Source organism: Cryptomeria japonica, chromosome 7, assembly GCF_030272615.1.
Source record: "Cryptomeria japonica chromosome 7, Sugi_1.0, whole genome shotgun sequence".
Lineage (NCBI taxonomy): Eukaryota > Viridiplantae > Streptophyta > Pinopsida > Cupressales > Cupressaceae > Cryptomeria > Cryptomeria japonica.
Genome location: NC_081411.1, coordinates 455,118,109 through 455,190,197, shown reverse-complemented (window position 1 = coordinate 455,190,197; position 72,089 = coordinate 455,118,109).

The following is a 72,089-nucleotide window of genomic DNA, read 5'->3' as shown; positions in this document are numbered from 1 at the left end:
TGTCAAAATTGATTGATTGTCAATTATGACAAATTTATGACAAATTGACATGTCATTTCCATGAATTTAGGAAAGAAATAGGAGGAAATTGAAATTAGGAATTAGAAAATTAGGAAATTAGAAAATGCGGAATTAGGAATTAGGTAAATTAATTAATAATCTTTCATTTATTAATTAATTCACAAAGAGGAATAATTAGCCAATTAAATGAACATTTAATTGCAATGAGAAGACTTAGGATAAATAAATAATTTATTAATCCTAAAGGAAGAAAATGACACACAAGGTTAAATGATTAAATCATAAAACCCTAGAAGATGAATTAGGTCTTGAAAGATAATTGACTTGATTCGATTTGATTTTGAATTGATAAATGACCAATGTGATAAATGATTTGATTGAGAAAATGCGCCAATTGACGAGGAACAATGACAAATTGATCCAAATTGACATAATTGAGACAAACAATGATCAATGACAAATTGATCGCAAAATGACAAGATCGACAAGTTGACAAGAATCGATGACAAAATAGATTGCAAAATGACAATATTGAAAATGACCATGATCAATGATGAATCGATCGCAAAATTAACAAAATCGAACATGACAACAACCGATGACAAATCGATCGTCAAACGACAAGATTGAAAATGATAAGGATTGATGATAAATTGATCGCCAGAGGACAAGATTGACAAGAGGACAACGATCGATGACAAATCAATTGCAAGATTGACAGGAGGACAAAACACTAATTAGGATTGACGATGTCCAAAATGATGACAAATAAGCACGCACATTGATGCAATAAGATAAGATTGATTAAAATCATGACTGGAGATTGTTGTTGACAAGACCAAATTCGAGAGCAAGATGAATGAAGAATGTAGAAGAAAGACTCGATGCTCGCAAATGATAAAGACCAAGTGCGTGACATAGGAGAAATGTTAATGCAATGCAAAAACCTAAAATTAGGCAATGCGCAGATGTTAAAGTATAATCCCGCAAGCGTTGACCATTTTTAGGTGTCTACAACTTGAACAAAAAAGACCAACATTCGATGAGGGTATCATATACCGATAAAGGCAATGAAGAAAATACATCAGTGAAGGTTATAACGAAAAGAAGGTCATTGACATAACCAAAGGGATTGGGATGTGTTATTTTGAGTTACCTTGATGCCCAAAAAAGACATCGGGAAAGCATTTACTGATGGAGCATACTTCATCATGAAAGCTTTTCCTATTGTTGTAATTCATTCCAAGCTATCCCTATACCTGATGGAAGATTTGGTCAATTAAGTGGAATGAGGATGCCATCGGGAAGACCTATGATGATGGAACTGACAACAAGAAGAAGAGTTGCACCAAGGAGAAAGTCGCCAGGGAAACAATACTAATCGCTATGACATCTAATGATCTAACCCGATGCCTAATGGGAGTATCAGTTTGACTTACACCGACACAACAAAAGATAAGTTATCGGCTAAGGATATCTCAATAAAAGGAGATCAAAGTACCAAAATAAAAGAAGGGTTTTGCAGGTGGTGCCAAAAGAAAGTATACATCGGAGAGAGACATGTCGTCGAGTCGTTGCCATATCTGAATTCAAAACCAAAATAGTGATTTCTTATTTAATGCTTGCAGCAGGTATATCTATGGTTCACACAAGGCAATTTTATGAGAAAATCATCAATACAAATCTGTATGTAGATGCATTGGGCGTATAAACTAAAATTGCCTAATCTGAGTGTCACACAAGTGAAAGATAATTCATGGAGAGAATACATTGAGTTTTTGAAAACCAGAGTGAAGAATTGTGATTATAGAGATGGACACTTCAAGTTCAATTAGAAATAAAAGGCCAACAAAGAGCTCAAAATCTAAGGGAAAGAAGACTAAGACAAAGGATGTGCCTCGTGTTAGAAGACTGAATGAAGACATGATTCAGCAAATGCAAGCACCCAGCCTGAAGTCTAGAAGGTCGAAGCAACACCTGCCTGGAAGGGACCAGTTGGAAGATAGATACAAAGAGGTCGAGGATGTCTGGACTAACATGAGGGGCCACAAATTTTTCATGTTCCATTATCTAGGAAGAAACAAGGAAATGCTGCTTTGCGATCCTTGGATGATGAATTTTGGGTAAGTTAATTGTCCTGGTTAGAAATTACAATTTCGTGAAGAGATACATTCAATTCCCAAATGGTGGTGCATTCATTAGGTTTTCTATGGGTACTGTGAATGAATTTTTTAATTTAGATCCCAACCCCAACAAACCCTTGTCCTTTGGGGAGTTAGAGGAAGAATATCCTAGGATGGACATTACATACACTAGTTAGAAAATTGCTATTCATAAAATGCAGCCACAGAAATTGACTGAGGAAGATGGGCCACCATTTAGCATTAATTTATTTAGACACTACTCATGGTATACATACATGTCATGTGGGCAAGTAGGAGGAGTTGAGGTGTCTGATTTGGTGACTACCGAGCCATTGATTTTAGCTTCTGACATACAAATGTATGAACCCAGGTCTTTTGACTATGTTGCATATCTGGTAGAGAAGTTACATGAAGGTTTTATAAACCTTAAAGAAAATAGGAACCCTACCTTCAAATTTTATTCATTCTTAATGCATTTAGTTGTGTTCTATGGACATGTGAAGGGTTTGTGGCCAGAAGATTTAAAATTGAATACAACGAACAGGGAAGGTGAAGAATAACCCATGCAATTATGGACATCTCTTTGGGATTCTCAGTATATTAGATCCAATTATATTAAGTTTGAATAAATTATAGTGAAACCACTATACATGATATATGGGGTTCCATGTGAAGGATTTATCTCTGATGGAATTGAGAGATTTTTAAGGTCTAAGGATTGTGATGAAAGGCGAATTGTTGACCATAACTGGGGAGACTAGTTTGTAAACAAATATTTCACATGTTTCAGAATATATGGATTTGAGGGAAGCCCTTATATTTTACCTAAATTAGTTCTAGACATAATAGCCTACTTAGAGATTGTAAGGCAGTTGAGTGTGTCAAATGCTAAACATTTTGCAGATAAGCACAAACAAGCCTTCCTGCCTGGAACACTAAGTTTTAGAGATTTTAGTGTCTACTAAAGCTTATGATGTAATTGATAGAAAAATGATGGAAGAATACAACTTATTTGAGAACTATGCCAGGAAGAATTATGATCTTGAAGGTTATACTCATTTTTGCAAGAAAAAGAAAAACTTGGGAGATTATCTACACTCAAGTCTGGAGGCTAAAGATATGTTTAGGAATATGGAGGATGGAGAAACCCAAGAAGTAATTGATAGAATAAATAGAGAATTGGAAAAATGAGACAAAGATTGTAGGAAATGGAAACTGAGGAGGAGGAAGCGGAAAGTGAATTAGATGAAAATGCAGCCATCTCTAGGTATCAAGTACTAGCAAGGGAAGAAGAGCCCAATGTGCAAGAGAAGATTGTGACAAAATTGGAGGTTTGTGTTGATTCCAGGTTGGAGGAATATTCTACCTTTGTTGCAAATAATGTCTTTATACAATCAAAATAATTTAAATCATTTTTGTACAATTTCAAAGGAAAGAAGTTGAGGGATTCTATTCCCAACATTAAACCAGAAAATGAAGCTGAATTATTGAGGAAGTTAAAGAACAAATAGATGTTGAATTGGCCACAATGACTCCTCAAAAGGGTAAACAATTGCTTACAGAGGCTGGAGTGATCTTATTTCCTGGATGGGATCTTAGTGAGTAGTTTATTTTTTATAGTTGATTACATTCAGAGAATAAGGAGTTTAAATTAGATATGCAAGGTGTAAATGATGCATTCATTGGGTCAAGGTTCGATCAAGATGAGGAATCCTTATTTCTATGGGCTTTATATCCTCCTCATAAAAGACCTAAGATTATTGATGTTGATAAGGCCTTTGGCCATATGATGAAGCTTAAAGTTGGGGAGATTGATCCCATCGTTTTTGCAGATATTAGAGTAGATATCTCAAAGTTTAACAAGGCACAAATGGTCAGGACAACAAGAGAAAGAAACTAGTATAAAGGATTGTATGAAGAACTGCTGAAAACAAGTGGGTAACAAGTACCAATGGTTCTTTCTCCTAATAACTCACAGTGGAAGAAAAAGTTTAAGGAATTACAACAAGAAAATAAGAAGATGCTTAAATAGATGCAAAGTGTGAGGACACATACTGCCTCTATATTTTAACCAAAAGATTTGAGACTTTGCAAGGATTTTTGGAAGAGTTCTAGACAGGTTTTCAGAAGAACATCGATAATGGAGTCTCACACAATAGGATTCAAAATAGATTGGGGATTGGACTACATGATAGAATAGTAGCCAAAGTAGAAAACAAGGAGATTGAAAAGATAAACAAGTTGTTCACAAGACACAATAAATTTGATGATTAGTTACAGATTGAGTATGATGAGTGCAAGCACATAACTTGCGATGGTTTCCCAGAAGTGGTTGATCATAAAGGTGAGATTAAAGATAAGGATAAATGGATCTCAAAATGCTAGAGTCTTCTCAATGTCGCCCTTGATATTGCCCAAACTGATGGAATTGAATTAAATGAGACTCTAGAATAGATGGAGAATTTTGTTACATTGGAGATTATCATCAGGGACATAATTCATGATGTAGATACATACAAGTCTGAAAAATACCTAGAGCACATTCATAAATGCGGCAAGATACTAGGAGACCAGACTTGATTTTTAAAAATGTCTCAAGGAAATGTCAATTTTTAGGTAGTTAGTCTTTAATTAGACTTAGTTAAGTTTAATTCAAATTAAAGGGTATGCCCTTTCATTGTGGAACCGAATCTCATCTATATATTTTACTTTGTCAAGACAATATTTTATGTGGTGCTTATGCAGTTTGTTTTTTAAGAAAGACAATATCAAGTTGGTGGATGACAATATTTATTTAAATCAACTGGTTTTATTATCTATTTTCAATATAAATATCAAGTGTTCTTCATCTTTGATGGTATCTACTTTTTCAATTGATTGATTAGTTCCATATGATAAATCTATTCAATTAGATTGCTTCTATGTGCTATCTTATGTCATTGTGATTGAGATTAATTTTTAGTTTGAATATTAGTTTGAAGGATTGTTTGGCAAGCTTGAAATTGTATTATTGGTCTTTTGGAGTAAATTTAAATTCAATAAGACTAACTACATATTATATTTTGATTGCAACTCATATAGATGCCTTTGACGTGATGATCTTGGTTTATTTTCTGGAAATGCCAAACTGGTGAGAAGAAATTGTGCTATATGTAATCAGTTTATTATCTTATGTTTATTTCAATACAAAGATCAAGTGTTTTTCATCTCTGATGGTATTTATCTTTTTAATTGTTTGATTAGTTCCCTATGATAAATCTATCCATTTAGATTGTTTCAATGTGCTATCCTATGTTATTATAGTTTGGGTTAAGTTTCAGTTTGATTATCAGTTTGAAGGATTGGATGTCAAGCTTCATTTTGTCTTATTGGTCTTTCAAAGAAAAGTTAAATTCAGTAAGACTAACTGCAACATTATGTCAGGGGTGAAGGCACTGGTCTACTATTATTTGAAGATAATTTAATTAGGTGTTTTCGGAGTAATCTCAATTAAGAAATCATACTTATAATAAAGTAACCTTTTATTTAAAGCATTCATTTACAAGCAAGAAAATCAAAGTTTTCAGTAATTATTTAATTGAAGTGACATAAACCTTGGAAACATTCAATTCCAATCAAGCACACTTGACAATAATGGGATTAATACCCATCAAAAGTCTCTTTTCAATCTTCAAAACACCCTTACAAGACAACAACTTAATAGACACCAACCATACTTTGAGGAAGACAAACATGACAAAGGCTTCCCTTACCTTGTAATGAAGCCAATCGCTCTAGTCAGTCTCTTTATACCATTGTTACAGACTTATCCTCCAATCTATATTAAGATCCAATAGTTCAAATGAAAGTTATGATAATTCTTCCAAAACTTGTGTCATATGAACTAGCCAAGAAAATGGCTGAGGATGTATACTGTGAAGATGTAGGATAGGATATAGATGATATGGATGAGGAAACACAAGAAATGGTAGTTGAATGTGTCAAAAAATATCCGCATGTGTGAAAGGCCCTTGATATTGATGAATATGCTAGAAGTGTGGAACAACAGACATCCAATAAAAAATAGGTAACTCTTGCTGACATAAATATTGAATCGACAGTATGAATGTAAACAACAAAAAATATTTTTTTACAATTCATGGGTTAAACTCTATTTTAGTTACTCTTTATATCTCTATGCTATGGAAATGCCCTTAATTTAAAAAAAAAATAGTTTTTGTCTCTATGCCTAAAATTTGTTATGTTTTTTTTAAATCTGATTTTTTCTAATTTTTATTGATGTACATGAACTAGCCAAGAAAATGGTTGAGGATGTATACTGTGAAGATGCAAGATAGGATATAGATGATATGTATGAGGAAACACAATAAATGGAAGTTGAACATGTCAAAAAATATCCCCATGTGTTAAAGGCCCTTGATATTGATGAATATGCTAGAAGTGTGGAACAACGGACATCCAATAAAAAGCGGGAAACTCTTGCTGACATAAAGATTGAATCGGCAATATGAATGTAAACAAAAAAAAATAATTTTCTACTATTCATGGGTTAAACTCTATTTTAGTTGCTCTTTATATCTCTATTCTATGGAAATGCCCTTAAGTTTTTTTTTTTAAATACTTTTTGTCTCTATGCCTACAATTTGTTATGTTTTTTTTTTAAATCTGATTTTTTCCAATTTTATTGATGCACATGAACTAGCCAAGAAAATGGCTAAGGATGTATACTGTGAAGATGCAAGACATGATATAGATGATATGGAAGAGGAAACACAAGAAATGGTAGATGAACATGTCAAAAAATATCCCCATGTGTTAAAGGCCCTTGATATTAATGAATATGCTAGAAGTGTGGAACAATGAACATCCAATAAAAAGCGGGAAACTCTTGCTAACATAAATATTGAATCAACAAATATGAATGCAAACAACTAAAATTATTTTTCTACAATTCATGGGTTAAAATCTATTTTAGTTTCTCTTTATATCTCTATGCTATGGAAATGCCCTTAAGTTTTTTTTTAAAATAGTTTTTGTCTCTATTCCTACAATTTGTTATGTTTTTTTTTTAAATTTGATTTTTTTCCGATTTTTTCCCGATTTTTTAAAAAAAATATAATACTTTTGGTTTGCCAATTTTTTCCCCAAATGATTTTTGCTACTATGATATAAAGAGCCATCCTAGGATGAGGAATTTTATCTGCTAACTAGAGAAAATGAAGAGACCCTTTCAGTGGGGAAAATTGTACAACCAACTGCCCATAGAGTCCTAAATAATCATATAAAAGTTTCTTCCATACAAAGGGCTATTTTGAGGGCTGTAAGGGTTTACAGTCGTAGAGAATTGTTGAACAGGTAATGGTTACAGTAACCAACCAATTTGGTATTGACATAAACCTAGCAGCATCACATGAATGGATGTTTTCTCCTCTGCAATTCATAGCTGGCCTTGGACCTAGAAAAATTGCTTCCATACAAAGGGCTATTTTGAGGGATGGAAGGGTTTATAGTCATAGAGAATCGTTCACCCCTCTAGAAGCTATGAAGTGACTTTTCTTTATAACTGGCAGCCGCAGAATGGAGAGGTTAAGGAGGTTGAGGATCCATATATTGCCAAAGTGGATACCATTAAACAAAGTAAACAAGAGAAAACAAGGAAAGAAAAGGAACTTGCAAAAAAATATTGATGACAAGAACAAAAGGACCAACCTCTTGTACAGTTGCTTCTGAGCATTTATCTGCAGCAATTGTGCCCTAATAATTATCCTAATTTTAAGTTTTACTCAATATTGATGCATTTAATCTTACTCTATAGACGTTTTAGGGGTATGTGGCTCAAGAAATTGAGGCTTAACATCAAAAACAGCCAAGGGGAGGAGCAACATGTTTAATTATGGACTTCTATTTGGGATTCTCATTACACAAGATCAAATTATAACTAAATCAAGACCTAAAGATTTTGATGACAGAAAGATAGTGAATCATAACTGGGGCGATTGGTATGTCTAGCAACTTGTCTTTATAACTGGCAGCCACAAAATGGAGAGGTTAAGGATGTCGAGGATCCATACTTTGCCAAAGATGATACCATTAAATAAAGTGAACAAGAGAATGCAAGGAAAGCAAAGGAACTTGCAAAAAAACATTAATGACAAGAAATAAAGGACCAACCTCTTGTAGAGTACACAACATGAAGCACATGAAGTAAGAGGTAGTAACAATAATGGTGACAACCATTGTGGATCAATTGAGCCACAGTCTACTACTGAAATTTTCTTCAATTTGAATTTGGTGAGTAAAAGTACTGTAAATTCCCTGGGGTTTATGGTTTCTAGCTCCAATGGGTTGCTTCCCATGTGCGATGAATTTACAAGGAAGAGGTTCTGCGTTCGATTCTCAATAGGGACTCATGGGAAAGAGAAAGAGTGGATTGTGAATGAGAAAAGGTCACTTGTCATTGCCACGGGTGAATTCTTCATCAGCATCTATCTGCAGCAATTGTGCCCGCTTCCTCCCAATTTTCACACCCTGATGAGCCCACGTATAATGATGGTGCATTGTTACTTTTTTTTAAAATACCACGTGTTCATCGGAATTTTGACATGAAATACGAAATCTACACTATCGACAAAATTCAACCCAATGGTAACACAACTAGAAGCATGTCATTGAGATATAATACACCAGAGAAGTCCATCGACATAACACACACTAGCGGCAAAGTAGAGATAATGTATTGCTGATAGCCGATGATGCTAGTAGTAAGACTTTTCCTGATGGACACTGGCAAAAGTAAAAAGAATCAGCAAAGGTTAAGACAATATAGGGTCAAGGCTTATGCTGAGGAGACATAACATATCAGGAGCAGCTATGCCAAGGGAAAAGACATTGGGGAAATCATGCCCATCGCCTGAACACATTTTAATCTAGCTCGATGGCTAATGAGACTAGCAAGATAACTCGCACCAATTAGTAGGAAGAGAGGTCATTGGCTTATGTTATCCTGGTGAGTAAGAAGACATCCAGAGGCTATGAAAATCATCGGACGAACATATGCCGATCAACAGGTAAAATCCATGTTCATCAGAATGTCGAGGTGAAATTTAAAGACGTTGGTTTTTAGTCAGAATTTTGATGTTAAATTTTACCACGTCGAAATTTCGACGAACACGGGGCAATTTTTGGAAAGAAAATAAATCAATCCGATGAAGAAAAATAAATCCCATAGATCATTGGAAATGCTCGTCGAAATTTGAGGCCAAATGTATTAGTGGTTCATGACATAAAAGAGTATAAAATATAAACCATGAATGAACTTATGTTATGTAGGGCCCATATAAAATTTTCATTTCATATATGTCCTTGCTCGGAGTAATACCTATTTAATCTATTGATCAAGTCATTTGTTTAATTTTCCTCATATAGCTCGGTCATTGTTAAGTTTCATTGCATTGAACTTGAACCTTTTTTGGTTCAAGGTTCAAAGTTCAATGGGCGTTGTTTTGAATGTTTTTCCTCCTGTGCGGCTTTAAGTCTTTGCTAGTCCTTGTCGGTATTTTACATTCTTTGAACCTTGAACTTGAACCTTTTGGGTTCAAAGTTCAAAGTTCAACATTTCTCATGTTAATTTTGTGTCGTGATGGTTTCACAAAGTTCAAAGTTTGATGTATAGGTTTCTCAAAAGACATGTGACTTGGCACGAGGTGATGGCCTGCATTTCAAGAGATGATTAACGACCGCAGAAGAGAGCAATATTCTTTCTCTAATGATTTGAAATCTGTCATTTATAGCAAGTATGTGTGAGGATCCGTAGTGTCAGAAGTGAAGTGATCTAGCATTTAAGGCATGCTCCGATACAATCATTTCAGAGTAAGGCCACATGAACGAAGTGTAAGGGAGACAATTTGTGGTAATGATGGGTAAGATTTTCTCGGCTTTAAAACTAAGTAGATGTCACGTTGATATTATTATTTTCTATAGAAGTTTTTGAGGAGTTTTGCAATGGGAGAAATAGACTGTGATAGGGGTTTTCAGAGGACAGAGGAAGGTATGTTCAACAACTTTCTAAATTGTTGCAGTTTGTTTTAAAGATCTGGGTATTGTGTTAGTTGTTTGCTTCTGTTTCCACTTTCCTTCTTTGCCTGGGATTAATTGGAGAAAATCACAAGCTAAACATAAGGCCTATTTTTCCCAAATTGATGAACTCATCTTCCCTTGTAAGCTCTTTACTAGAATTAGGTGATACAACATTAGTTCAACTGGATTTAGATGATTTTCTAGAAAGAGTTTGGAACCCAGCCGCAGATCCTATGATGAGAGATGTTGCACAGAGAGGGTTATTAGAAGTGGCCGCATTTCCCACAGCCACTCCTTGCCCTGAATTAGTTTTAAAATGTATGAATCAGTATGACAAGGGTAATAGATGCGTAAGGAAAAACAATGGTGAGGTTTTTTTATCCATAGATAGACAGATAGTAATGGCAGCTATGGGTATCCCACACCGGGATCCCTATCAAGATTGGATGATTGGAAAATCCTATGGAATTTTCTCCAAAAAAGAAGTATTACAAAACTATTATTGCACAGAATTGGCTTCAAAAATTCCAAAAAGGAGGTTTAAGGCTACCAAGACATCTAACCCACGAGCATTTAATTCCCGTAATCTGAGACTTGGTAATATTGTTAAGCAGAGTAAAGGGTAATTCCCACTCTTTCTTTTGGGAGGACTGGATGTATTTCTTCATCCAAGTCACTCTGGATAAAAATCGGTTCATTGACTGGGGAACTGTTATCATGGAAAGGTTACATGAAGGTTTGAGTAATTATCTTGGAATGTCTAACTTTTATATGTCTTCCTACCTGTTATATATGCTTGCCTGTGTGAGAGAATGGTCTGGATTGTCCCATGCAAAATGGGTTCAAGGCATAAGAGTTTATGAGTATCATCCTAATTTGACTTTACAAGGGCATGTTGATGATTATCTTCGTTGGAATGATATTTTCACTAGGAGGTTGACCTTTGAATTACAAGGTAACTTGCATAGAAGGATGTCTGCAGAAGCTGTTGAACTTGTTAACATCTACGACAATTTCTTTACATAGTTTAGTCACTTCACTTACCTAAGGGTTGGAGGATTTAAAGGTGAACCCTATAGGCTACCCAAGTATGTTTCAGACTCCTGTATTTTGATCAAAATTTCTAGGCAGCTTGCCTATGTCGCAAAGGATTATGGTGAGGACTCCGACACAAGTGGGATTTTCCCCATTGATTTAGGCCATTACAGCTACAGGTCTATCTTTGATGCACTGAATCTTGAGCTAGAATTTAAAAGGTTTCATTTGGAGACCTTTGTGAAAAGGGATAAGTTTGATAGAAAAGGTTTTATCGCCCAATATGTAAAGAAGATGGTGCCCACTCAGCATGTGTCTCAATTGGAAGATTATTGGGAGGGTTGCTCTAATGAATTTGAAGTGAGGAAAAGGAGTTGGTCCAGGTTAACCTTGAAGAAAATCCACGACATGAAATTGCCAATGGACACTTTAGGTGTCACCATTGATGATGAGGATATACTTGACTCTGAGTTTCTGAAGCGGGTGCATAATGAGCCTCTTCCAGAGGTGGATTGGAGTTAAAAGATAGAGGATAGTATTCAGACACACACTTTCAACGTAATTCGCATGATAGAAAATTGGCTTAGGAGTTGCCGGTTCCAGCCGACAAGAGCAACCTGTTCAAGAAGCAAAAGTGGGAAGAGAAATACCGCAAGTAAAACTTCTATTTTAACTAACATTCTCATTTCTGTTGTAGGAAAAAGGCAGGAAAGGATTAAAGAAGAGAAACTTGACACCGAGGTTGAGCTTGCTATTAGTGGTCGAATTACCAGGTCAAGGTACAAGAAGAGCTTTCAGCTGCTGACTCCCCATCACATTCTTGATGTAGACGTAAAGGAAGCACTGTGCGATATGGTATCCCTTTTTTCTGATAGAGACAAGGTTTCCACCAGTGTAGACACTACTTGCCAGGATCTAGGGACACTTGATATCCAGTCTCATGCAGACAGTGCCACATTGCCACCCTCAGCAGGATTTCCACCCATGCCATCTAAGGAACTGACTCTGGCACCCAAGTGGTTGAGTGATTAAATCACCAGGAAAACGAACATGGTTCCTATTTTAGTATCAATGGAGGATGTTGTGAGTAAATGTCTGGGAAAGTATACAAAGCCCAAAAAGCTAAAAATGGAGGCCATGATTGATTTCGATGAAAGCATGAAGCATTGGACCGCAGACATTGCCAAACCCGCATCCAACAAAGATGTTGTTATTGCTTTAGAAGTAGACTATGCTATTGAACGAGTTGATTTGGGGGTCAGAACCAGAGTCGTAGATGTGAAACATCGGGAGACTTCGACTAAACAAATTATCTCTCGTACTTGGAAAGACGAAAGAGATAAGGCTAAGTTAAAGAAAAATTTAACGCAAATGGCTTAGTATATTCATGCTCTGCGAAACAACCCATTACTATTGTCTCAAAATTTAGGACCATTTAGCCCAAAATCACCTAGTAATTAGAAATCCTTTGATGAGGTTCAACGAAATAGGATGATTGCCGAAGTTTTCTCAGAATGGCTCACCTCGATCATGCATCAAGTGACCAATTACGTAACAGATTTAGTCCAGATCTTGAAAGATGCTAATGAAGTCACCAAGGCATTGGATTCTGACTTAATCTCATGGAAGAAAGAGAAAACTAAATGGGTAGTGATTTCAAAATAGATGTGCGATATTCAACGTTATGGTCTGATGAATTTTCTTGCTAAAAATCAAGTGCCAGGGTTAAATGAAGATGTAATGTTTATTTGCAAAGAGAGTATTGAATGGCGCAACTAGATTATTGAACATGGTCATAATGAATCAGCCAATCTGCATGGCAAATTAACAGCTTTAAGGGTGACCATGCAGAAGGATTTGCACTATGTGGATGTTCAATTGCTTAAAGAAGATAGAAAAATCTTGGAAGATACCACAGAGATGATTAACCAGTCCAACAGCCACATTAAACAAATCAAAGTGGAGAAATACTTGGTTGTGGAAGATTTCATGAGGATTTCCAAAGTGGAGTTGATGCTCATAGTTTGTCTCGATCACTTGGATTCCCACAGAGACAAAGTGCAGATGGTGAAGAGAAAGAAGGAGCTCTGGAAGCAGAGATAAATTCACATCAGTTTGCCACATGTAACTGTAATTCAAGAATTTTCAAAGGTGCATTGAGAGTGGAGTGTGGTGAAGGAGGTGATGGTGTCTTTCCAAAACACCAACCCAATCGATCACACCAGGATCGAGCAGACGGCATGACTAGCACTGTTGGCAGTTGTTTGCCAGCTAGTCTAGTCATTTTCCTTAGTTTCGGTTATACAGTTAGGGTTGTTTTCTATTAACTCTTACAAGTTAATTTTACTTTGTTTAAAAACTATTGGTTTGGTGACCTATATATATGTTTTGTAATGACTTTGAAAAGGTTCACTAAGTTTTTGAGAAGACTATCTTTTAAATTAGCTAAACACTTTGTGTATGTAGAAAGTAGATGATCATCAATGAATGAAAATCTTCTTAACAGTTATCTTCGATTTCAAATCTGTGTTTGATATTTGAAGTTTGGTTTTTGTGAAAATGTGTTTCAAAGAAGGGGCTGTTATACTTTCTATATGTGTAGAAAACTATTGGCAAATTACATCTTGAAGAGCTTTTCATTTTGTTTTAGTGTAAATGTGAAGTCTGTTGGCTTTATGTAAATAGTTATATATAAATCAGTGCTTGCATTCATTTTGTATTGACTGGTGGATGCAATTACCTTTTAGTGCTTTCTGGTGAAAAGCATTCTATTGATTGTTTGTAATTTGGAGCTGATTGAATATTTATTAGAGGGAGTTGTACCTTAATTCAAAGATTAATCAATATAATGATTTTTCAACAGTTTGGTAGAAAATTTGTCTTTCTTTTCTTGACCCATAATGCATAAAGATTAAACAAATAAAGGGAGACTCTGCTGGGGACAGATAAGAACAATTAGTTTTAAAACAAGGTCATCATTATAGTTATGCTTTGTTCTTCATAAATGGTATTGCCTCTTGAAGGGTTTTTTGCCTGTTCTGCAACCAAATTTAAACTGGGTACAAGAAGAACAAAGTAACATTACCTCTGAGCTAGATACTCTAGCCTGGAGGCATAGAAGAAGTCAAGTGGAGTATAATAGAATAAGTGCTCTTCTTAGCGCAATAGAAAGACAAGCAGATAAGCCTGTGTTAGTCTTTGAAAGGGTAGTTGTTCCTAGGGTTTTCTTTATTGACGTCCCTGATAATCAATTACAAAATCCCAAACGTTTGTTACCCTGGTTGTTCCACACTGGACTCTAGACCGTATACTAGATCCCAAAGAAGGGGGGGGGTTTGATCCCATCTTTGAAGAACTCCAAAATTTAACTTACCAACCTACCTTCTCGTCTCAATGAAGGGCAAGAAGTAGACCTCCATCCTCATTACCATCATCACCTACATCTCCAGTTTGCCAAGCTTTGGTCCTGCATGGTGTTGCCTTACCAATTTCATTTAACCCTACTCCTCTTAATATCATACTTCCAATGGTAGCCAATAACTCGTGGGGGGCAGCTGTAGGCCCGTTGAATTTAGGTTTGAACCTTAATCCATTGCCAAAAGCTGCTAGAGATCATTTACCTAAATTTAGCGAGTATGGGATGGTCACTATAGATTTGCACCTAAATGCTTTCAGTGTAGCTTGTGGAGTAATAGCGGTTCAACATGAAGATGTTGCTCTCAGGCTATTTATCCAGACATTGACAGGAGTGGTGGCTGATTGGTTTTATCACTTGCCGAATAGTGTGATAATGACCTGGTAGGATTTGAAGACAAAATTTGAAGCTAGATTTAAGGTAGTTGAAGACGAACACTCACTCCTAGCCTAGGTATCCCAGTTGAAAAAGGAGCTTCCTGAATCCATGAGGGACTTCATAGCGAGATTTGGTGGCAAAGGGTTGCAGATTTGAATGCCGCTAAAACTCTCGCGAATTAGAGGATGATTTGATCACTGTGGGCAAATGGAAAAGAAAAGTACAAACATCTAATGCCCAACCAACTACTTCCTCAGATCCTGTTATCCAACAGTTAATGAATGATGTAATTACCCTAAAGAGGCAGACTCCTAAAGCAAGTACTTCCTATTCCCAACCATATCAAGACATTCCTAAGAGATATCCTAATCAATAGGTAGGAGGTGGAGGAAGACAATTACAATTACCCCTTGTATAGAAAAGACTTTCTATTGAAGCAACACCCCTCTAGGTAAACTCTTGTGTGTTTCATTTAACTGACGAACATGATGGTTCTTCATATCCAGAGATGGTTCATTTTTCCCAAATGATCAGTAAAGGAGAAACAATCTTAGAAGCTGATGAAGGAAGTTCCCAAAGTATGCCTAGTGACTCTGAAATTCATTATATGGAATATGTCTCCAACTCAGAAAGGAGAGGAAACATGTTGGGCTCTTTGGAAGATTCCTCATACACAATTCTTACAAGAACTCAATAGAATTTGAAATCTCAAGATGTGGTAACACCGGTTCACAGCACTGTGAAAGGAAAGGAAGTTTTGACTCGTCAGGGAGGCATATCGAAAATGATTCAAGAGGTTGCTTCTTCGAGTTCTGATTTTTTTACTCCCCCTTTTGATATCATTGAATTTTGCAAGGCTTCTTGTGCGTAGATTACTCTGGCTGAGTATTTAAAATTAAACCCAAAGGAGCTAGATAGATTGGTTGAATTTGTCAAAGGGAATGATGCCCATGCCTTAGAAAGTGAAACCCAAACACCTATGAGTAGTGATTCTCAAGAACATGATAATGTTAGTCTTGCTTTAGTAATCCATGAAGGCTCATCAGAGACTATTCCTATACAAGCTGATTTCCTTGAACCCAATTTTGAAAATAAACCAGAACCTTTCTATGTGTCCTTATATAATAATGGGAACAAGTTGAGTAACTGTATAATAGATTCAGAAGCATCTGACAATGTCATGCCCTCAGCCGTAGCAAAAGCTTTAGGTTTAACCCTAACAAAGACCTTTGGTAAATGTTACTCCATGGACTCCAAGCAAGTTCCTTTATTAGGGCAAATTAAGGATGCGCAGGTTGCTTTAGTGGCACACCTTGCCAAGAGAATCAAGTTGACAATCCTAGTGGTTGACATCCCTGCTAGTTATGACATGTTGTTGAGTCGCACCTTCTGTAAAGACATGGGAGGGGAAATTAGGATGGATTGGTCACAAGCAATGATCATAGTTGGAAAATAGAGAGTCCTTTTGCACCTTGAAACAAAGGCCAAATACACAGTTTTCCCCTCAGATGATCTGAAAGCTCAAATTTTGTACCAGCACTATGGCTTTGGTAATTACATAATATCGACTAATCCTCAAGACAAGAGTATATTAACAGATTCAGGTATGTCTGATGCACTCTGGTCTATGGAATTTGATGGGAGTTGTTCATCTTCTGGATCAGGGATTGGGGTCGTATTGATACCTCCCCACGGAAAGGTCATTCCTTATTCTTTCAAATTGGAATTCCAAAACATGAATAATATGGCTGAATATGAGGCCTTGTTATTAGGTCTGGCTAAAGAGAGGAGATTGAAAATCACAAAGTTGAAGGTAAGAGGTGACGCTAAACTTATTGTTAAACAAGTGAGGGGCCTATTTGCTGTAAAAAATGAGAGATTGAGACATTATAGGAATCGTGTTTGGGATGAGATCGAAGCCTTCGATGCTTTTGCAATTGAGGTCATTCCTAGGGAGTTTAACTTGAAGGCTGATTCTTTGGTGGCATCTGCAGCCTTGCTGGTACCACACCCAGATTTCACAACCGACACTTACAAGGTTGAACTAGTTTATAGACCCAATGTGCCTGATAATTCTGAATCCTAACAAGTGTTTGAAAATGATAAATAGATTCAGAACTTTCTACAATGTGTTGACATTTTTACATCCTTGTTTTATGAGGGGTCAGAGGCGAGTTGTAAAGAGTTTTCTCGTAACACACTTGAAGAACTACATGATGGAATGTTGTAGTAAAAAGGAAATAAAATCCCAAAGGGTTTAGTTTCTCTTGAACGCCTTTTCGACAGGAAAGATGGATATGTTAAACAAAAGGAAAAAGAACCCCCTATAATTCAAAACTCTGGTGAGTATGAGCAAATTAACATTGGTACCAATGAAGATCCTAATTTTGTTAATCTAGGAAAATGTTGTTCTGTAGTGGAGAGAAGGAAGTTCATCGATTTGTTGGTTGAGTTTAAAGATGGTTTTGCATGGAGCTATGATGATTTGAAGAATTTTAGGGATGGTAAGTTCCAACATCAAATTCCTTTGAAACCAGGTGCCAATCCTTTTCGGCAGAAGTTAAGAAATTTTAATCCAAAGGTAGCAGAAGCAATTTTTCACGAGGTTGACAAAATGTTGAAGGCCCGAATTATTTATCCTCTACATCACTCTACCTAGATTGCAAACATAGTTCCTGTTTGGAAGAAAAAACGGTGAGATACGAATCTGTGTCGATTTCAGAAACTTAAACCAAGCAAGTTTGAAAGACAATTACCCCCTACTTGCAATGGATCATATTTTACAAACTATTTCAAGGTCCGAGATGATGTCCATGCTAGACGGCATCTCTGGGTATAATCAAATTAGTGTGGCAAAGCAGGATCAACACAAGACAACCTTTATAACCCCCTGGGGTACCTTTGTGTATAACATAATGCCTTTTGGGTTGATTAATGTAGGGGCAACTTTTCAAAGGGTGATAGATCTTTCTTTCAAACATTTTAGGGATAAGATTATTGTGGTGTATTTAGATGATTTAACTGTTTTCTCCAGAAAAAGGAAGCATCATGTGTGGGATTTGAGAAAAGTTCTAGTGAGATGTAGAGAGCATGGGGTATCATTAAACCTTAAAAAGTCTATTTTTGGTGTCACAGAAGGAAAAATTCTAGGACATATCATTTCACAGGAGGGAGTAAAGGTTGATCCATAGAGGGTAAAAGCAATACAGCAGCTCAGTCTCCCCTCAAATAGAAATGGAGTAAGGTCTTTCTTTGGACAGGTGAACTTCCTAAGGTGTTTTATTCCTGATTTTGCTGAAACTACTAAATACATTGTGAATATGATGAGTGAAAAGGTAGCCTTTAAGTGGAATGAAGCTGGCAAAAAGGCTTTTGAAGAGATTAAAAGGGCAATCACGCATGTGCCTACCCTAGTAAATCCAGACTTTAATAAGGACTTTATTATTTATTGTTATGCATCAAAGCATACTATGTCCGGGATTTTGGTACAGAAGGGTGAGGATAATGAAGAGGTGCCATTTTACTTCATGAGTATTCCCCTGAAGAAGCATGAGTTAAAATACTAATAGATAGAGAAGTGAGCCTATGCGGTGGTAAAAGTTGTGAAGAAATTCAGGTATTACATCCTTCATTCACATGTGATTGTTTTTGTTCCTAATTCTACAGTAAAAGCCATTTTAACTCAATAGGGTGTTGGCATCAACAATACAACATCTTGGGTCTCCAAGATTCAAGAATTCAATTTGGATATCAAGCCCACTAAACAGGTTAGAGGACAAGGCCTCCATAGATTGATGGCGGAGAATGAGTTTAAAGAAGAGGACAGTTTACCTTTAACCCTGTTCGTCGATCATCAGGATTCTTGGTTCACCAATGTGGTGTATTATCTTACGTATGGAGACTACCCAGATCATCTTTCTCCTAGGGAAAAAAGAAATTTAAGGTTGAAAGCTGCAAAGTACATCATCTCTAATAACATATTGTACAAGAAAGCCTTAGATGGCAGTTTCCTCCAACGTGTGGATAAACCACACCAAGAAGCTCTATTGAAAACTTTTCATAATGAAGCATGCAGGGGTCATTTCTCTTCTACGGTTACTGCATATAAAATCTTGAGGAATTGTTACTATTGGTCGGGAATGTTCAAGGATGCATATGCCTGAGTGGCGAGGTGTGAGAAGTGCAAGTTGTTTACAGGTAAACCCCAGTTAGCCGCCTTGCCTTTGAGACCCGTGGTAATTGAAGAACCATTTAAATAGTGGGGATTAGATTTCATTGGTTCTTTGAACCCCATTTCTAGTGTGAGGCATACTCACATATTAATAGCAATCGATTATTTCACTAAGTGGGTGGAAGTTATCCCTATTAAAAAAACCACTTCAGAGATTGTGTGTACATTCCTTAAGGATAATATTTTTGTCAAGTTTGGAGTCCCTCAGAAAATAGTCACAGATAATGCATCAAATTTCTCTTCATCTGAGTTAAGTCTATTTTGTTATGATCATGGAATTTCCTTGGCACACGCTTTTGTTTATTATCCGCAGGGTAACAGTCAAGCAGAATCGAATAACAAGAATTTGATCAACATCATGAGAAAGTTGGTTAGTGAGAATTTCAGGGATTGGCACAAGAGGTTGCATGAAGCACTATGGGCAGATCGAACCTCACCAAAATGGGCCATAGGGATGTCACCATTTGAGCTAGTATATGGCATTGGTGCACAACTCTCTCTTCCTTTAGAGTTAGCAACTTCTAGGCCGTAGACAATGATAGAAGATGCATTTTTCCAGAGCTCTCTTGGAAAAAGAATTATGTACCTAACTAGAATTGAAGAAGAAAGGGAAAAACTGGTTGACAGGATTATAGAGCATCAGATGAAGGTTAAAAGGATTTTTGATCAGAAAGCAAGGCCCAGAAAATTCATGAAAGGTGATCTGGTGTTATTATGGGATAAAAGGAGAGAGCCAAAAGGTGCTCATGGCAAGTTTGAGTCACTGTGGAAGGGACCTTATGTGATTCATGAGGTAAAGGGCCCCAATTCTTTTAAACTTTCTTACCAAGATGGCTTTGAACTACCCCTATCCTATAATGGGCGGGACTTAAAATTGTATCAATTGTAAATAGGCATCCCTTGTTAGTTTGTACATACTTTCTTTTGTTGTGTTAGTTTAGGTGTGTTGGTTTTGTTGTAGGTCGAACCTTGGTTAGTCATTTTGCAAAATGAGAGATTTTGAGGTTCATTGCTTGGTACTTTAAAGTCCCAGTCCCTAGCAGAGCCACTGTTGGGCCCATATAAAATTTTCATTTCATATATGTCATTGATCGGAGTAATACCTGTTTAATCTGTTAGTCAAGTCATTTGTTTAATTTTCCTTGTATAGCTCGGCCATTGTTAAGTTTCACTGCGTTGAACTTGAACCTTGAACTTGAACCTTTTTTGGTTCAAGGTTCAAAGTTCAACGGGCATTGTTTTGAATATTTTTCCTCCCACATGGCTTTAAGTCTTTGCTAGTCCTTGTCAATATTTTACATTCTTTGAACCTTGAACTTGAACCTTTTGGGTTCAAAGTTCAAAGTTCAACATTTCTCATGTTAATTTTGTGTTGTGATGGTTTCACAAAGTTCAGAGTTTGATGCATAGGTTTCTCGGAAGACATGTGACTTGGCACGAGGTGACGGTGCGCATTTCAAGAGATTAACAGTCACAGAAGAGAGGAATATTCTTTCTCTAATGATTTGAAATCTATCATTTATAGAAAGTATGTGTGAGGATCCATAGTGTCAGAAGTGAAGTGATCTAGCATTTAAGGCATGCTCCGATACAATCATTTTAGAGTAAGGCCACATGAACGAAGTGTAAGGGAGACAGTTTGTGGTAATGATGGGTAAGATTTTCTCGGCTTTAAAACTGAGTAGATGTCACGTTGATATTATTATTTTCTTGAGAAGGTTTTGAGAAGGAGTTTTGGAGCAGGAGAAATAGATTGTGATAGGGGTTTTCAGAGGACAGAGGAAGGTATGTTCAACAACTTTCTAAATTGTTGCAGTTTGTTTTAAAGTTCGGGGTATTCTGTTAGTTGTTTGTTTCCATTTCCACTTTCCTTCTTTTCTTGGGATTAATTGGAGAAAATCACGGGCTAAACATGAGGCCTATTTTTCCCAAATTGATGAGCTCGTCTTCCCTTGTAAGCTCTTTACCAGAATTAGGTGATACAACATTAGTTCAACTGGATTTAGATGGTTTTCTAGAAAGAGTTCGAAACCCAGCCGCAGATCCTATGATGAGAGATGTTGCACAGAGTGGGTTATTAGAAGTGACCGCATTTCCCATAGCTGCTCCTTGCCCTTAATTAGTTTTAGAATGTATGAATCATTATGACAAAGGTAATAGATGCATAAGGAAAAACAATGGTGAGGTTTTGTTATCCATAGATAGATAGACAGTAATGGCAGCTATGGGTATCCCACACCGGGAACCCTATGAAGATTGGGCGATTGGAAAATCCTATGGAATTTTCTCTGAGAAAAAGTAGTATTACAAAACTATTATTGTGTGGAATTGGCTTCTGAAATTCTAGAAACGAGGTTCAAGGCTGTCGAGACCTCTAACCCGTGAGCATTTAATTCCCGCACTCCGAGACTTGGTAATATTCTTAAGCAGAGTAAAGGGTAATTCCCACTCTTTCTTTTGGGAGGACTAGATGTATTTCTTCATCCAGGTCACTCTGGATAAAAATCGGTTCATCGTCTGGGGAACTGTTATCGCAGAAAGGTTACACAAAGGTTTGAGTAATTATCTTGGAATTCCTAACATTTATATGTCTTCCTACCTATTATATATGCTTGCCTGTGTGAGAGAATGGTCTAGATTGTCCCATGCGAAATGGGTTCAAGGCATAAGAATTTATGAGTATCATCCTAATTTGACTTTACAAGGGCATGTTGATGATTATCTCCGTTGGAATGATATTTTTGCTGGGAGGTTGACCTTTGAATTACAAGGTAACTTGCATACAAGGATGTCTATAGAAACTTCTGAACTTGTTAACATCTATGGCAGTTTCTTTACATAGTTTAGTCACTTCACTTACCTAAGGGTTGGAGGATTTAAAGGTGAACCCTTTAGGCTACCCAAGTATGTTTCAGACTCCTATATTTTGATCAAAATTTCCAGGCAGCTTGCCTATATTGCAAAGGATTATGGTGAGGACTCTGACACAAGTGGGATTTTCCCCATTGATTTAGGCCATTACAGCTATAGGTCTATCTTTGATGTGCTGAATCTTGAGCTAGAATTTAAAAGGTTTCACTTGAAGACCTTTGTGAAAAGGGATAACTTTGATAGCAAAGGTTTTATTGCCCAATATGTAAAGAAGATGGTGCCCAATCAGCATGTGTCTCAATTGGAAGATTATTGGGAGGGTTGCTCGGATGAATTTGAAGTGAGGAAAAGGAGTTGGTCTAGGTTAACCTTGAAGAAAATCCACGACATGAAATTGCCAATGGACACTTCAGGTGTCACCACTGATGATGAGGATATACTTGACTCTGAGTTTCTGAAGCGGGTGCATAATGAGCCTCTTCCAGAGGTGGATTGGAGTTAAAAGATAGAGGATAGTATTCAGACACGCACTTTCAACATAATTCGCAGGACAAAAAATTGGCTTAGGAGTTGCCGGTTCCAGCCGGCAAGAGCAACCTGTTCAAGAAGCAAAAGTGGGAAGAGAAATACCGCAAGTAAAACTTCTATTTTAACTAACATTCTCATTTCTGTTGCAGGAAAAAGGCAGGAAAGGATTAAAGAAGAGAAACTTGACACCGAGGTTGAGCTTGCTATTAGTGGTCGAATTACCAGGTCAAGGTACAAGAAGAGCTTTCAGCTGCTAACTCCCCATCACATTCTTGATGTAGACGTAGTGGAAGCACTGTGCGATATGGTATCCCTTTTTTCTGATAGAGACAAGGTTTCAACCAGTGTAGACACTACTTGCCAGGATCCAGGGACACTTGATATCCAGTCTCATGCAGATAGTGCCACATTGCCACCCTCAGCAGGATTTCCACCCATGCCATCTAAGGAACTGACTCTGGCACCCAAGTGGTTGAGTGATTCAATCACCAGGAAAAGGAACGTGGTTCCTATTTCAGTATCAATGGAGGATGTTGTGAGTAAATGGCTGGGAAAGTCTACAAAGCCCAAAAAGCTAAAAATGGAGGCCATGATTGATTTTGATGAAATCACGAAGCATTGGGCCACAAACTTTGCTAAACCCACATCCGACAAAAATGTTGTTATTGCTTTAGAAGTAGATTATGCTATTGAACAAGTTGATTTGGGGGTCAGAACCAGAACCGTAGATGTGAAACATCTGGAGACTTCGACTAAACAAATTATCTCTCATACTTGGAAAGATGAAAGAGGTAAGGCTGAATTAAAGCAAAATTTAATGCAAATGGCTCAGTATATTCATGTTGTATAGAACAACCCATTACCATTGTCTCAAAGTTCATGACCATTTAGCCCAAAATCACCTGGTAATCAGAAATTCTTTGATGAGGTTCAATGAAATAGGATGATTGCCGAAGTTTTCTCAGAATGGCTCACCTCGATCATGCATCAAGCAACCAATTACATAATGAATTTAGTCCAGATCTTAAAAGATTCTAATGAAGTCACCAAGGCATTGGATTTTGACTTAATGTCATGGCAGAAAGAGAAAACTAAATGGGCAGTGATTTCAAAACAGATGTACGATATTCAGCGTTATGGTCTAATGAATTTTCTTGTTGAAAATCAAGTGCTAGGGTTAAATGAAGATGTAATGTTTATTTGCAAAGAGAGTATTGAATGGTGCAACTAGATTATTGAACAGGGTCATAATGAATCAACCAATCTACGTGGAAAATTAATAGCTTTAAGGGTGACCATGCAAAAGGATTTGCACTATGTGGATGTTCAATTGCTTAAAGAAGATAGCGAAACCATGGAAGATACCACAGAGATGATTGACCAGTTCAGCAGCCACATTAAACAAATCAAAGTGTAGAAATCCTTAGCTATGGAAGATTTCATGAGGTTTTCCAAAGTGGAGTCAATGCTCATAGTTTGTCTTGATCACTTGGATTCCCACGGAGACAAAGTGCAGATGGTGAAGAGAAAGAAGGAGCTCTGGAAATAGTGAGTAATTCACATCAGTTTGCCACATGTAATTGTAATTCAAGAATTTTCAAAGGTGCATCGAGAGTGGAGTGTGGCGAAGGTGGTGATGGTGTTTGTCCAAAACACCAACCCAAGCCATCACATCAGGACTGAGCAGACGACATGAATAGCACTATTGGCAGTTGTTTGCCAGCAAGTCTAGTCATTTTCCTTAGTTTCGGTTATACAACAAGGGTTGTTTTCTATTAACTCTTATGAGTTAATTTTACTTTGGTTAAAAACTATTGGTCTGGCGACCTATATATATGTTTTGTAATGACTTTGAAAAGGCTCACTAAGTTTTTGGAAAGACTATCTTTTAAATTAGCTAAACACTTTGTGTATGTAGAAAGTAGATGATCATCAATGAATGAAAATCTTGTTAACATTTATCTTCGATTTCAAATCTGTGTGTTTGATATTTGAAGTTTGGTTTCTATGAAAATTTGTTTCAAAGAAGGGGTTGTTATACTTTCTATATGTGCAGAAAACTATTGGCAAATTTCATCTTGAAGATCTTTTCATTTTGTTTTAGTGTAAATGTGAAGTCTGTCGGCTTTATGTAAATAGTTATATATAAATCAATGCTTGCATTCATTTTGTATTGACTGGTGGATGCAATTACCTTTTAGTGCTTTCTGGTGAAAAACATTCTATTGATTGTGTGTAATTTGGAGCTGATTGAATATTTATTAGAGGGAGTTGTACCTTAATTCAGAGGTTAATCAATATAATGATTTTCCAACAGTTTGGTAGAAAATTTGTCTTTCTTTTCTCGACCCATAATGCATAAAGATTAAACAAATAAAGGGAGACAAATCTGTTTACCAACATGTTATAATTATAGATTTCATGACAAGTTACTTGCAAGTTTTGTAATCTCTCAGTCAATTTTTTCACCCTCTCTTTTATTTCATTAGTTTTAGGAACTATGAATAACAATTTTAGTATTTATTTATTAATTTTTTTTTGCATCTTTCTTATCATTTCGGAAGGTTTTGTAGAATATGTGATGTCATCATTGCATAATAGTGATTCCACCTCTGTATCGATGTTGTTAGGTACTGCAGGTGTCTTTCCCTGAACATTCAACTGTGATAAGAATATTAGTAACATTATCAAAATTAATCGAAAACCATAAAGAAAAGAATATAATAATATAACATTTTGCTCGTATCTAATTTGTACAATTACAATGAGGTTTACCTGCTAGGTAGAAGTGTCCGGAGATGCATCTTGATCTGTTCTATGGGTCAGATCCTCCCCCCTAAGATCAATGTCATGTTGTGACAAAAATTAAATATAAAAAAATATTAGTGAAATGAAACCAATAGACTTACAAAAAACTTAATAATAAAATGGTATATTGGAGTCATTAATTGGAGGTTGGTTTAAATGGTATATAGTACGTACCACCCCCATGGTAGTAATTTTGTTTATATCTATGTGATTCAAATTGTAATCAATTAGCATTTCTTCCCCTGCACTTATTGATTTTATTGCACATACAAATACACGGTTTCCCTCATGCGCCTCAAATATGCAATTGGGTTGCCTATTAGTTGACCCAGGTCATGTACTATTTATAAACCCTACAATTTTCCTTATTTCTTTTGGCCTCCCCTCAACTTACACAACCACTATTTTACTTTGATCATTATATTTTAGTTGTATATAATTTGCTGACAGTTTATACCTATGCATACTTCATGTATATTGAACCAGCTACATCCAATCTTTGTAAATGTAACAGGGTCCGACATACTCTATCAATTCAACAACTTTGTTGTAACATACCTTTATGTCATCCATGGAAAATAGGCCCAAATCATGTAATGATGATGGTGCTATGCAATATATCCTCTCATTAACACAAAAATCAGTGTTTATTGGAGGAAGTTCCTTGGATTCCCATTGTTTTTGTAGATGTTTGTACCTCAAAGGAACCTTGATGTCGCCTATGCTATCATCATGATAAGAACATTACCCCCCTTCAGCAAGAAAAAATTCCATGCATTTGTGGAATTTTCTTCTAATATTTTGACCTCTAGCTGATCTCCCTCTTTTAGACCTACTACATGTCTTGCTTTCCTCTTCTAATCCTGAATTTCCCTCACTTGAGGAAGACACATCTGACAAATATCTATTTGGTGGTACCTACACTCTATCAAATGAGAGAGATATTTGGTAGAGGGTCGATTGTTATTGTGAGAGGAAATAAATTTTAGGATTCCATGGAGAGAGACTACAAGAAGATGTAATAGATGGTTCACCATATCTTGTTGATTTTTTGCAAATGCTGCAAATAGATTTGAGGGTGGGTTGTCAAAGGTCCATTGCATGGATTGATAAGAATGGCTCATGCTTTTTACCCAAATTCATCATTGAGGGTAATATTGATGAAGAAGTCACCCCTAAAGTTGAGGTTGAGATTGAAATTTGAATAAGACCAACTTAGGCCTCAAGTGATGATAATTGTAATAGAGTTGCTGCTAATGTGGAGGTTTCAAAAACTAAGCCAGTTTGTTTTCCTGGTAATTTTGGAGTTTCAAAAACTTAGAAAAATAGTCTTCCTGGTCACTTAAAGCATATAGGAGGTCTGATAAAGTGGAATGATCTATACCATGTTGATGTCAAGATGGTTTAGGTGAGAAAAAAATAAAAGGTTTGATAAAATGTAGTTGCTAAAACCTAGCTTATTATTAACCCACTCAAAGATGGGTGTAAAGAGAAAGCATGCAAATAATTAAGGGTTTCTATAGGGTGTATTGACTTATACTTGCTGATCCATGAGAAGAATCCTTGCCTTACCTTTATGTAGACTATGTAGGATCCTCGCCAAAGGGGTTCTAGGTCCTGCATATGTAATTCATTTATCATATGTTAACTTACATCTTATAAGAAGGTCAATCATAATTAGATTTACTAAGTCACATGATACATATGTTAAATATTACATAGTAGACAACATGAATATATTTATTTCTTGTTACAATATTCAATCATCATATTTTATACAAATACTAAAATGAATGGTAAAAAGTATTCTTCAGAACTGTAAAAAATCAATCATTTCATCACACTACACAATACACAATTAGGGGTAGGTAAAATTAACTCATTTACTGATTAGAAAAAGGTACATACAACTAAATACATGTTTTTCTCAAGCATTTTATGAAATGGTTCACTACCTTGTTGCTAATGGTAAAAGCCTAAAATAGGTGCTTTTGAACAAGCATAGAAGCAAGCAATAGCATAGGCAAGGCAACTATCCGTTTGAAAAAATGCCTAAAAGAAATGTGGTCTCATGGTGATGGAATGCCATGGAATTCCATCACCATCATTGCATTCTATCACCATGAGACTGCATCTCTTTAAGGCATTTTTTTTTATAGTTCACTGCCTTGTCTATGCTACCGCATTTTTCATACATTGCTTATATTAATGAAATAGTGCAAAAGATATATTCAACATAGCTTGGCAATGTTCATTCGGATAACAAATTATCTAACATGGCATGAAAGTAATAAAACTTTCTAATATACCTTCCAAACAATTGAAATATAGGAAAACATAATGATAATTTATATACATCCATGACTGACTCCTTTAAATTAAACCGAAATCAGTATTAAAGCTAACGACCAAGCATTGATTTTCACCTTATAAAAATTAATATATCCCCTAAGTCAAACATGAATAAGCCTTTAATATACACTCATATGACTTCATATTGTCCATCTTCGATCAAAGTTAAGATATCTAGCATCCAGGATTGAACATCATCTAGGTCATAGAAATCATCGAGGTCAGCATGTTTTGAAGAGATAAGCATCTTTGATAAAAGTATTTAAATCTTGATCATCATAATACATATCATCATAGATAACTTCGCTTGCAAGGTGACCTAATATAAAGCATCGATGAACTTGAATATGCGATGAGCAGGGAATTAACATTATCGAGGGGTAAAACATCATCGAAGAGTATTAAGTAGCTTCTATTTTTAACTTCGATAAAAGAAAGCCATGATAAAACTCAAAGGAATATTACCAAAGGGGAAAGGCTCATTGAGAAAGAACCTTGCAAGATGTGGTCCCCACTACAGCAACCTCGAAGAGAATAGAGTCTCAATGAAACTCAATGATAAGTGATTGCTAGGCTAATAATCATCGAAGAGAGTTACTCCATAAAAGGACTTCGATAACATAAAGAGCTTTGACGAAACAAAAAAAAAATGTCATCAAAGGAACAATCTTCATCGAAATAACATCAATTATGGTGATGAAAACAACAAAGCGATAAAACAAGGAAAATCAAATTATCAAAGTTGCAAATATGATCGAGGGTTTTCCTCGATAAGAAAGCCACTAGTGAAGATTATCGGATATACATCATTGAGGTGGGCAATCTCATCGAAGAGATAGAGGGATAACAAAAGTTAAATCCATGGTTTCAATGACTTAGGGTTTCGATAAAATGTAATAAATTTTCATAGAAGAAGAAAATATTATCAATAACCAGAAATAGAGAACCCATTTCGATAAGAATTAGGATTTTGATGAAGGCATATCAAAGGTCATCGAAATGGTGGAAATCATAGAAAAGAAGATGATATGACATTTAAAATATTCAATAAATATTGAGGATTAATGCTCACACAAGTAGAACTCATCGAAGCTGGTGTATCATTAAGGAACTCAAGTTGGTGAAATTTACTGCCACGAGCACATCAGTCATTTCTACATTGAAATTCAAAACATAGAGAAGAAGTTGTTGTGGAGAGAGAAAAGCTCACAGGCAATTTGCAGAGACATAAAGTTCAACAGCTTGGAGAAAGATCAAGCACAAGGAGAATTCAAAGTCGAAGCCAAAATTGTTCTACAAGCCTAAATCAAGTGAGTTGCTAACACTTCTTTTACTCCATATTTGCACATTATGGAATCATCTTCGACTACTAGGTGTTCCAAGGGTATAAAACCAAAAAATACTCCACCAGCAGACTTCAGTGAGACTACTAAGAGAAAAAGGCAAAAGAAAGAGGGAAAGGCATTAAATTAAGACTTGTTAGACCAATGCCTTGCCTCTAGTTTAAAATCCAGAAAAGTAAAATCTTAAGAAGAGGGGTTTGAAGATAATCATGAGCATTTAGGGGATGTCTGGATGGAATTGAGGGGGTATGACTTGTTCATGTTCCATTTGAAGAGGAAAGATAGTCCTAAGCCTATATGCAATCCATGTAATTTGAATATAGGAAGGCTAGTGGTCCCAAACATCTTTACTAGCCCTAAATTGATGAGAGCTTTAGCTAAGAAGTATGATGTTAACACAAAAATAATATATGATAGGTTTGGTTAACCCTATTTCCAATTAGAAAAGATGTCATTGAGAGGGTGTTTGGTTTGGAGTGGCGATATGAGACAATAATTGACCTTAGGAAGCTAAAACAGGAGTACACGTCTCTTGAGAGTGTATACAAGGAGTGGAGATTACCTTTCCACAGAAAGAGGGAAAAGGTAAAGAAACCTGAGACATTTAAGGATACTAATCAAGCTCCCTTTGATGTGAACTAGTTTAGACCACACATTAAATATACCCATTACTACATAGGACAAGTCCTTGGAGTTGAGGCACCCCCACTCATGGACATTGCACTAATGGTCCTTGCTATTGATGCATAGTCCAAGGACCCCAGGGGATTTGATTATGATTCCTTCATTGTTGATCAAATGAATCACGACCTTCAAAAGATAAAAGGGGATCCCAATCAAATTGTATTCACACATTATTAATTGTTGATGCATATGTTATTGTTTATTGGAGACAAAAACAACTTATGGGGAGATGATTTACCCAGACATATGTATAATAAGCAAGGAATGAAGAAGCCGTTGCAGTTATGGCTTTCAGTATGGGATCAACATTATGCTAATTGTCAATATTATTGCTTTGAAGATCAATTTGTGAAACCACTAATGGGTTTGTTAGGCTATGATGAATTTTTTTCACTTTCTCCTAAAATCAAGAAGTTTTTGAGACCTAAAGACTTTAATCTAGAGTTGGAAATTGATCACAATTCAGGATATTGGCATTGATTTGAAGGAGCCCCCAATGTACTGCCTAAAACAATCCCAGATAGAATTGCTTACTTGGGGATTGTTATGTAGATGCATAAGTCCAACCATTTGTATTTGAGATCAAGAGGAAAGCAATCCTTCCTACCAGGTTATTTATCTTTTGAAGATTTTGTTTTAAAGAATACAAAAAATTATGAATTTACTGGTAACAAGATGAGATACTTTTCATTATCACCTGTTGATGCGAGGGTCCAGTTTGATCCTGAAGGCTATATTCAAGAGGCCATAAATCTACAAGGGCTCAAGGGTTATAAGCATGTCCCTCTGCTAAAAGAATATTTTATTAGAAAGTTGGAAAGGAAGGAGGCATCACAGAAGATGGAGCTATATAATAAAGTGATGGGTGCATACAATTAGAATCTTGTTAGGGATATGATCAAACATGATCTTGAAGATATCATAGAACCACTGGCTAAAGAAGAGAAACTTATGGATCTAAGAGAGGAAATCCTTGAAAAGGCTCTTCTGTACAAGCCATCTGAACCAAGGATAGAGGTTCCTTTTGATCATTTGTCACCAGATTCTAGGGCCCATCAGAGGAACAATGAGGTTCCAATAGAGGCTACTAAGGGAAAAGGGACAATGCTAAACCAACCCAGAAAAGAAAACACCAATGGAGGTTGTTGGTTGAATGGCTACAAATTCTGAAATTAACTTAACAAAGGTTTGCAAACAATTATCAATCTACTTTTGATCTACAAGGAAGATCGCACGAAGCGCTTATGCTGAGAGAATACATAGAATGACAAAAGACTCTAGACTCTTAAGACTCTCTAAGACTTAACTTCTGATAACTCTTAGACTCGATACCCACAATGCTTCCGCATGGGCTTATTTATAGCAAGATAGTAGGTAAAAGGGGTCATGAGACTTGTGATATTGGGTAGCCAGGTTGAAAGGTAGTTTGTTGGTCATAAATCACAAATAGTGACAAGCCCTATACAAATATTCTTTAATGACTACCAGTGCTGGCAGATGATGAGCTGGATGTCGGTGATGGGATAGGTGGTGTCAATTCACCATGATCAAATACATCCTCCCAAGAAAGTGGTCTCCACTTAGCAATTAAAGTAAACCGATGATGGATATTCCAATCTTGTCTGGCGTCATCATAAATCAATTGTGGATAAAAATAAGATTCCCACTTAAGTCTCATCTTAGTGATGACATGTACACAAACTTCTCTATGAAGTTCGTGGTCGGGATTTACTTTGTCAAGTCCAGCATATCTGAAGAAATTTATCAGTTGGCTTGTATGTAGAGAAAGACATGTGATTAGCCATGTGAAGAAGGGTCTCCTGATAAGATCAAGTAGTAAAAGATACTGATGGTCATTTTGGATCCTTAGGATTGAGAATTCACCATAAGCATCATTTGTAATAATAGGATCTGAGATACGGCTAAAGTGTCTGCTGCATAAGCTGCACTATCTTGGAATTTGTGATTTACTCCCTTGAGAAGACATGTCCTTTGGGAAATATGGTGCAATGTTCTAAAATAGACGTTGAATTCTTTAGAGAGATGAAATCCAGGATATGGAGGTGGGTTAACTAGATTTTTCATAAATACTTCAGGGAGTTGTCTACTCAAAAAAATAGAAACAACATTTTGCTTTCCTCGAATATGTTGGGCTTCATAACTAAATTGGTTCAAATATTCCTGCTAGCGAACATATTTTCCTCGACCATCCTTTCTACCATGGTCCTTTTCTTTGAATGTTCAAAACCTAGTGCAATCTTCTCTTATGACAAACATCTTTAGATGCATTAGCTTAAGAGCAAATTTCTTCGGACATTTGATAATCCCATAAATTTCGTTGTTAGAAGAAATCCATTTTTTCACCTCAGCTGGAAAGACTCTGCTGGCATATTCTACAATATATTTCTTATTATCCTTGAGGAAACAAAGAAGTCCTCCCCATGCATGATATGAATCATCAGTATAAAGGATAAAATCCTCAGTTGTGGGAATATGTAATACAGGAAGATCCTGGATCTTATCTTGTATTTTTTTGACTGTATCATCATGAATCTAGCCCCATTGTTGTTTTCTCTTGGTGAGGAGTTTTTGCAGAGGGTCTCTATAAAATCTTGCATCAGGATAGAAATTATTTACATAATTTAACAATCCTAAGAATCCTTGTAGCTCCTTTTTATTTAAGGGAGGCTAAAATTGAAGGACCTTATTCTTAATATGAGGTTGAACCTCAAGTCTGTCTGAATTAACAATCATTCCTAAAAACTTGCAAGAGTATAAGCACCATTAAATCTTGGAGAGGGACAAAACAATCCTAGAATTTAAAGCTAACCTATAAAATGTTTCTAGATGAGTCTTATGCTCATCAATGTTTTTGCTAAAAATTATAATGCAATCATTATAAACACATAAAAAATCTTCACAGCCATGGAAGATCTTGCCCATCATTTCCTGGAAGTATGAAGGAGCATTCATGAGCCCAAATCACATTATTGTCCATTCAAAGTGTCAAAGGGACAACTGAAGGCAGTTTTGTACTGGTCCCTTTTCTTTACCCTGGTTTGATAAAATCCTGATTTACAGTCAAATTGGGAGAAAATCTTAGAATTAGCAACCTTCTCTAATAGATATGATTTATCTGGTATTGGATAAGGGAAAGGAATTGTAATTGCATTTAATGGTTTATAATTGATAGCCATTCTTTTATTTTTTCTTCTTTTTTCAGACTCTTTACATACCATAAATGCATAACAATTGAAATCAGATTGAGAATGAACAATATACTTTCCTTTTATAAGTTCATCGATTTCTTCTTGCATGTCAGGATAGTCATGAGCAGGAATAGGGATATTCTTGCCTCTTTTGATCTTTGCATCAGGCTGAAGTTTGATCTTCATTTCTAGCATCTCCTTGTCCCAAAAATTTTGAGGATTATCTGAGCATACATCTCTTATGATTGCAACTTTTAGTTCTGAGAGTGGCTCAACTGTCTGGATTCTGCTAATGGTTGGATATTTTTTTGAAGCATATATAAGTCTTGGAGTACTTATCTTTTCACCATTCAGGGTAAACATAATATTCTTTTTTGTACAACCATATGGAGTATATCTATCAATAAAATTACCACCCAGGAGCACATCTATAGGCATTTGTTGCATGGCAAAGAAATGATATTTAAACCTTTTTCCTTCCAATTCTACTACTTGCTGGTAAATGTATTTATCACATCATAATTCATTGCCTTGGAAATCACAAGCAGTATAGGTAGTTTTTTGTGTAAGTTGTTCCCAATTTTGGAGGACGTGTTTTTTGCAAAAGGATAAGGAGGCACCAGTGTCAATCTGGGCCTCATATGATTTACCATTGATAATAACACTAATATACTGTGAAAATTTTCCCATGAGAAGTTGTACTAAATATTGAGGGTCTAATTGTAGTTGTGGTTCATGTAAGATAGACATTACTATTCGAACATTAGTAGGATCCTTAAGAGTAGAAGATTCAGGAAGCTCATAGCTACTTTCATCATTAGTGTATTCTTCATGAATTTTTGAGACAAAAGAATCATGGTTTAGGCCAAAATAAGAAGAATTGGGGATATCAGGTTCTTCTTCCCTAATAATTACAGATGGATAAGACTTATTATAATATGGCACTGTTTCAAGATATGAGCAAGCTATGGAAAACTAGGATATAGCTTGCATGATGGGATCAGACTTTTCATATGAAGATTTACAAAATTTTCTTCCCTTTTGTTCAATAGTGACATGATTAAATACAGGTCATTTTGAAAATTCTTGTGGAGTACATACATGTGGAGAGGGTGTCTCATAAAGACTGAAATCTCAAAACTCTTCCTTGAAATTGTCAAACTGTGGTTCTATTTGAAATGGTGGCTAGTAAGACATCTCTGGAGGTGCATAGTGATTGTTAAAGAAATTAGTGTATTGTTGTCCTCTTCCCTTTTCTTTATAGAATTATTTTCATTTTCCTCTACCTCTTCTAGTGTGGTTCATCAAGACTATTGGGTTCTCATCATAGTCCTCTTCTTCTAATTGACGCCTTGTTTCCTGTAGGGTGGCTACAAGGTCATCAAGAGCAGCTACATCTTCTTCATCAACAATTTTTTCATATTCTTCTAGTATGGGTTCGTATATGTTGTCTTGAAGATAAAAATCTTTGTCTTCAACAACAACATCCCACCACGCTGCTGTAGGGATCAGAATAGATAACTTTAACAATCTTGTTTTTACCAGAGAAATTAGGACCTTTGTGACCAGGTTTGTTACAGATATAACATATGATTTTGTTATTCTCATTGGAATTGGAAAGGGGCTCCAACAATGACTTCTAGGCAAGTCGATCCTACTCCTACTATAGATAGGACCCATGCTCTAGTTTTCCTGCAAAGACAACTATCTTTTAATTGCCTCGGAGGGGTGCTAAATGAGCTCAATTGTGGCCCCTACTCTAGATAGTGGTCTTTCTGAGTTCTGCACCTACGTTGGACTAACCCTCAATACATATTTGGGCTTAGATCACTTTGTGCTTTTGAGCATCGTGTGAAAGCTTCTAAGCTACTCTGGATGTACTATTAGGATTAGTGCAGTGAATGATATATTTATTATGAGGAGCATAAGAATTTTGGTGAGGGAAGGTACGTTTCTGGAAATTGAACTTCTATTTCTTATGGTGTTTGACAACTTTTCTCTGATCCCTGGTAAAGGGGTTGCAGTCATATGTATTAAGAAATGTTGGAGCAAGATATTGAGCTTCATGCTTAGTAAACTTCTATTGGTATTTACAATCATAAATAAACTAAAGGATTTGGTCTCTAGCAAACTGGATAAGATCACTAATGGGGCATTTTGGGAGAGTAATATTTCTGAGGTTAAGATAGGCCATGACTTTATCAGAAAGATTATAACGTAATCCTTCAAGATATTAGGTTTTAGCCATCTCAATTTGTTTTTCTTCCCATAATTGATATAGAAGTTTCCTAAAATTCTTTGAATATTCAGTAAAATCTTTTAAATCACAACATTTCATTTCAAGGATTTGCTTGATAATCCTTTCTTTTATATCAAGAAGCTCCAGAAAAATTCATTAACTAATTCATTCATCAAACAATGAATAGGGATTTGTTGTACTTCTTGGTGCATAGTTTTTCCTGTTTGTGGGTCAATCACAAATCGAGTAGTAAAGTTTTGATAGACTTTGACATCCTTTTTAGTAGGACTTGTTGTTCCACCAATCTCTAGCATTTCCCCACAGATAATTTACAACAAATTTACAAGTGTTTTCTTGGTCAATACTAGATAGTGTGCCTATGATAAGAAATGTATTGACTCATCCTTCAATTTTCTACTACGTTTCATCATCATTGTCAATATCCAAATGCCAGGGTTGGATATTACAGCTTGTTCTCATCATCATTAACCTATCAACAGTTTTTGCCTTTTTGCCTAGTGTCTATAGAAGCTTGGGGATAACCAAAGCTGTCTTTTCTAGCTTCTTTTCTTAATCTACAAACTAGTCTAGAGATGTTGTGAGATCATTTAAATAATGATCGATCTCATCAAGTCTTTGTATAAGTACATTATTCCTAATGTTAGAATCTTGGAAATGAGTAATTACAGTTTGGATATCATCTCTGGAATTATGAAGATTATTCAATATTTGTCCAGATTGTGTTTTCAATTCTTCTAAAGCTACTTTGGAATCCTTAAAAAAAGAATGATTTTCTACAACTATATTTCCTAATTTTTGTACATTAGTATGAATAACAGAAACTAAATTTTTCAACTGTAAAATATATGTACAACAATCATCAACATTTTGTTGCCAATGTTCACAGAAACGAGAAATGTAATTTCTCTATTTGAACTCATTTCTGGATTCATTTTCTTCAGAAGAACTAGGTTGGAAAACATACTGGAAAAGAGAGACAGTGTAGTGTTTTGTTTTATAGTTTCCTCTCAAAGGGGGCCATCTACCATTTTTGTAATAAGTGGTTTCTTGTTCCTTATACTAGTCAAAAGTTTATGTTCTAGGCAGTGTATAGACCATATGGCAAAAGGGATGGTTTCTGACCTTTTCCTTTCCCTTATGTTGTGTTGTAGTTGGCTCAGGAATTTCAGGTCCTTTATTAATGAGGACATCCTCATTTTCTACTTCGACATAAAGTTGAACCTTTTTTCTACTGCTAGAAGCACTAAAGGAGGATCTGACACCATGGAAATCCTCAAAAGGATTGTAATTACTTTTAGAGGAAAGCATTCTTGATAGTATACTTATGTGATTCTTTGAAACATTATGCAAAGGTTTGGAGGATTCTAAAAGCCTAGGAGCTACATGTTGCATCCAATCTAGTCTCCATCCAACAGGGATCTATATGGTATTGATATGGCCCTTTTGTAATTGTACTTCCCGTTAAGTGCTCAGGAATAGGGAAGATTATCTAGAATAGTAGGTCTGTTTCTATTCGTTATGGAATTTAGATGTATGTGTAGTCTCATGGTAGCCCATGCTACCGCTGGTAGCACTGAATTAAATTATGTATTCTATAATATAATTATAAGTGAATTATTTATAGGTATTCATATAATTATATTACATGAATATAATTTAATTTAGTGCTACCGAGCGGTAGTACCTGCTACCATGCGGTAGCAGTGCTTCCGGCAGTAGCATGGGCTACCATGAGTAGCACGTGCTACCATGCACGTTGGCAGGGAAATGGTTAAATTCACTTTTCCCTATAATTTCACTGTGCAGTCCGAAATATAGAGTTTCAATATCCATGCAGGGTATTTAATCTGGTATTAAATTAACTTATTAATATATAAAATATGTATATATATATATATGTATGTATATATATATATATATATCTATATATATATATAATTATATGTAAGTTAATATTATTTTGGACATTATGTTATTTGGTATTAATATTTTAATACTGTGGAAATTAAATTCTGAGTTGAAACTTAAGACCCCTCAGGCACCCACTAAGGGTGGACAGCAGCAGTAGCAACAACCTTCGAAACCAAAATAGTTCCAGGGCCAGCAAGGTGGAAACTCTCAATATAAGAAGAACAAGAACTGGCAGAAGGGCAAATAGGGCCCTACAGGGCAGTCCTTGCAAAGTGCATCTCACGCCCCTAGCTAGGGAAGTTTCTAGCAGTCTAGTGGGTTGATAGGTAATAGAGGAGCTTGTTTCTCTTGTGGACAGTTTGGTCACAAAGCCGCATAGTACCCTCAATGTTTACACAATACAAGTAGTCAGAGGCCAGCAGCATCTAAACCTACAGTGGGAGATGCAGGGAGATCCCATAGAGTGTTTGCAGTGGTAGATGATCGCCAAGATGATCATCAGGGTACAGTCATTGAGGCAATAGGTATGTTGCATGGAATCCATATATATGTACCTTTTGATTCTGGTGCTTCAAATTCTTTCATTTCTTCATCCATTGTGGAGCGGTGCGGACTCACGTTTGCTAAGAAGGTGGATAGGTGGCAAGTAGAGTTGGCTACAGGTGTTTGTGTTTCTGTAGATGCTTTCATTCCTAGTTGTAAGTTGGATTGAGGAACCATAGTTACCTCTGTTGACCTTAGAGTTATTCCTTTGAGTTCTTATGGAGTTGTGTTGGGGATGGATTGGCTATCATCTCACAGTGCTCATGTGGATTTTTACAAGAAGATAGTGGAGTGTTTAGATGACCTTGGCAGAGAAGTGGAGATTGTTGGAGTCCAGAGGCCGATATCCCTAAGTATGATCTTTGCTATGCAACTTAGGCAGTGCATGCATAGAGGGTGTCAGATTTTTGCAGTTACTCTTGAGGAATTGGATGAGTCAGAGACTCGAGAAATCAATCTTGATAGTCACCCTATTCTTAGAGAGTATGTTGATGTGTTTCCTTTGGATGTTCCTGGTATGCCTCTGAAGTGAGACATAGACTTTCATGTCGATATGGTTCCTGGTGCAGAACCTATTTCGAGAGCTCCCTATCGGATGACTACTCAAGAGTTGAGTGAGTTGAAGTTGCAAATTAAGGAATTGTTAGCCAAGAGATTCATTCGTTCTAGTGTTTCCCTTTGGGGTGTGTTTGTTATCTTTGTTAAGAAGAAAGATGGTTCTCTTTGGTTAGGCATTGATTACCGACAGTTGAATAAGGTAACCATCTGGAATAGATATCCATTGCCTCATATAGATGACCTTTTTTATTAGGTTAAGGGAGCCAAGGTGCTCTCTAAGATTGACCTGAAGTTTGGATACCATTAGTTGTGCATTCAGGATGCAAACATTCATAAGACAGTGTTTCGTACTCGTTATGGTCGCTATGAGTTCACAATGTTGCCATTTGGGTTGACGAACGTGCCTTCAGTTTTCATGAGCTTAATGAATGGGGTTTTTCATACCTACCTTGATCATTTAGTCATTGTATTCTTGGATGACATTTTGATTTAGTCTAGATCTATGGAGGAGCATGAGGGTCACTTATGTCAGGTATTGCAGTGCTTGAGGGAGAATCAGCTTTATGCCAATTTGGCAAAGTATGAGTTTTTCCAGTCTGAGGTGAACTATCTTGGTCATGTGGTTTCGGGAGAAGGTATATCCATGGATCCTTCAAAGATCCTAGTCATTGTTGATTGGCCAACATCGACCAACATTTCAGAAGTTAGGAGTTTTATGGGTTTGGTTAGATATTACTGTCGCTTTGTTGAAAGCTTTTCCTGAATAGGACACCTGATTACTTCTCTTCAGAGAAAAGGGAAGAAGTTTGTTTGGTCAAAACAATGTGAAGCAGATTTTAGGACCTTGAAGGAACTCCTTGTCAGTGCTCTAATTTTGGCAGTTCCTGATCCATCTAGAGATTTTATGGTATGCATAGATGCCTCTTTGGAAGGTATAGGTGCAGTGCTTATGCAAGATGGACGTGTGGTTGCTTTTGAGTCTCACAAACTCAAGAACCATGAGTTGAACTATCCAGTTCATGATTTAGAGTTGGCAGTTGTAGTTCATGCTTTGGTTAGATGGCGGCATTTCCTGTTAGGGTGTCGGTTTGAGCTGCATAGTGATCACCGTAGTCTGCAGTATATATTCACGCAACCGAACTTGAATGCTCAACAGCGAAGATGGATGGAATTCTTCTGTGAGTATGATTTTGAGGTTCATTATATTCAGGGGAAAGAGAATGTAGTGGCAAATTCTTTGAGTCATAGGCGGCATGAAGTTTCAGCATTATCCCTTGGAGTAGACTTGAGAGAGAGAATTCTAGGAGTTCTTCCTCAGGATACTTGGTATTAGGATGTTAGAGCTGTGATAGAGTCTAGAAGGCCTTTAGAGGGTAGATTTTCTAGATATAACCTTGAGGCAGATGGACTTCTTCATCACCATGGATAGATCTATGTACCTCCTTTGGAGGGTCTTCATGTTTTGATCATGACTGAGGCCTATTGTGTACCTTATTCGGCACATTCAGGTGTCAAAAAGATATACGCAAATTATAGACATATTTATCATTGGGTTGGTATGAAACGCGACATTGCTGATTTTGTGTCAAAGTGTTTAGAGTGTTAGCGGGTGAAGGCGGAGCATCAACACCCGACAGGGCTTTTACAACCTATTTTGGTACCAGATTGGAAATTGGATATCATTTCCATGGATTTCATTGTTGGATTGCATGTCTCTTCATGTCGTCATGATGCTATCATGGTCATAGTTGATAGATTGACTAAGGTTTCTCATTTTGTACCTATTCAAGCTTCCTATACGACATCAGTGGTGGCACAAGTCTTCTTGGAAGATGTAGTGAGATTGCATGGGATTCCGAGGTGGATCATATCTGATAGAGATCATGTCTTTACTTCAGCACTATGGACCTCACTTCAGCATGCTTTGGGGACTCAGTTGAACTTTACTTAAGCTTATCACCCAGAGATAGATGGTCAGACAGAGTGAGTGATTCAGGTGTTAGAGGACATGCTTCGCATGTATGTGATGGACCAACAGTTGCGCCGGGAGGACTATATCTATCTAGTAGAGCTTTCTTATAACAATGGATATCATAGCTCCATAGGCATGTCCCCCTTTCAGGCATTATATGGTCGTCCTTGCTGCACTCCTTTGAGTTGGGATCGGCTAGAGGATAGGGTGCTAGATTGACACTAGTGCCTCCTTATCCTTCTACAAAGAACAAGTCCTTCAAATTTGGGAACAACTTATGTAGAAAACTGTGTATACTACTTGTGATGTCCAAGGCAATAATTCCAATGTGATAAATACTATCACCAACAAGTAGTAGAATTGGAAGGAAAAAGGTTTAAATGTGATTTCTTTTCCATGTAAGAAATGCTTGTAGATGTGCTCCTAGGTGGTAATTTTATTGACAGATATACTCCATATGGTTGTACAAAAAAGAATATTATATTTACCCTGAATGGTGAAAAGATAAGTACTCCAAGGCTTATCTATGCTTCATAAAAATATCCAGCCACCAGCAGAATCTAGATAGTTGAGCCACTCTCAGAACTAAAAGTTGCAATCATAAGAGATGTATGCTTATATGATCCTCAGAAATTTTGGGACAAGGAGATGCTAGAAATGGAGATCAAACTTCAACTTGATGCAAAGATCAAAAGTGGTAAGAAGATCCCTATTCTTGCTCATGACTATCCTGACATGCAAGAAGCAATCGATGAACTTATCAAAGGGAAGTATATTGTTCATTCTCAATCTGATTTCAATTGTTATGCATTTATGGTATGTAAAGAATCTAAAAAAAGAAGAAAAAAGAAAAGAATGGTTATCAATTATAAACCATTAAATGCAATTACAATTTCTTTCCCTTATCCAATACCAGATAAATCATATCTATTAGAGAAGGTTGCTAATTCTAATATTTTGACTGTAAATCATGATTTTATCAGATCAGGGTAAAGAAAAGGGACCAGTACAAAACTGCCTTCAGTTTTCCCTTTGAACACTTTGAATGGACAACAATGTCATTTGGGCTCATGAATGCTCCTTCATACTTCAAAGAAAGGATGGACAAGATCTTCCATGGCTATGGATATTTTTTTGTGTTTATATTGATGACATTTTAATTTTTAGCGCAAACATTGATGAGCATAAGACTCATCTAGAAACATTTGATAGGTTAGCTTTAGATTCTAGTATTAAACTATCCCTCTCCAAGATTCAATGGTGCTCAGACTCTTGCAAGTTTTAAGGAGTGATTGCTAATTCAGGAAGACTTGAGGTTCAACCTCATATTAAGAATAAGATCCTTGAATTTCAGCCTCCCTTAAATAAAAAAGAGCTACAAGGATTCTTAGGATTATTAAATTATGTAAATAATTTCTATCCTAATGTAGGTTTTGATAGAGACCCTCTGCAACAACTCCTCACTAAGAGAAAGCAGTAGTGGAGACAGATTCATGATGATACAGTAAAAAAAATACAAAATAAGATCCGGGATCTTCCTGTATTACATGTTCCCATAGCTAAGGATTTCATCCTTTATACTGCTACTTCAGATCATGCATGGGGAGGACATTTTTGTTTCCTCAAGGATGATAAGGAATATATTGCAGAATATGCCAGTGGAGTCTTTCCAACTGAGGTGAAAAAATGGATTTCTTTTGACAAAGCAATTTATGGGATTATCAAATGTCTGAAGAAATTTTCTCTTAAGCTAATGCATCTAAAGAAGTTTGTCATAAGAACATACTGCACTAGGTTCTCAACATTCAAAGAAAAGGACCATGGTAGAAAGGATGATTGAGGAAAATATGTTCACTGGCTGGAATATTTGAACCAGTTTAGTTATGAATCCTAACATATACCAGGGAAACAAAATGTTGTTGCTAATTTTTTGATCAGACAACCCCCTAGAGTATTTATGCAAAATCTAGTTAATCCACCTCCATATCCTGGATTTCATCTCTCTAAATAATTCAACGTCTATTTTAGAACATTGCACCATATTGCCCAAAGAACATGTCTTCTCAAGGGAGTACATCACAAATTCCAGGATAGTGTAGCTTATGCAGCAGACACTTTAGCCAATCTCAGATGTATCTCAAATCCTGTTATTACAATTGATGCTTATGGTGAATTCTCAATCCTAAGGATCCAGAATGACCATCAGTATCTTTTACTACTTGACCTTATCAGGAGACCCTTCTTCACATGGCTAATCACATGTCTTTCTCCATGTACAAGCCAACTGATAAATTTCTTCAGATATGCTAGATCTGACAAAGTAAATCCCGACCATGAACTTCATAGAGAAGTCTGTGTACGTGTCATCACTAAGATGAGACTTAAGTGGGAATCTTATTTTTCTCCACAATTGATTTATGATAACGACATACAAGATTGGAATATCTATCATCGGTTTAGTTTAATTGCTAAGTGGGGACCACTTTCTTGGGAGGATGTATTTGATCATGGTGAATTGACACCACCTATCCCATCACCGACATCCATTTCATCATTCGCCAACACTGGTCATCATTAAAGAATCTTTGTACAAGGCATGTCACTGTTGGTGATTTATGATCGACAAATTGCCTTTCAACCTGGCTACCTGGTATCGCAGGTGTCATGACCCTTTTTACCTACTATCTTGCTATAAATAAGCCCATGTAGAAGAATTGTGGGCATCGAGTCTAAGAGTTATCAGAAGTTAAGTCTTAGAGAGTCTTAAGAGTCTAGAGTAATCTGTCATTTTGTGTATGCTCTCTGCATAAGTGCTTCATGCGATCTTCCCTATAGATCAAAAGCAGATTGATAATTGTTTGTAAACCTTTGTTTAGATAATTTTAGAAGTTGTAGTCTTTCGGCCAACAACCTCCATTGTTGTTTTGTTTTCTGGGTTGGTTTAGCATTGTCCCTTTGTGGTATCAAAGTGAGCTACGATCTCTTTTTTGCATCTGCAAATCTATCATTTTTAGTCAAGATATTGAGAAGTCATCTAAACCATGAAGATTATATCTTTGTAAGGTTTCACTTTATGTTGGGATTGAGAATTTTAAACATCTCTTTTTATATTGCTTCCTAAACCAGTATCTTTGTCTCTCCCATAAAACCCTTGTAATTGGTAATAGACTATCCCACTTCTCTATCTTAAACAAAATAGCTTAGTTCCAACGATTTTCTATACAAGACGGTGTAGAGTGTATAAATGAGGCACAGATGGAAGGATTCTTTGAACTCCCTCCTATTGAACCAACAACTAGCGATCTAGTCATTGATGAAGACATACTAGAAATACAAGTGTCTAAAGAAACCCTTGAGCGGCAAGTAAGTCTTTATAAACCTCCTCAATTAAAGGTTGATTCTATCTATAGGAAGAGTGCATTACACCCAAATCAATTGAAGAATTTCATATCTAGGTCTTCTTTTAAATCATTTGTTATTCTCATAATGAAAATTGTAGAGTTAACTCTAGAATATGACCCCAGTCAAACATTTCAGACCAAAATGTTGTCTATTCTCTCTACTAATGAGATAGATTACATCCGTAGACATAAGGATGTAAACTTTGTACATTTTGGTGCAATACAGGTAACAATAGGATCATTAGTCCTTGACAATATCAGACATGTGGCTTATTTAGCACTCTGTGATAAAAGGCAAGTTGAATACAACCATACCTTTCAATTATCCTCTTTATCTAGAATGAGTAAAACCTCTGTGTGTTTTACATATTATCCTAATCTTACAGTTTCTGCCCGAGATAAATCCATCTCAGAAGTCAGACATGGTTCTTTGAATTGTTGGGGAATCTTTAGCTCCCTGTATGGTCTTATTATGTTTAGCAAGTTCAAATACACTCCAGTCCAAGTCTAGGTCTTGTACAACATGACCAATACAAACAACCCTGCTATTCTAGATAATCTTCCTTATGCTCAAGCACTTAACGGGGAAGTACAATTGAAAAAAGGCCATATCAATACCATACAAATCCCTGCTGGATGGAGACAAGATTGGATGCAACATGTAGCTCCTAGGCTTTTAGAATCCAGACCTATGCATAATTTTTCACAGAATCATATAAGTATACTGCCAAGAACTCTTTCCACCAAAAGTAATTACAATCCTTTTGAGGATTTCCATAGTGCCAGGTCTTCCTTTGGTGCTTCTAGCAGCAGAAAAAAGGCTCAGCTTTATGTCGAAGTAGAAAAGGAGGATGTCCCTATTAATAAAAGACCTAAAATTCCTAAGCCAGCTACAACACAACATAAGGGAAAACAAAAGGTTAGAAACCATCCCTTTTGCCATATGGTCTATACACTGCCTAGAGTGGAAACTTTTGAATAGTATAAGGAACAAGAAACCACTTATTACAAAAATGGTAGATGCCCCCCTTTGAGAGGAAGCTTTAAAATAGAACACAACACTGTCTCTCTTTTCCAACATGCTTTCCAACCTAGTTCTTCTGAAGAAAAGGAACCCACAAATGAGTTCAAATAGAGAAATTACATTTCTCATTTCTGTGAACATTTGCAACAAAATGGTGATGATTGTTGTAAAAATATTTTATAGTTGAAAAATTTAGTTTCTGTTATTCATACTAATGTACAAAAATTAGGAAATATAGTTGTAGAGAATCATTCTCTATTGAAGGATTCCAAAGTAGCTTTAGAAGAATTGAAAACACAATTTGGACAAATATTGAATAAACTTCATAATTCCGGAGATGATATCCAAACTATAATTACTTATGTCCAAGACTCTAACATTAGGAGTAATGTACTTATACAAAGACTTGATGAGATCGATCATTCTTTAAATGATCTCACAACATCTTTAGATTGGCTTGTAGATCAAGAAAAGAAGTCAAAAAATATATCTTTGGTTATCCCCAAGCTTGTGCAGACACCAGACAAAAAGGAAAAAACAAGTGATAGGTTAATGATGATGAGAACAAGTTGTAATATCCAACCTTGGTATTTTGATATTGATAATGATGATGACTCGAAGCAGAAAATTGAAGGATCGGTCAATACATTTCTTATCATAGGAACACTCTCTGGTACTGACCAAGAAAACACTCGTAGATTTGTGGTAAATTATCTCTAGGGAATTTATATAAATTGGTGGAACAACAAAAGTCTTGCTGAAAAGGATGTCAAAGTCTAACAGAACTTTACTACTCAAGCTGTGATTGACCCATAGATAGGACAAACTATGCACCAACAAGTACAACAAATCCCTATTCAATGTCTGATGAATGAATTAGTTAATGAATTTTTCTCGGAGATTCTCAATAAAAAAGAAAGAATTATCAAGCAAATCCTTGAAATAAAATGTTGTGATTTAAAAGATTTTATTGAATATTCAAAAAAAAATAGGAAACTTCTATATCAATTACGGGAAGACAAATAGACTAAGATGGATAAAACCAAATATCTTGAAGGATTACCTTATAATCTTTCTGATAAAGTCATGGCCTATCTTGACCTCAAAGATATTACTCTCCCAGAATGCCCCATCAGTGATCTTATCCAGTTTGCTAGAGACCAAATCCTTCGATTCATTGATGATTGTAAATACCAACAAAATTTTACTAAGCATGAAGTTTAGCGTCTTGCTCCAACATTTCTTAATATATATGGCTACAACCCCTTTACTAGGGATCAGAGAAAAGTTACCAAACGCCATAAGAAATGAAAGCTCAAACGTACCTTCCCTGGCCAAAATTCTTATGCTCCTCATAATAAATATATCAAGCGCTGCACTTATCCTTGCCCCCAGAGCAACAAATTCATCTATTATGTCTGTAACAAACCTGAGGGAGAAAATAAAATTCTTGTTGAGCCCCTAGAATATGCAATTTTAGATGAGAGAATTGATGATAGTGACAACTTTGTTTCGAATGAGAAATTCTTCCAAACCCTTGAATTTCAGACATTTATATATAAGCATAAAGCAAAGTAGTTGAGGATTGAAGGAAGACAAGACATCATTGAAGAATCTTTAAATAAGCTTTAAGAGTCCATTGATGAGGAAATGAATACAATAACTCTAGCCAAAGGGAGACAAATGCTAAAAGATGTTGGCACGAACATATATCCTGGTATGAAGGGTGCATTAATGTTTGACACATACCAAATCAATTGATAAAGAGAACTTCAAATTCCCTGAAAATATTGATACTGTGTATACTGGATCTGGATATGATCTAAGGAAAAATGCATTACTGTAATGGGTTGTGTACCCTCACGACACAAGGCCCCTTCTGATTGATCTAGATGAGCTATTTGCCACATTGACTATTCAATAGGTGGGGCTGAACAATCCCATGGAGACTACAATGTTAAATTTAAATGTGGCTAGACTAAATGTAGATCAGGTGGATTTTGTCACAAGAGAAATGCTTCACTACAAGGATGAATATCGTGCAGAGGTTGAAGAAAGACAAAAGTGGAAAAATATAGCCACTCAATTGCAAAAGGATCTAAGGAATGCAATACCAGAACAACCTATTGACTATGAGGAAGAGCAGAGGATCGTGCTTGCATCTTAGGATACCATATATTGGAAATACAAAGCAGAAAAGTTTGAGAAGAAAATGAACAAGGCAAATGAGAAGAAATATTTAGTTGTACATGCATTGATAACAGGAATAATCAAGCATAGGATTGATACAATGAATGCTAATGCTAATCCATTCGTGTTCGCATACAAAGTCACTATCACAAGCTTGGATAACCATGTGACATTGAAGGAGAGGTTGTGTGATAAAATAGGGGAAAAGGTTGAGGAGATGATTGCTACTCATGATCATTACTATAAACTATTGAAAAGTGATGTGGATAAGTTTGAGAATGCAGAAGATCTTTTGAATCTAATGAGTGACAGTGAGCTCTTGACATTGGAGCAATTCAAGGCTGAATTGGGCAGAAATTTACAACGCAAAGTATCGAATCTCAAAGAGGATGAAGAATTGGTGTCGCAGGTTTCCAAAATCACTGATGAACTATATGCCCAAGATTAAATGATGAAGAAACTATTCGCTGAATGTGTCACACACAAAGAACAAGCATGTTGGCATTTTCATGAAGATTTCATTGATGAACTATTGTCTTGTCATTGATGTCAATTATAACCTGTTATGATGTTGTTTCACAACCGATAGGTGAGCTAGTGAAGGGAACCAATATTACTTAGGAAGCAGTGAGATCAATCGGTAACCCTACCTGTTGATGTGCTAAACCCGAACCAATGGAGCTTGGTGAATCGGTTGTATTGGTTTATGATCAAATGATGAATGGTAATGATTATGCCACATATGCATGTTGTATGTGAAGAGTTTCAAATGGTTTTTGGTGCATAGAGATAATGGTTTTATCTTGGTAATGAGCGAGTACATTGCATGAAGTGGAAACCGTGTGATGAGTTACAGGAATCAATGAAGCAGTGATCAAGGAGCGGTTGAGGTTGTCTTGAATCATGTACAATGGTTTCTATGTAATCCAATGGTCATACTAGAACTGATTTGTTTGTAATCTCTATGAGATCTTAGGTTTGTGATGTGTTACCGACCTATTGTTTTTCTTATAAGGTCGATAAGTTGTTTTGTTGTAGTGTTGGCAATTTTCGTTAAGTGTAAGTGTGATTGGTTTCCCAACTAGAAGGTGTATCTGCAGCATGTGTGAAGGAAGATAGAAGCATGAAAAGGATATGATCAAGAAGAGTAGTCCTATTCACTAGATCAACATACCCCTATTGTTCTCTAACAATTACAACAGTCAGATCCCTTAATCGGGTAAGCTTTAACAAGCTTAGTGCTATCTAAATCCTCTAACCAAGTGATCCATTAGCTTGGATTTCAAATCCTCTACCGAGGTTACTCCTAACAGGGTATTGCTTCTAATAAGGTATTATAGTCAATCCCTTAACCGGGTGGTCCCTAATAGGATATGTTCCTAACAGGACTTTTTGTAAATCTTTAATAGGCTTGGCTCCTAACAGGGCAAACTTTAGAAGAGTTTAGAATACTTGTGTGTATTCATCACCACCGTGGTTTTTCCCATTTGGGTTTCCATGTAAAAATCATTGTGTCAAGTGGTGAATGTTTTTGTGGTTATGTTTGCTATGGTTAATTTGATTAACTACTAAATCCACTTTGATATGATATGATGACCGATAGTAATCTGAAATGTTCTTTTACTATTGTTAGTAAAGTATTTGAATGTTTTTATTAAAAGGTTTTGAGATTTTTCAGAGGTGTTATACTATTTTTTTTTATGACAGTCAGCTGGTATACTTGGTAGTGATATTCCAATTTGTAGTTTAGTGTTTGAACTAGTTAGTTCTGAGATTGAATTGAGAGATTGTTTTAGAGTTTGGTGAAAATTTGTTAGTTTTCCATCTACTGATTCAGCCCCCCTCTCACTAGTTGTTCAGATCCTTATTAATTTATCATACCATCAATTGGTATCAGAACATTCTAGGTCCTCTAGTGTCTAAGCCTAATAGCTTGAGGTAAAGATATTGAAGAACATGATGAAGAAATAAGGTCCAAAGTTTAATAGGGAAAATTACAGAATATGGAGTGATAGGATGAAAATATATATGAAGAGTCTAGGAAGTCAATATTGGGAACATGTTGTTACTCAATATGTTGCACCTAGTGAGACTATGTCTGATGATAAAAAGAAAGAGAAACAAGAAAATAATCAAGCATTGGAGGCCATTATTAGTTCTTTGTCTGATTCAGAGTATGTTGATGTCCATGGTCTGGAGAGTGCTTATGATGTGTGGAAGAAACTTGAGGAAATCTATAGCGGTGATGAGAATTTGAAGATTGCCAAAGAAGAGAGTCTGAGAGGTAAATTTGATGACATGCAGATGGCTTAAGGTGATAATATTCAATAGTATGATCAGAGGATCAAGGAGATAGTTGGTGAGATCAAGAGTGTTGGTGTTAAAGTGGAGGATTCCACAATGGTTAGTAAGGTGTTGAGAACCCTTCTACCGGTCTACACTATGTGAGTTGTAGCCATTTAGGAGCTAAAGTCTATTGATAAAACTAAGGAAACTCTTGACTCCATCATTGGTAAACTTACTACATTTGAATTAAATGGTTATGATGATAGTGCTCAGAAATCTGAATCTGCATTTAGAGCTTTAGCTTCTAATCCACCTATGAGGAAAAGAAGAGATGTTAGTCACAGTTATGAGTCTAGATCCAACAGAGAAGTTGATGATGAAGATAATATTATTGAGCTTGAAACATTGTTGGCCAAGCGGTTTCCCAGAGGTACCGATAAGTAGAGAGGTAAATTACCTTTGAAGTATTTTGCATGTAACAATATTGGACACATTGCAAATAGTTGTCCTAATGGTGAAAATGAGCATAAGCGTGAGAAGTACAAGAAGTACAAAAGAAAAGGAATTTTTTTTTTATCTCATTGCAGTTGATGGTGGTGTCACTGATGAGGAATCTGAGGGAGATGCTAATGAAGACATTGTCTTTGTTTCCATTAAAGAAGAGACATCTGATCAGAAGGCATTAGTTTCTTGCATGGATAGTTCTGATGATTGGATCATAGATAGTGGTTGTTCACACCACATGACCGGTGACTAGAGTAAATTTCTTACTTTGAAGGAATTTGATGGAGGAGTTGTGATATTTGGGAATGACTCACCCTGTATGGTAAAAGGAAAGGGAACCATTTCTCTTAATGGAAAGAGCAGTGCAGATGATGTCTACTAGGTTGAAGGATTAAAGCACAATCTTTTGAGTGTAGCTCAACTCAATGACAAAGGTTATCCATTGGAATTTAGGAATGGAATGTGCAAAATATATGGGAGCAAAGGTGAACTAATTGCAACCGACAAGAAGACAAAAGGTAACTTGTTTCACCTAAATCCTAAAGTAAACAATTGTTTAATTGATAAAGTAGATGATAGTTGGCTTTGGCATCAGAGATTTTGTCATATAAATTTTTATAACATTGTCAAAGTCAGTAAGTCCAAGTCGGTAAGAGGTTTGCCTTAGTTGGACAAATCAGTAAATGCTCTATGTAAGGCATGTTAGTTAGGAAAGATGACATCATCAAATTTTAAGAGAAAATCTTTCTCAGCAGAACATTTGTTAGATTTGATTCATACAAATCTCTATGGACCAATAAGGACTAAAAGTATTCAAGGAGATAGATATTTTATGATCTTCACTGATGATTTCTCAAGAATGATGTGGGGCACATTCTTGAAGGACAAAACATAAGCCTTTAGTAAGTTCAAGGCATTCAGGGCCTTAGCTAAAAAGGAAAGTGGCAAGAAGATAAAGTCTCTGAGGACTGATCAAGGTGGTGAATTTACTTCAGAGGAATTCACTAGATATTGTGAAGACAATGGAATTAAGAGGCAACTTTTTGCACTGAGGACACCACAGTAGAATGGTATTGTAGAGAGGAACAAGTGGTCAGTTGCTGAAGCTGCTAGAATGATGCTAATACCAAAAGGTGTAGCAAAGACTTTCTGGAGAGAAGCTATCATCACAACTGTCTACACTATGAATTGGATATTGGTAACGAGAGATAAGGATAAAACTCCATATGAATACTAGTATTGTAGATCACCTAATGTCAGTTATTTTAAGATTTTTGGCAATAAATGTTTTATCAAGAGAGGTGACTATGTTATTAAGTTTGAGGCTAAAAGTGATGAAGGCATATTTCTTGATTACTCCAACAAGAGTAAGGCCTACAAATGTTAAAACAACCAGATAAAGAGAATCATTGAGAGTGTTGATGTCTGAGTGGATGAGTATCCTGAAGTTTTAGGAGAAACCAGTGAAGAGAAAAAGGAATATGAACCTTACATTATGATTTTGGAACCAAAACTAGTGAAGCCAAAAGCTAGTGGAGTGAATGTTGTAGTACCAATTCGATCGAAACATGTAGATTCTATAGAAGAAGATGATGATAGTGAGGAAGAAGAACCTGAAGATAATGATCATGTTATTCCAAGGTATGTGAGACTCAATCATAATTCTGACTAGATTATTGGAGATAAAGATGTTGGAGTATTAACCAGAAGAAGAATTAGAGAGAATTGTTGCATGATCTCCACTATTGAGCCTATAACTACTACGGAAGCATTTAGAGATGATCACTGGATCAAATCTCTAGAAGAAGAGCTTGACAAGATTGAGAAGAACAATACATGGACCCCAGTACCCAGACCGATGAGTAAAAATGTGATAGGCACTAAATGGGTATTCAGGAATAAACTAAATGAAGATGGAGTAGTAGTCAGAAACAAAGCTAGATTGGTATGCAAAGGTTATGCACAAGAAGAAGGAGAAGACTATGGTGAGAAATTTGTACCAATTGCTAGACTGGAAGGTGTTAGGAATCTACTTGCATTTGTAACATATAAGGGATTCAAAGTATATCCGATGGATGTGAAGTCAACATTTCTAAATGGAATATTGGAATAAGAAGTATACATTGAGCAGCCAGATGGTTATGCTTTGACTGATGCAAAGGATATGGTGTGTAAACTGCACAAGGCACTATATGGTTTGAAGCAAGCACCAAGAGCATGGTATGAAAGACTACATTCACACCTGATGAAGATAGGTTTTTAGAGAACCAATGAAGACAACAATATATATCTCAAATCTGAAGGAGATAAGATACTAGTGAGTGAAGTGTTTGTAGATGATATCATATTTGGAGGCAATGATGATATGAGTGATGACTTTGCAAATGAGATGAAAAGTAAATTTGAAATGTCTATAGTAGGAGAGATAAAATTATTCATAGGTTTGCAAATTTAGTAGATGAAGAGTGGTATTTTTATCACATAGTCTAAGTATGTGAAAGAGGTATTGAAGACATTTGGAATGAGTGACTGTAAACTAGTTGGGACACCGATGGTTACAGGTTGTAAAAATATCTAAGGAGGATGATGTCGCATCTATTCATGAAAAGGAGTATAGATCAATGATAGTTAAACTACATTATTTTGTTCACAATAGACCGGATATTGCTCATACAATTGGTTTAGTTGCCATATTTTAGAAGAATCGAAAGGAGTCACACTTGATAGAAACTAAAAGGATATTTAGATATTTGAAAGGTACTATTGACTATGGATTATGGTATCCATATGCAGGTAACTTTTATTTGAAGGCTTATATAGATGCAAACTAGGCAGGTAATGTTGATGATAGGAAGAGCACAACTAGTGGTGCATTCTTTCTTGGAGGAAGACTTGTATCTTGGAGTAGCAAGAAGCAAAGTTGTATATCACAGTCCACGCTAAAGTTGAATATGTTGCAACGTATATGAATTGTACCCAAGCAATCTGGATGAAACACATTCTATAAGGATTCAAACTGAATATTATAGAACTAGTAAAGATTTTATGTGACAACACCAGTGCAATAAATATTTCAAAGAACCCGGTGTTGCATGTTAGAACCAAGCATATTGAGCTGAAATATCATTTCTTTAGAGAGAAAGTGCAGAGTAAGATGTGTTATTAGAGCATGTATCTACTAAGGAGTGGCTAGCAGATATCTTAACTAAACCTCTGCCTAAGAGTACTTTTGAGTATCTTAGAGGTCATCTAGGGTTTGTGCCCCTACATGAGGTAAATTGAGAAGATGTGGAATACATCAGTCCCTGAGCTAATTGAAGAATATTGAAGCAGGATTGGTGTAGAGAGGAGTTATTCCATAGGGGGAACATCAAGTTGCAGATTGTTGATGCAGAACAGTGAAGTATGACACCACATGTTTTACTTTCACTCTGGTATTGTTGTCAAAGGGGTAGAAGAACTATATGATTATGGGTAGAAGAATTGTATGATTGATAGAGAAAAGATCTATAGCCAATTACCAGCTGAAGACATGGAGACTTAGTTGAAGGAGAGTACATGGTAAAATATAAACCAAGATTCTTCTACTTGTGTATGTGCATTACTCTCAATCATCACAGACAAGGGTATTGATACTTATATTTCCATCAATTCCAAAGGGGGAGATTGTTGGCATTTGCATGAAGATTGCATTGATGAACTATTGTGTTTTCATTGATGTCAATTATAACATGTTATGATGTTGTTATGATATTGTTTTGCAATCGGTAGGTGAGCTAGTGAAGGGAACCGGTATTACTTCACAAGAAGTGAGATCAACCGGCAACCCTACCTGTTGATGTGATAAACCCTAACCGATGGAGCTTAGTGAATAAGTTCTATTGGTTTATGATCAAATTATGAATGCTAATAATTATACCACATATGCATGTTGTATGTGAAGAGTTTCAAATGGTTTTTAGCACATAGAGATAATGGTTTTATCTTGGGAATGAGAGAGTACATTGCATGAAGTGGAAACCGCGTGATGAGTTACACAAATTGATGAAGCGGTGATCAAGGAGTGGTCGAGGTTGTCTTGAATCATGTGCAATGATTGCTATGTAATCCAATGGTCATACTTGAACCAATTTTTTTGTAATCTCTATGAGATCTTAGGTTTGTGATGTGTTACCGACCTATTGTTTTTCTTATAAGGTCGATAAGTTGTTTTGTTGTAGTGTTGGCAATTTTCGTTAAGTGTAAGTGTGATTGGTTTCCCAACCAAAAGGTGTATCTACAGTATGTGTGAAGGCAAATAGACGCATGAAAAGGATATGATCAAGTAGAGTATTCACCAGATCAACAAACCCCTGTTGTTCTCTAACAATTACAACAACCAAATCCCTTAACTGGGTAAGCTCTAACAAGCTTAGTGTTATCTAAATCCTCTAACCAGGTGATCCATTAGCTTGGATTTCAAATTCTCTACTGAGGCTACTCCTAACAGGGTATTTATTCTAATAGGGCATTATAGTCAATCCCTTAACCGGGTGGTCCCTAACAGGATCTATTCCTAACAGGACTTTTTGTAAAGCTTTAACAGGCTTGGCTCCTAATAGGGTGAACTTCAGAAGAGTTCAAAATACTTGTGGGTATTCATCCCCACCGTGGATTTTCCCATTTGGGTTTCCACGTCAAAATCATTGTATCAAGTGGTGAATGTTTTTGTGGTTATGTTTGCTATGGTTAATTTGCTTAACTGCTAAATCCACTTTGATATGATATGATGACCGACAGTAATATGAAATATGCTTTTACTATTATTAGTAAAGTATTTAAATATTTTTGTTAAATTTTTTTGAGAGTTTTAGAGCTCTTATACTAGTTATTCTGTTATGACAGTCAACCGATATACTTGACAGTGATATTGCAATTTGTAGTTCAGTGTTTGAACCAGTTAATTTTGAGATTGACTTGAGAGATTGTTTTTGAGTTTGGTGAAAGTTAATGTTAGTTTTTCATCTACTAATTCACCCCCCCACCTCTCAGTAGTTGTCTGAATCCTTATGGATTCATCATACCATCAAAGCATATGTTGAACATATCGGCAAAATTAATCTAATGTTAAGAGATTGATTAGTCTTAGTTAGATTTGTTACTAGCTTTATAAACAATTATGATGAAAGCTTTGTTACTGGTTAGATTTGTTACTATCTTTATAAATAATTATGATAAAAATTTAATAGACAAATGGTAAAAGTGAAATCCATTTTGAAGTGATCCAAGAATTTCATTGTGATTAAGACAAGGAGTTTTGAAAGGATAATTAAATATTTTACAAAGATTTTCAAGTCATATTCCACAATTGCAGTGCTTTAAATCTATAGACACAAACTACTTTTTTTAATAAACTTAAGGTCATTTCCATAGCATAGAGATATAAAGAGTAAATAAAATACAGTTTAACCCATGAATTGTAAAAAATTGATTTTGTCGTTTATATTCATATTGCTGATTACATAGACAAATTCATTTAACTTTTTAAAAGGGCAGTCACCAACAATCAAAATGGCTTCCACTTTTACTAAATTCGTAACAATAAATGGATCTCATTCTGATAAATTTTGATCTTAGCTGCTTCATAGACTTAGCTAATGTTTGATCTCAGACTTAGACAACTATTTGGTATATTTGGTGACAACCCTTTTAAAAAGAAATGAATATTTGCCTTGTAATCAACAAAATCTATTTTCTACAATTCATGGGTTAAACTCTATTTTATTTACTCTCTATATTAAAGATTAGCTAAGTTTATGAAGTAGCTAAGATGAAAATTTATTAGACAGAGATCCAACAATCAAAATGGCTTCCACTTTTACTAAATTCCTAACAATAAATGGACCTCATTCTGATAAATTTTGATCCTATCTACTTCATAGACTTAGCTAATATTTGATCTTAGACTTAGACAACTATTTGGTCCATTTTGTTAAGACCATTTGCCTAATGGGAATTATATTTCATTAGTATCATTAACCCACTCTTCTGCAGGTCACAATTTTTTATTGATGACAACTAAATACTACACACATTAGATAGAAGCTATAACTTGTAAAATTTGTATCACATACATGGTCATCAAATTTGCCCAAGATAACATTTTAACCAAGTTTTCTATGTCGTTCGCCCTCATATGTGACAATAACCCTACTTTTTCTTCTTCTCAATTGATGTAATGGGGTTATCAATTTAAGGTCAATTTAAAATTTTCTTCCAATCAAACAAAAACTATGATCAGAACCAGCCTCTTAAAACTAGTAGTGCCAACCCAAACAATAGCCTCCATGTCATGTGTTTCTAGGTACCCTAAGAAGGCATCTATGGGATACCCAAGAAATAATAGCTATGAAAATTTGATTATGTTTGAGATGCACATAAGATGAAGCTAAGTAATGGCTCACCTATAAACTAATTATCCTATCTTCACCATCTCACCCGCCAACATCAAAATTAGGCCACCCAATTGAAGCTATAGCCACCTCAGGGTTCAACGTAGCACATTTTGATCCAAACTATACCTCTCTCAATGAAATCTAACCAGGTTCTTCATTCACCATCGTCTCTCATCCTGTGAATCTCCTCTTCCTGATCACACTTCTTTTTTCAAACAGTTCACTACTTTGGTCGTTCTTACTGTGAATCGCCTCTTCCTGATCGAGCTTCTGCATGCACGAATTAAGTCTTCCACTTTGCTTTGCGGGAATGAATTATTTTGAGGTCTTTTTATTTGCATAGAAATTTGAAGTATTTTACTATGAAATTTAAATTGACCTATGGGATATTATACATTTATATATGTAATTATAAGTAAACATTGCCAAGCTATGGGATATTATATGGAATATTATACATTTAAAAAATTGAAATCGACCTATGGGATATTAAACATTTCTATATGTAATTAGAGAGTTTGTGATCCAAATGAACATTGCCAAGCTATGCTGAATATATCTTTTGCACTATTTCACTAATATGTTTCAAATGTTGACAAAATCCAAAATTATTTATGATATTTTTCTAAGGTCTATTGCTCACAACCTATTAGTACATTGATGCAATATTTGTTACCACATTCTACCACTATGTTGTTTTGAGGATTTTAGTTTAAAAAATAAGTAAGGCTAAACAAGAAGACAAATCTACTCAAATTTTAGAGGGGGAGATCAAGAAGGAAAGTTAAGGTTGACATTATGCTCACTATGACTAGTTCATAGTTTGTTCTAGGGTGTTCCAAATAAATGCACTAGAGTATTGTGCTATGCACTAGCTAGACAAAGTGTGTGGATGTTCATTGGAGTAAGTAGAGTGTGGTTTGGGTGACATGTAGTTCATGTCCCAACTCTTGGAGTAACGTGTGGGCTTTAGGACTTAGTTGACTAGACATTGTGATTGAGAAACTAGCTTGTGGATGACTTCTATATATTATGAATATAATCTATACCAACATAAGGTGGTAATTATTATGGGAATGCATATATATTTTTGATCAAATTCATTCCAATGAGTCGTATGTGAGTAGAACTGATAACTCTTTCTTTTTATTCTCTTCTCACTTTTAAATCTATTCTTTCTCTTTGAAAAAACTCTCTTGTTTCTCTCTCTCTCTTTGTATATAACTCTCTTTATCTCTCTAGTCTCTCTCCATCCCTCTCTCCCTCTCTCCCTCTTTCTTTTCTTCTTTCCCTTTCAAGTCTCTCCCTATATATCTCTTTCCCTCTCAAGTCTTTCCCTCTCTCTTTCACTCTCTTCATCCCCTTCCCCTCCCTTTGCCTCTCTCTCTCTCTCAACCACCTTCTCCCTATCACCCTCTATATCTATCTCTCCCTCTCTTTCCCTCTTTCCCTCTCTCCCTCTCTTCCTCCCCTTCCTCTATCTCTTCTCAAGTGTCTCCATCCCATTTTGTCCATTCTCTCCCTCTCCTTCCTCTCTCTCTCTCTCTCTCTCTCTCTCTCTCTCTCTCTCTCTCTCTCTCTCTCTCTCTTTATCAATAACTCTCTTTCTCTCTCAAGTCTCTCTCCTTCCCTCTCTCCCTCTCTCCCTCTTTCTTTTCTCCTTTCTCTCTCAAGTCTCTCCCTATATCTCTCTTTCTCTCTTTCCCTCTCCCCCTCCCCTTCACCCCCCCCCTCTCTCTCTCTCACTCTCAATCCCCTTCCCCCTTCCTCCCGTTCTCTCTCTTTTCCTATAACTCTAATTTGGTTAAGGGTTATAGAAGGTTGTGGGAATGAATCATTGTGTTATTGCATACCAAACCATTAAAAGGATTCTTCCATTAAATTTTCCATAAATGTCTCAGTAGGGAACACAATATGATGCAAATATTTGTATTGTAAAAGTATGAATGACATTAAGAATTAGGTTATATCACTATTAGGTATAACATCACCTTGAATAATCACAACAAGGAAGTATTATCATTTTTAGACACATCATTATCATTCATTAAAGGAGAGTAATTACTATGAATTAATTATGTAATGGCATTAAAATTAAAAACATAATGAATTAATTATGTAACGATATAAGTCAAATAAAATTCTATCAAGAAATCAATATCAAATATATAATATATATACTAATCGCACACCTCATACATTTCAATCATGTCATTGATCTTCTTTTTTATCCAACTCTTTGTCTGTTTCATCTTATTCAAAATCAATATTTTAAGGATCATCATCATCATCTTCATGAATGTTAACTCCTACATCATCGTGATCTTGTTCCTCTTCTTCGACATCTTCCTTAGGAACATCATCAGCTAACTATTGATCGTGATCATCATCTACACCATCTTCTAGTTCTTTGGTATCTTCTTCTTCCATCACATTATACTTTACCAACCTTTCTCTAGGATTATGTCTAACAACAAATGACCAAACCGTTTTATGTGGAACCTCTGAGTAAAATACCTACTCACATTGACTTGGAAGAACATAGGGCTCATTTTTAGCTCGCTCAAACAACCTTGTATTAACCATTGTAAATCTATTATCATGTTCAATAACGATTCTATCAGGATTATTTTAATTCAATCGTAGCCTATACCATTGGATGATGAACAAAACTAATTTGAAGGACCTAAAGTCACACTCAAGTATATCATACAAAATCCCATAGTATCAATTTTCTGAGACTTGAGGATGCATGTTGCTTCTAGATGAAACATTAGTCACCTGAAAGACTACAGTTATCCCATAATCACAAGTTTTCTTCCTGTCATCCAACTTTTTGATGCAAAATTTATGACCATTGCACCACATAGCCTTGTGGTGTTTCACCTGCAATTTATCAAACATGTAAATATTATTGCATCACCAATTGATAAACATATTTATTCTTGGTCAAATGTATGCAAAAAACAACATATATATACATCAATACAATTTTTTTAAAATTAAATAATATGGGTGATTAATATATTTACGTACCTATTTATGTCTTAAATCATATGTTAAATCAATTTCCCTTGGTGTAACATTGAAATATCCATTATGATGAGCTTCTTTAACCAATGAAGCCACACCTTCCCATGTTAATGTGCGACCAGATTGTTGACATTGCTCAATCCATACCATCATCCAATCAAGATTATTTGTGACATACAAATGTAGTGCATCCCACTCTCGACTAACTCTATAAAAAATAAATAGAAATTTACAATTGATGTATATTAAAGATTAAGAATTAATTAACTACAGTATATATAAAAACCAAATGTAATTAAAACATATTCAGATTAATGTCCATGAACATCTTATAATTACCTCTCACTTTCCTCAATCTACCTTTCCCCATCAGGTACTCCCCTTTGAATTTGTTAATGGAGTTTGGATCCCAAATGTGATCTACATGGATCGTTGTCATGAACTTAGGAAGATATTCAGTAATGTACACCATAGTCTGGTATACCATGTATCCCTCCACTATAGAACCCTCTAGATGTGCTCTTTTTCGAACCAAAGCCTTCAAAAATTTCAAGTGCCTCTTAACCATCCACATTGACCTTGTGTTTATAGGTCCACACAATTCAATCTCCTCAACTTGGTGTATGAGGTAGTGTTCTTGTGCCTTGAAAAATTTCAAAGGTAGACATTTTGGCATTTCACACATTAGATGAGGAATTTTTCTCTTCCAATAACTAATCTTCTTTATGGATTTCTTTAGATGACAACCATATACAAGTGATTCAAGACACAAATATATTAACAAGACCTAACAAAATAATATACAATATATTATATAACAAGTAAAACTGATGGAAAATATAATATCTATACAACGAATTGAACAAATATCACTACATACCTCATGTATTTTCCAAGATCATATATAACTTGCTTTACACTATTGTTGAAGTGGTTTGGGGGAGATAGAGGTAGAACATATTGCAACAATTATAAAATGATATTTTCATTGTTTTTCAAAAACTAGTAAACACAATACAATGAAAAGTACAGGTAGTATACATATATATAGTAAATATACAAGAACATGAATTACCTTAATGAAGGTATGCCAATCATGCGTTTTCATCCCTGGCCCAAATTCACCTTTCTTTGTTATGATATTGTTTATGTTCACAGCAAATCCTGTGGGAAATCAATTTTTTCGTACGACTTCTTTTATAGTATTGCTTTGTTGCTCTATTAATAACCAAGGAAGGGCACTTATATTAATTTGGTATCCATCGCTATTTAATTGAATGACATTTTTCATTGCATGATTGGATTCTTGAATGTCACTACAAATTTTCACAATTTTTCTTTGTCACGCCTTCCATCCAATATTTTCCATAACGTCTCTATTATATTCTTTCCGATATGCATAGTATCAATAAAATCCACAATTTGTAGCTACTCATAGTAGGGCAACCTACTAAATTGTTTGGGATAACTTTTTAGTCCCTTTAGAAATTGGTCATTAATGCCTTGAGATATAGGTTTAAAAAGTTAACAACGACAGTCATCATCAATTACAACATGAGTAAATAAAACACAAAATATAAATATAAATTCCAAACATATCATATATGATAGATAAACAATTTGATTGAATGAAATTACCTTGACGATTAATTCTATTATATTCGAACTTCCAAAGGCGAGGTGTCATTTTTTGTGGTTTTCATGTAGTCTCTTCTTTCCCATTGAAAAGTTGTTTTTCAATAGTTTGATACTTAGGATTTTTGTGGAGGAAGTTCTTATACTCATCAAACACCTTCTTTCCTAAACTTGTTGAATGACGAGATTTCAACTTTTGACCACAAATTGGACATGCAAATTTTCCCCTTGTTTGAAGACCTGCAAGATCATGTATAATTGGATTAAATATGTTAATTTTTATAATTATATATACTGAATAGATTATTTAAAAAATGCATGATTTATACTTTAAAAAATTAAATATTATTAAAGTATGCAAGTTGAACTTTATAACATACCACAAAAATTTGTTATCCCTGGGGCATCATGAATTGTCCATACAAGCATTGCATGAAATTCTCTTTGTCCTATTGGTCTAGAGACGTCATACATAGTGATGCCATTCCATAACTCTAGTAACTCATCGATAAGAGGCTCGATATATACATTCATATCTTTAACTTGGTACTTACCTAGTTGAATGAACAAAAACATTACGCAATTATTATAGCCATTTTACTGCAATATATATAATTTAATGTACATGAGTATTAAATGAAAAAATAACTTGGAACAATCATTGCCAACATTATGTGCTCCCTCTTTATTGACATCCATGGAGGAATGTTATTGTTGATAACAAAAACAAGCCACACAGAGTAAATAGATCTCAACTCTCCAGATGGATTGACATCATCTGCTGCCAATGAAAGTGTAAGATTTTGAGGTTCTTCTTTAAAGTGTGGCCATTTTTCCTCTATGTCCCTAAATGCAGAACCATCCACATGCATTCGAAGAATTTCATCTCCACTTCTATTTTGTGCATGGTAATCCATAAATTGTGGTAAGCTTTTGCACCTAAACAATTGTTGCATACGTGGAATAATGGTAATATAATGAAGAACCTTGCGAGGCACCTTTTTTGTTAGTTTATTTGTTTGATATCTACTGTTATGACATTCAGGTTATTTTGTTGTAAATTCATGTTGTTTATGATATATAATATGATCATTGTGACATGCATCTATTTCTTGATACTCCATTCCAATATCTTTCATAATGATAGATAATTCTTGGTATGAGCAAGGTAGAATATTTGATGGTGGTAACAAAATTTCACCTATCAATCTACAATGAAAAAAATAATTTGTTAATATAAAGAATATTAATGATACATATTTTACCCTTTATTTACTAGTGATGAAATAACAATAAAAATAGATTAAAAAAGATGACATAGATGACATACCTTAACATACATAAGATTTTTTTTTGGATAAACCATTCATAACCTTCAAGATCACCAACAACAATACAACAGAGAGAAGAGTTGTTTGGGAGCCTTTATAAAGGGGCTCGTATGCCTTCTCAAGTATAGGTAAATAATGAACAACATCAAAGTCATCTTGATCATCATGATCAACAGTGCCAATACTAAATGTGTCATGGATCAATGTATTTGTACCAACATCTTAAACTATGTTTTTTGGTGCATGATCATCTTCTTCCATAGGATCATTATCTTCATCTTTGATATTCACACCTCCATGTTTCTCCACTTGGAAAACCACATTCTCTGGGTCATGGTAGTCCATATCATGTTCCCTAGGATGCCCCACCTATATAATAATGATCAACATAAATAAACCCTAATCATGATCTCATTATCAAGTGATTTTTTATGTATATAAATTGTTAAAACGATATAAACATTTATAAATTCAATCAATATAAACACATATAATGAAAAACTTACCAATGGATGATAATCATGCCCCCCTTTAATGTGACCATGCTGCCTATAATGTTTTTCAGTTGTGATTAAAAGTCTTCTCATCTTTAAGCCCTTGCAATTTTTGCAGGGACAATAACATTTCCCATCACCTTTCCTTTTCAAGCTAGACCACAATCTAGCAATTGTCTCCTTAATTTGTTCTTGACTAATATTATCTGGCATGATTTTTCTTCACAGGCAACAAATTCGGACTATAAAAAATTTGGTCTATAACCTTCACAAACCTAGTTAAAAGTTGTCACAAGTACATAAAACATTATTCGGGCGATTTTTTATATTTTTTACTTGACTAACTCTAAGGTTTTTTTTTTTACTTTTTTACTTTTCTATTTTTCGTCAAAATTCCAATGATCAACCATTGTAACTCCAATGAAATTAATAACCATCATAATTCTGACGAATGTTGAGCAAGTTTTTTTTTTTAAATAACAAATTGACACAATTAACCTCATAATATCTGACAAAACAAAAAAAATCCCATAGTTCGTCAAAAAATTTCGTTGGAAAATGCACCCAAATGAGTTAGTGGCATGGCTGGCATTAGAGAATGACAACATTTGTCTGAGCGAGTGCGTTCATATCAGAGACCACCTGGGACGGGCGACATGGTAAGTATCAAAAATTTTGCTCAACTTTTTGCCTATTTTTGTCAATTTTTCCAAATTTTTCCAGAGCTCTCAACTTTTATTTATCATGCATACGTATATCGATATTCATGCATTAGTCTTTTTTGTCACACATTCATGTTAATTGTAACGCATTAGTGTAAGTGTTACCCATTAGACTATCTTTTTACGGATTAGTAAATTTATTTATGCATGCATGCTGATTGTTACACAATCACTATAAATGTAACATAATACTAATAAGTGCAAAACATTAGCTGTAAGTGTTATGCATTCATTAGGAATTCTTGTTTTGTTGTCTTGCGTATGAAATTGTTTTCTCCCGAAGCACAGTATCTAACTTTTTCATCATTTTTTATTCTGCAGGAGAATCTTGGAGTGTTATATTGCAGATAGAGTAGACCCAGTGGTCTCGATCTTCTTGTTCATTTTCTTGATGAGGAGGTTGCATATATCCAACATTTTGATTTATACATGAATTGCATCTACTAGAGATCATGACCAACAGGGCCTTGATCACCACATTATTTGAGCGGTGGCATTCTGAGACTTGTACATTCCATCTTCCTATTGGTGAGGCGTCTATCATATTAGAGGATGTCTGGTGGATTCTCCATATTCCCATTCATGGAGGTAAAGTCATGTATGATCATGATGATGGTCTTGCTGGACTGTATGCCTTATTTGAGTGTGAGGAGTAGGACTTATAGATTAGTGGTCACTATGATATACCATGGGTGCATCGGGACTATGATGATCTTGTTGGCATTTGCATGAAGATTGTATTAATGATATGTTATGTTGTCATTGATGTCAATTGAACTGGTAATGGTATTTATGATACTGTCTTGTAACCGATAGGAAGAGCTTTGAGGAAGATGTTGTAAACCGGTATGTTCATTTGTGAGTTGAACCGATAAACTAGTGTATAAGGTTAAACCCTACCAGCTATTTTTGTTAAACCCTAACTAATCAAGTTTGTTGGTTTAAGATCTAATGATGAGCGGTAATTATGGAGATACATGTGATCATTGTATGAGGATTAGTTCATATTTTTTTGGCACATTTGTTTGTTGTCTAGGGAATGAGAAAAGTGGATTGCATCTAATGCATAGTGCGTGATGAGTTACAAAGTCCGATGAAGCGATGATCATGGAGTGGTTGGAATTTTCTTGAAGAATGTGTATAGATTGCTATGCAAATCCAATGGTTAGACTTGAACCAATTTATATGTAATCTCTATGAGAGAATTAGGTTTCTATTGTGTTACCGACCTAATTTATTTGTATTTAAGGTCAATGAAGTTGTTTGTAATAGTGTTGGCAAAGTTGGCAGAAATTAGTTGAGTGTGTGATTGCCTAACTGGAGAATGGATCTACAGTTTGAGTAAAAGCAAATTGAAGCTTAAAAGGATCTGATCAAGAAACTGTACTGCTATTCAAACAGATCAAGAAAACCTTGTGTTTTCTAACAATTACAGCATAACTGAAATCCCCTAACCAGGTAAGCTCTAACAAGCTTGGTTACTTCTTAAATCCTCTAACAAGGTGGTCCATTAGCTTGGATTATCAAATCCTCTACCGAGGTTACTCCTAATGGGGTATTTTTCTTTTCATCAAGGCATTTTGTAAATCCCTTAACCAAGTGATTCCTGACAAGATCAGATCTTAATAGGACTTATTGTAAAAGCTTTAACAGGATTGGCTCCTGATAGGGCAAACTTTAGAAAAGTTCAGATAGCTATCTTGTGAGTCTCATCTCACCGTGGTTTTTACCTATTTGGGTTTTCCACGTATAAACATTTGTGTCAAGTGGTGAACATTTTTGGGGTTATTATCTTATTTGTTGATTTGATTAACTTCTAATAAGGCATGATAAATGGAAGCATTGAGAAATGAAGTGTGTTGAGATATGATTAAGCATTTTGATGTTTACAAGATTGAAGTTGTTTACTTTTAGGTTGTTATAACAGTTAACCGATTGATGTTGAGTATTGATCTTGATAGTGAAATTTTACTTCGTGAGTTTGAATTTGAGTTTGGGAAGTTTGTATCAGTTTTTTAGTTTATTGATTCACCTGCCCACCCCCCCCCCCCCTCTCAGTAATCTATCGGATACTTATTCTTTCATCATACCATCAAATGGTATCAGAGCATCTCAAGTCCTCTTAAACCTAAAATCCTAACAACTTGATGAAAAGATCTTGTAGATCATGATGAAGAAGGAAGGTCCAAAGTTCAACAAAGATAACCATAGGATATGGAGCGATATAATGAAGATTTATATTAAGAGTCTGGGAAGTCGGTATTGGGATCATGTAGAAACTTTGTTTGTTACACCTACTAGAACTCTGACTGATGATATGGAAGAAAGAACAACAAGAAAATCATCAAGCATCGAAGGCTATTATCAGTTCCATGTCTAATGTTGAATATGTAGGTATTCATGGTCTTGAAACTGCATATGAAGTATGGAAAAAACTTGAAGAGATTTATAGCGGTGATGAACATGTTAAGATTGCTAAAGAGGAGAGTCTAAGAGGAAAGTTTGATGACATGAGAATGTCTGAAGGTGAGAATATCCAGCAGTATGGTCAAAGGATAAAAGAGATAGTTGGTGAAATAAAGAGTGCAGGAGGGAAAGTGGAAGATGCCATAGTGATCAGTAAGGTACTGAGAACCCTGCTACCAGTCTATGCTATCCGAGTTGCAGCTATTCAGAAGATGAAGTCCATTGACAAAAATAAGGTAACTCTTGACTCTATCATTGGCAAACTTACTGCTTTTGAATTAAATGGCTATGACAGTAGTGTACAGAAATCAGAATCTGCATTTAGAGCTTCTGTCTCCAACCCATCTATGAGAAAAAGTAGACATACTTGTCATGGTTATGAATCTAGATCCAGCAGAGATGATGATGATGAAGACAACTTAGTGGAACTTGAAGCATAGTTGGCAAAATGACTACCTAGAGGCGCTGGTAAATATAGAGGTAAACTACCTTTAAAATGTTTTGCATGCAACAAGATTGGTCATATAGAAGCTAATTGTCCTAATGGTGAAAATGAATACAAGAGAGACAAATTCAAGAAGTATAAGGGAAAAGGCAAGAGAGATTGTCTTATAGCGGTTGACAGTGGTATCACTAATGAAGAATCTAATATGATGCTAGTGAATATATTGTGTTTGTAGCTATTAAGGAAGAGATATCAGATCATAAAGCACTAGTGTCCAGGATGGATAACTCTGATGATTGGATCATTGATAGTGATTGTTCACATGATATGACTGGTGATCAGAGAAAATTTCTTTACTTAAAGGAATTTGATGGCGGTGTTGTCACCTTTGGCAATGACTCACCCTATATGGTTAAAGGTAAGGGAGTTATTTCTCTTAATGGGAAGAGTAGTGCTGACAATGTCTATTGGGTTGAAGGCCTAAAGCACAATCTTCTGAGTGTGTCACAACTTAATGACAGAGGATACCCACTGGAGTTTAGAAATAGTATGTGCAAAATCTTTGACAACAAAGGTGAATTGATTGAAACCGAGAAACAAACCAGAGGTAATCTATTTCATCTTAATCCTAAAGTTAGCAATTGTTTGATTGCAAAGATAGATGATAGCTGGCTTTGGCATAGTAGATTTTGTCATATAGACTTTGATAACATTGTTAAAGTGAGCAAGTCCAAGACAGTAAGAGGTCTGCCTCAACTAGACAAACTGGTTAATGCTCTTTGTAAAGAATGTCAGTTAGGAAAGATGACTTCTTCAACTTTCAAGAGCAAGTCCTTCTCAGCAAAGCACTTGTTAGATTTGGTTCATACAGATCTATGTGGACCAATAAGAACAAGAAGCATTCAAGGTAATAATTATTTCATGATCTTCACTGATGATTGTTCAAGGATGATGTGGGTCTCATTCTTGAAGGATAAGAATGAAGATTTTGGTAAGTTCAAGGAATTCAGGGCCTTAGCTGAGAAAGAGAGTGGCAAAAAGATAAAATGTTTGAGAACAGATCAAGGTGGTGAATTTACTTCTGAGGAGTTCACTAAGTATTGTGATGAGAATAGTATGAAGTGGCAGCTTTCTGCACCAAGGACACCACAACAAAATGGTATCATAGAGAGGAACAATCGATCAGTGGTTGAAGCTGCTAAGACAATGTTGATACAAGGAGGAGTAGCGAAAACATTTTGGAAAGAAGTTGTAAGTACAACTATCTACACAATGAACCAAGTTTTGGTGAAAAGAGGCAAGGACAAGACCCCTTATGAATATTGGTATGGGAGATCACCTGATGTTAGCTATTTTAAGATATTTGGTAGAAAATGTTTTAAGTGATTACATAATCAAGTTTGAAGCTAAGAGTGATGAAGGCATATTTTTTGGCTATTCCACCAAGAGTAAGGCCTATAAATGCTTCAACAACCGGACACAAAGAATTGTTGAGAGCACTAATGTTCAAGTAGATGAATGTCCTAAAATCTCAGATGGAACCAGTTCAGAGAAAAAGGATGAAGATCCTTGCATTTTTCTTTTGTAACTTGAAACTGTTAAATCAGAAACCAGTAAAGCATATTCTGATGTACTCTTTCAACTGGAACAAATAAATTCAGAAGAAGATGATAATGAAGAAGCTGAACCTGAAGAGAATGATCATGTTATTCCTAGGTATGTGAGATTGAACCACAATCCTGAGTAGATTATTAGGGATAAGGATGTTGGAGTACTAACTAGAAGGAGAATAAGAGAGAACTCTTGCATGATCTCCACCATTGAACCTAGAAGTTCTAAGGAGGCATTTGGTGATGATTATTGGGTTAAAGCTATGGAGGAGGAATAGGATCAAATTGAGAAGATCAACACTTGGACCCTGGTACCTCGACCGGTAAACAAGAATGTTATAGGTACTAAATGGGTATTTAGAAACAAGTTAAATGAAGATGGTGTTGTAGTTTGCAACAAGGCAATATTAGTCTGCAAGGGTTATGCTCAAGAAGAAGGAGAAGATTATGGAGAAAAGTTTGCACCAGTAGAAAGACTGGAAGGTGTCAGATATTTACTTGCATTTGCAGCCCATAAGAAGTTCAAGGTATATGAGATGGATATTAAGTCTGCATTTTTGAATGGGATATTGGAAGAAGAGGTTTAAATAGAGAAACCAAATGGTTATGCTTTGACAGATGAGAAAGACATGGTATGCAGATTGCATAAAGCTTTGTATGGATTAAAGAAGACACCTAGAGCATGGTGTGAAAGGCTTCATACACATCTAATGAAGACAGGCTTTGCAAGAACCAGTGATGATAGTAATATTTATCTCAAGTATGAAGGAGATGAAATATTGGTCAGTGAAGTATTTGTTGATGATATTTTTTTGGAGGTAATGATATCATGAGCAACAGTTTTGTAGATGAAATGAAAAATGAGTTTGAAATGTCTTTAATAGGGGAAATAACAAATTTCATAGGCTTGCAGATACAACAAATGAAGAGTGGTATTTTCATTACTCAATCTAAGTATCTGAAAGAGGTTTTGAAGACTTTTGGCATAAGTGACTGTAAACCAGCTAGAACACCAATGGTTACAGGTTGTAAGTTGTCCAAGGAAGATGCATCTAAGTCTGTTGATGAAAAGGAATATAGGTCAATGATTGGAAAATTACACTATGTTGTTCACATCAGACTGAATATAGCCCATGTGATTGGTATAGTTGCTAGATTTCAAAAGAATCCAAAGGAAGCACATCTGATGGCAACCAAGACTATTTTTAGATATCTGAAAGGTACAGTTGACTATGGATTATGGTATCCATATGGAGGAAACTTTGATTTGAAGGCATACACAGATGCTGATTGGGCAAGAAATATTGATGATTGGAAAAGTACTACTAGTGGAGTATTCTTTCTAGGATGAAGGATAGTTTCATGGACTAGTAAGAAGAAGAGTTGTACTTCACAATCTACTACCGAAGTTGAGTATGTTGCAGCTTATATGAATTGCACACAGGCTATTTGGATGAGGCACATTTTGGAAGGTTTTAAGATGAAGATCTCAGAACCTATAGATATTTTATGTGATAATACAATTGCCATTAATATTTCTAAGAATCTTGTTTTGCACGCTCGCACCAAGCACATTGAATTGAAGTATCACTTTTTGAGGGAAAAAGTTCAAAGTAAAGATGTTATCTTAGAGCATGTTTCTACCAAGGAGTAGCTTGCAGATATCTTTACCAAACCTCTGCCTAAGACTACTTTTGAGTGTCTTAGAAGACAACTAGGGGTTATACCCCTTCATGAAGTTAGTTGAGAATGATGCTGATTGCATTAGTCCCTGAATAACATATAAAATTTTACATGGATTGATGAAGAACTGGATGTATTCCATAGGAGGAGCATCAAGTTGCAGTATGTTGTTGATGCACAGTGAAAAATTGCAATTACATGTTTTACTTTCAATTCGGCATTGTTGTCAGAGGGGAAGAAGAATTATGTGATTGATGAGAAGAATTAAGTGACTGGCAAAGGGAAACCAATGACAGGCTGAAGACAGATAGAGCATGGTGAATACTTGGTAATGTAAACTAGGATTCCTATTCACCAATCACAACAACAATCAGAGGAATTGATATTTGTATTGCCATAAATGCCAAAGGGAGAGATTGTTGGCATTTGCATGAAGATTGCATTAATGATATGCTATGTTTTAATTGATGTGAATTGAACCGGTAATGGTATTTATGATATTTCTGATATTTTTTGTTAGTGATATTGTCTCATAACTGGTAGGAAGAGCTTTGAGGAAGATGTTGTAAACCAGTATGTTAGTTTGTGAGTTGAACCAGTAAACCGGTGTATAAGGTTAAACCCTTTTCTATGAAATGTAACCAGTAAACCCTACCAGTTGTTTTTGTTAAACCCTAACCGATCAAGTTTGTTGGTTTAAGATCTAATGATGAGCGATAATGATGGAGACATGTGTGATCATTGTATGAGGATTAGTTCAGATTGTTTTGGTGTGTTTGTTTGTTGTCTAGGAAATGAGCAAAGTGGATTGCATCTAATGCATAGTGTGTGATGAGTTACAAATTCTAATGAAGCAGTGTTCATGGAGAAGTTGGAATTTTCTTGAAGAATGTGTATAGATTGCTATGTAAATCCAAAAATCACACTTGAACCAATTTGCTTGTAATCTCTATGAGAGAGTTAGGTTTTTGTTGTGTTACCGACCTAATTGATTTGTATTTAAGGTCGATGAAGTTATTTGTAATAGTGTTGGAAAAGTTGGCAGAAATCAATTGAGTGTGTGATTGCCTAACCGGAGAATGGATCTGTAGTTTGAGTAAAAGCAGATTGAAGCTTAAAATGATCTGATCAAGCAAATGTAGTGCTATTCAGACAGATCAAGAAAATTTGTTGTTTTCTAACAATTACAGCAGAACTGAAATCCCCTAAGTGGGTGAGCTCTAACAAGCTTGGTTACTTCTTAAATCCTGTAACAAGGTGGTCCATTGGCTTGGATTCTCAAATCCTCTACTGAGGTTACTCCTAACAGGGTATTTTTCTTTTCATTAAGGCATTTTGTAAATCTCTTAACTAGGTGATTCCTAACAGGATCAGTTCTTAATAGGACTTTGTTGGCAAATGCACACTCCAATGAGAAATTGTAGGTGATCGAAGGTATTGTCATTAATGGAAACCTTACAATCATGTGATACCAGTAGGAAGACATAGGCACCGGCACTGGCAGACTCTACACTAGCATACAGTTCACCGGCACCCAAAAATATTGATTACCGACACCCTGGCTGACAACAATTTTGTATAAATGTATTTTATAATTAATTGTAAAATCTTTTGTAAGCCGACATGGCAGATTGTAATATGACTCATATATCTATGAGATCATTGTAGATCATTTAGGAGAAGATATATGATATGATAGAATGTGAAGTATGAAAAGAAGGTAGCATAACTAATATGTGAATTATTGGATAAGGGTTTATGTATATTGTAGAGCTTAAACTAGTACTAAATCTAACATAGTAGATGCTGATCTGAAGCAGTACAAGACATTGGATTAGTATAATCCATTTTTGTAAGTCAGTGTGACTTCTTTTTTAATTGAGCAGTGAGCTCTAGGAACTTGGCCTTCCTACATGTGCAGGCCCCTATTGTAAGTAGTAATATTCTCTTATTGGCAAGTAAGTGAATATTGTTGGTCACAAATCCCACCGAGGTTTTTCCCACATCGGGTTTCCTCGTTAAAAAATTATGTTATTGTGTGCTTTTCATGTTGTGGTTGTTCTTATTTGTTACATTATTTCTAGTTTACCGGTACACAGTTTTAATATGCTTTTCATGTTATAAGTTAAGAAAATTATTATACCAGTTAGATACTGATTCACCCCCCGTCTTAGTATCTTTGGGAATCCTAACAATTGGTATCAGAGCTTGGTCCTCTATTTTCAAAATCCTAATAGCTTGAGGAAGCTCTTGACACTGGTAGAGATGGAAAATTTGAGAAAGAAATTGGAAACAACTCTTTCAGACTATGATGCAGAAAAAGTAAAGAATATCAAACTTGAGGATGATCTGAAGGCTGCTCAGGATATTATTCGAGGAATTCAAGAAAATTTCACCATAGCAAGGAATAAGAGAAGAGAACTTTGTGAGAAGATGCGGAATGAGGAAGATTAAAAGGAAACTCTTAATGATCTAGTGAACCAACTGAGACA